Source organism: Periplaneta americana, chromosome 14 (assembly GCF_040183065.1).
Source record: "Periplaneta americana isolate PAMFEO1 chromosome 14, P.americana_PAMFEO1_priV1, whole genome shotgun sequence".
Classification (NCBI taxonomy): domain Eukaryota; kingdom Metazoa; phylum Arthropoda; class Insecta; order Blattodea; family Blattidae; genus Periplaneta; species Periplaneta americana.
The window spans coordinates 47,459,184-47,531,272 of record NC_091130.1 but is presented as its reverse complement, the minus strand read 5'-3'; the positions used below and the strand labels follow the sequence as shown (position 1 = coordinate 47,531,272).

Genomic DNA, 72,089 nt, shown 5'->3' with positions numbered 1-72,089 from the left:
AGTCTTTGTTGTGACATGCTACTACGCAAATAGTTTTTAATGCGAATCATGTAAGAAAAACCTCTTTACGCGGACAAATTTGTTTATAAAGAGCCCAAATCCCTAAAGCATACTGATTTTATCAACAAATATTAATCTTAATTATTTAAAATAGTCCTAATAATTAAAGCAATAACTAAGAACAGTAGAGAAAATAATTAATGCACACAACGCGATCTTTATGCACACTCGCTCACGAAACCGCGGAAAATTTAACTTTGTATATAGGCTACAGTAGTACCCACAACGCTAACACCATAACCATGTTTTTTTTCAATTCCTCTTACATTATATTTCCACTTTTCTCAAGACTCGTGCTTGCTTCTTTAGCAAAACAGTTAAAAAATACAAATATATTTATTTAGTATAACTTATCTATGAGCGATTCATCCATCGTACCGAAAGTTGTCACATTTTTGCTATCGTATATACATCTAGACCTATATGCAGCGTCCTACAAAAGAAAAAAAAATGTATAGTCTACGACAGACAAAAAGAATGACATCAAGCATTTCTTCATATATTTCGTTGCACTTATATGCACTGATTGAGAAAAGATATGAATTGGAAACCTAAATGTTGACTCAAGTGGAAGAGAATGAACATTATTTGAAATTGCCAAAGAATAACGGAATGCCCATATAAGGAAGGGAGGTTGGGATGGGCAGGGCGGAACTCGACATGCAGCCACCTCCACGTGGTGAGTTCTGGGTTGTTTCAGTTCATAGAAAATGAAACAAGCAAAGAGCTGCATCTCAACTGTGAAAGGTGGTAAGAAAATGTGTAGAGTAAATCTAATCTTTCAGGTAAAGCTCCCTGTAAAGCAGATTTGAATAATTTCAAGGGAAAAATTGTTCCGGGGCCGGGTATCGATCCCGGGACCTCTGGTTGAACGTACCAGCGCTCTGCCACTGAGCTACCCGGGAACTCCACCCTACACCGTCTCAACTTTTCCCTTTATATCCACAAAACTCGCATGGGCTGACGAAACGCCAGAGATCCACAACGAGTGCATACAATCTCTGTATGACTTGGAATTGTGGTTTTCGTCAGCCCATGCGAGTTGTGTGGATATAAAGGGAAAAGTTGAGACTGTGTCGGATGGAGTTCCCGGGTAGCTCAGTGGCAGAGCGCTGGTACGTTCAACCAGAGGTCCCGGGATCGATACCCGGCCCCGGAACAATTTTTCCCTTGAAATTATTCAAATCTGCTTTACAGGGAGCTTTACCTGAAAGATTAGATTTGCATAATATATACGTCACTGTGTACGTTAACAGAAAACCACAATTCCAAGTCATACAGAGATTGTATGCACTCGTTGTGGGTCTCTGGCATTTCGTCAGCCCATGCGAGTTGTGTGGATATAAAGGGAAAAGTTGAGACGGTGTCGGGTGGAGTTCCCGGGTAGCTCAGTGGCAGAGCGCTGGTACGTTCAACCAGAGGTCCTGGGATCGATACCCGGCCCCGGAACAATTTTTTCCTTGAAATTATTCAATGTGTAGAGTGTTCAATAACTGTAACTTCACACACTAAATCCATAAGGTAACAGAACAGAATATTCCTTCGCCATTTGTTCTTTTTATTTAATAAGAAATCTATTTTATTTCCAGAAAAAATTGCTACATCGCAGTAAATTCAGTAGCACTTGCCAACAGACGGAAACACTCTTCCCTGCTGCACCGCAGTGCTCAGCTCTGAGATGAGTACGCATCTTGTAATCGCGTTGCAAAATATCCATTACTTAAACTGATTTACTATTAACAAAAGTGTTAAAATAGTTACTTTTAAACCGTAAATGTAACAACATTATGCAAAATTATTTATTGCCAATAAAAAGTGTAATATAGGCATGTTTACAAAATGCATATTTGTAAATGTGTTTAAAAGGTAATGGTATCAGAAATAATAATATAATAGCTATTTATGCAACAAGTTGTGAAATTAGAGCGTTTTAAGCACGAGAAATGAAGATTGTTCACCTACACGAAGTGGAGGTGGACAACACGGCAAGTGCTTAAAACGGTAGTTTCGCATGTGTTTCATACAAGATTCTATAGACAGTCGCTCAAGTATCCCTAATGTATTTATATTTTAAAGAGAATAAAATTATTGATTGGTTCTCTCGCAATGGCGAACTTCTGATGTTAAAAACGAAAGAGTATTACCTTCGCATGGAAAGAGAGAGATTTCACGGCGTTCGGGTATGTATTCGTAGTAGATCATCCTGATTGTTTTGCTGGTTATTACTTATTAGGAAGTTGTTTTCTGCTTGTCACGTAATTTGGAATATACAATTATTATAACGAAAATTATAAAATATAATTACGAGAATGAGTGATTCGAAAGAGAATGATGTAGATATCATATCTCTAAATGTTGTTATTTCCAATTTAAATAATTGTGTTGTGAATATTTTTGTAATAAATAATTAGTTGGAATTTATGTTTTCAGTATTTCTAATTAGCGTGTTTAAAAGTACTTTCATGCACGGAAATTTACTTTTAAGCACGCTAATTTATGGATGCGGAAATCAGTGACTTTCGATACTAAAATGGGGATCGAAAAGTCGTCATTATGAAATGACTGTCTAAAAAGTAATTATTTTTTAGAAATGTTAGCCCAAAGGCATGATATAGTGGAGAAGTCTTCCAGTTTCACTATGCTTAGGATTCGTCTCTCAAAGGACTACCACCGAAATCCTTCCACTCTATTTAAACTTTACTAATTTTTACAGTCAGACAAAATAACTCATAAACATGTTAACTTTTTCATGTTCTCTCTCTTTTATTTTATTGCTGAAACTCATGTTTACAATATCATGCTCTTTCAACTACATTCCTTAATAAATAATATATTTTTATTCCGTGTTAGAAGAAAATATTGATAATTGACCATTTTTGAAATGAATTTATTTCTTATCAATCTATCAAAGGTAGAGAAATAATCTTATGTCATATTGTAGATATGACATGTATAAATACACACAAAAAATTTCATCACAGAATTTTAGATAGTTTATGAGTTATGTGGGATACGCTCCATCACTGCACAGTGAACTTTGAATTTTGAAAAAAAAATATATATATAATAATTTTTTTAAATTTTAAAAATATGTTTATCATATAGCAGAAGGACAGTGTTTTACACATACTAATTTTCATTATTGTACAAGATACAGTAATGGAGGAAAAAAATGTTGAATATTTCCAAAATTTTACTCCTTTAAGCTGTACCTTAACGGTGGGAACGAGCAAGGGATAAATATTTATCTGAGTTGCCAATTCTGGATGGCATTGTCATATTGTATTTCTGCCGCGCGCCTAAGGGTTGAGGAGAAGATGGGGGTTTATGAGGGTTTACGAATTCCAGGAAGAAAGGCCGTCATTGTTTTGGAGCAAGGTATAATAACCTTAATTATGCAATAGTTTTTCATTTCGTTCCAGATGGGGCATTCGTTTACATCTGAAAGTGAACGGGGAAAATATAGTGTTGGCATATGAGGACTGTAAATTTTATAAAGCCAAGGAATTGGAAAGTTATGAAGTAATGTGGAGATTTTGTATTGGAAAATACAATTCGAAAATTTATAGCTTGCTGAACAATATGAAAGTTATTAGAGAACGCGATGACCATATCTTTGTGGTGGACATTAGCAAATTAAATCATGAAATAATTAATGCAGCCATTGATGATGTTAATAGTAAGCCATCAAAAATATTTCATGCTGTTTGTCAAATCTAGCCTACAGAAAACCTGAAAGTGCGTGACATATCTCCAATAAAATATAACATAATAATAATAATAATAATAATAATAATAATAATAATAATAATAATAATAATAATAATAATCAGTGGCGCTACAGCCCGTGAAGGGCCTAGACCAGCGTTGTCAGATAGAGACTAAACGGAGCGGAGCGCTCCACTATGACTCGTTTCGTGCTCCGGTATTTTCACAGACATAAGTTCACGCTCCGACTGCACTCTCTAGCTCCACAACCGGTTTTGGAGCTTACAACTCTGACACTACGGACCTAGACCGACCAGCCGGCTGCTGGCCTCACGCCCACAAGCCGAAGCAGAGGTGGACGATCATCCAACCAGAATGGAGGTATCGTGTGGTTAGCACGATCCTCCCAGCCGTTATAGCTGGCTTTCGCAACCGGATTTCGCTACCTGTTGTAGCTCCCCAAGTGCATCACGATGCTGGGTGGGCACCGGTCCCATACACTGGCCGAAATTTCATGAGAAAATTTCTTCCTCCATGAGGACTCGAACCAGCGCGCATTCCGTAACGCCAGTCCTAGGCAGGATGCCTTAGACTACCACACCAAGGCGCGGGACGAAAGATAACTTATACAGATCACAATATTTTGTCAACTGTGCAGTTTCCGGGTAGAATTAGTGAGTACCTCGAAAAGCGGTGTGCAGTATCCGCCTACCCAATTTGGTAACATTGCAGCATAATCGAGCAATATAGGATTCAAAACAAGAACATCGCAGCAGGATTATGATAAGTCGCTCCTTGACTTGACCGGTTTTGAATTCACTGGCTGAGTGACTTAGCCCGTTTTTTTGCACGACCCAATATTCAGCGATCTGTAAAGGTGCGTACACACTTAGCGAACGAACAACGAACGAACGGCAAACGAATGCATTCGCTGATTGAAATCGGTAGGTATGTACGTCGCAGCAAAGGCAAACCGATCGTTTGGTGTGCCTTCGAAAGTGATCCGTCGCTTGTCGGTACATCAAAGGAAGTTTGTATTCGTTGTGGACGGGATTTGCCACTAGTTTGTAGTTCGTAGCAGAACGCAGCGCTTAGTTCAATTTCACCAACAGGATGTCGAAACTGGAGTGGACGGAAGACGATGTTGTAAATATTATTAATGCATATAGGGAGCAGGAAACTTTATGGAATCCCAAGCATCCTACTTACCACAATACAGTAAGAAAACGTGATGTTTGGGAAGCTATTGGAAAGATGTTCAGCTGCAAGATAGGCGAGTCAAACACGTGCAAAATTAAAAAATTATTTCTGTTTATTTATTTTCGGTGGATGCATGTTTGTTGTTTATTGTAGGGAGCAAAGTCAAAGAGAAAATTGAGTCCCTACTGACATCATTCCGGAGAGAAAGACAGAAGTCCACAAAAAGATCTGGAATGGGGAATGATGAAGTGTATGAGTCAACTTGGTTCGCGTATAAACATATGTCATTCCTTTTGGACAAATTCACGCCCAAAGAAAACAAAGTTCCAACCTTGTGCACACAAAATAAATTATTGGCACTGAAAAGTGCCTTTTCGTAAGCATGAAGCGCATTCGACAAACACAGATAATTTTTTCTTTTCAGTATTTTAAGATAATTATTGTCAGTGAGGTATCCGTGTATTGAAACTTTCCCCTGTCTTTCAGTCGTACCTTAATAAAATCTTCCAGCTCCTCAATTATAGCTGTACATACTTCTGAAACAATCCTGGTAATCAGCTGTTTCGACACTTTGAATAAATACATTAAACTTGTATACGAATCTCCTATAGCGAGATATTGAAGTGTTAATGCTAGCCTTTCCTGAACAGGTATTGCTTCTCGCCAGCCTGTGTCTTGGAAATTTTTGGCTCTATTTGGACAGTAATATTTCGAAGTCTGTTTCTGAAATGCGAAAAGTATTGAAACTGTCCTGATTCCATTCGACGTAAATTGAAGCAAGTCAGTGCCTCTATTGGGTGTTCAGTTCAAAGTGTGTCATGGCTCGCTTAATACCGTCATGTGGCTAGCCGATGAGCCTAGAGAATTCAATCTTCCTACACTTCCGCAGAGGTGTATTACTTATGTGCAAGAGAAGTTGTCTAGTAAGTACGGCGTTCATTCAGAAGAGTACTTGCCGATACGTACGGTAACGCCGGTAGTGGCAGGAATGTGAACTGTCTCGAAACATGTATTGAGGTGAGTTTTTTCTTACTGTCGGGATATGTGGAGAGGGTCAAGACGATTACTTACGTATTTGTTGACATTAACTTAGACTGTCAACATGGACACTGAGCATCTGATTTGTATTGTGGAATGTTGCCGTACGCAACCGATATACGACTTGCCCGCGCAAAACACAGTTCGAAAGAGGTTATGGTAGCACACAGACTTTACAGACCGCCATCTGTTGCTACGACGTTCAAGTTATACCGTACACGTTCTCAAGTTCAGATTGAACGCCTTGATTGATAGGCAACTTCTGACACAAAAGCTGAAACTCGCTTCAAATCGCTGACTCATCAACAGTGACGCCATGACACACTTTGAAATGAACACCCAGTATATTGATTGCGACTTTCGTAGAGTGGCGTCTGTCACCATCGCCTTTTGGTTTTTAACTTTCTTTTTGTTAAACTGCCTATAATAACAACGGCTCCACTTGCTATAATTATATTTTCGTCTGCCTTTTTGCAGATAATCAGCGAACGTGAATGTTTTCTGACCATTTGCTGATGATTTGTACGTTGCTTCAAACAGCGAACGAACAACGAAGTTTCGCTTCATCATTCGTTCGCTAAGTGTGTACGCACCTTAATATGACGTGGCCGAGTTTATAGCAAATTCTTGTTTCGCCAGCTAGAATACATTAATACATTCTGTTTATAATTAAAACTCATTTTCTTAAATTTTGTGACTTGGCCGGTTTTGATACTAGACGCCTCAAATATAAATATTTAACAAAGGACTCTCACGAGCCCTTGCGAGCAACCTCCAGGGGCCTGTTTCTCAAAACTCATGGACTAGTATTACTAGTCTGTACAGTAGTAATATTAGTTTATTTTACAAGTCTGTGTTTCTAGAAACTACAAGGGTAAAGTAGTAGTTACCAGTTCACAGACTAGTAATATTAGTCGATTTCAACAGTTCATAAGTGATTCTGTTTCTCAAAATGCTAGTCTAGTTGATTATACTAGTATTCAACGGAAATATTCCTGCAAGACTCTAAAGACTGGTGATTTCTATATGAGGCGTTGCGTCAGAGATAGTCACAAGCCACACTTCGATGGAAATCAAGATTTTGTTATAATTCTATTCTCTACCTATAGATGTCTCCAAAACTGCATAATTTTCTGCAATCCGGTAGACGTATTAAGAAATATAAGGAGGTGTTGTTTTCTCTTTCACTCTTTGGCTTCATATTTTTCCTGAGACATAATCACAAGCCACCAATATAGCGTCTATGAGGAAGAAGCCTGATTTTCAATCCGTAGTATGTGGTAATTCTGAAGTAAAAACTGATAAATTGGAAAGTGATTTATCCACTAATGGATTCTCCACTGAATTTGAACTGAATCGGACTCAGAAAACGAACAGGTAAGGGAATAAAAATATCTAAATTTCAAGCATAACCTTGTCTGGCACAGTGTGTCCCTTATTAATTCTGATATAGATATTGTTACTTTTTGTGAAATATGACATATACAAAACTAAATAAAAATTCATTATTTCCTTTCATGTTAGAGTGGATATAAGACTGTATACTAAAATATTTTGAGTTGCAATAGTGCATGTGGCTTGTGGTTCTATCTGATGCATTTTTTTTTTCAGATGGCATCAAAATCTATGATTAATAAATTTACTTCTTCTAATGCTGCAAAAAATGAAAGAAAGAAGTTCCGAGAAATTTTTTACCCAAAATGTAATGCTGAGTTAAAAATATCTCACACTAATATATGTGGCAAATGTGATAATGTTCAGAAACAGTTGACTGATGCTAGACAAACACGAAGGCCTGTGACTGAAATAAGAGCAATAGAAACAGTCGGAAATCATCATGCACAGGATAAACGGGGTCAAACAACAATAAAAATCTTTCTGAAATTGCTAAGAAAAAGAATAAAATTCATGTCATTGCAATGGACTGCCACAGACATTACCTACCCCAAAGTTAACTATGAGTGTAGTTTTTTATTGCAGAAATGTTTGGACATACAACTTAGAGATACACAACAGTTCCACAGGTCTACGTAGAGTATAATATATTTCTCTGGAATGAAAACCAGGCTAGCAGAAGAGTAGACGAGGTGGGGAGTTGCTTATAGAAGAAAATCTTGCAGATAGCTGATCTCAAATCTGAACATCTCATAAGATAACTGATATATATAAGGGACAGAACAAAAATTGGACGATTATAGCCCTGGAGAGAACACTAGTAGAATGCAGAATATTTAATTATGTTACCCATTGGTTCCTCCACGTGTGTCATATCAGATCACCCAGCGGCTTTAATTTAGGACGAATAGAAAATATGCACGAACAAGCAGAGGCATTTATGATCGAATGACTGGGCTGATGTTAACCAAATCGCCTGTCAATGTATGTAACTTTCATTGTCATTATGATGCAAAGAGATTATTTCAAGGATGTGGAAAGTTTGCAGCCTGACATTGAAAAGGACTGTTTACAATAATAAATCTGTTCGATTTTCAGACACCGTCAGCTTCAAGGTTGAAGAGAATAATCATAATAATTTTCAGCTCGCTCATTTGTACATTCATGGAAATAATGAAAAATGCTGTAGTTCCCATCCGTAGAAAAGGCATATATAACTCCTTAAATACCGTTCAATTTGCCTGAAAAATACAAGAAGTCTTGAAAATAAATAAAAAGAAACTACAGGATGTACTGTCACTTACGGATTACATTCCAATAGTAAATCAGCTTTTCCTTCATGCATTACTGTAGAAGGTGACAACAAGAATGATTTGGAGATTGATGTTGATTAAGAAAGACTGATGAAGCATTTTGTAATACGTTTGATACATTTGTTTTTTTCCTAATTGGGTTGTTTTACGACGCTTTATCAACATTTCAGGTTATTTAGCGTCTGAATGAAGAGAAGGTGAAACGAGTCCGGGGTCCAGCACCTAAAGTTACCCAGCATTTGCTCGTATTGAGTTGAGGGAAAACCCCGCAAAATCTTCAACCAAGTAACTTGCCCCGACAGGGATTCGAACCCGAGCCACAACTTACAAAACTCTAAAAAGCTAATAAATTTAATATTTCTGGAGACAAAGTCATAAGCCACTTCAGCAATTACCTACATGCTTGTAATATTTTTTCATAACAATTAAATAGTGTAAATAATAAAACAATATTACCTTCTGTAAAATACTTCAGAAAATATCAGAGAATATGCCTTAAAGACCTTGAAACTCATATCAGATAATTCTGATTTTAGCATCACTCCAAAGTTTTAAAATGCTTTCCTGTAAAATTATGATTTTGTGGCTTGTGACTAACTCTGACGCAACGCCTCATATTATCAGTTACCAGTGACAACCTCTCTCAGATAATCCAAACAAAATGTTGTAATTATTTTTTAAAATATAAGCTTATGTGATTTAGTGATTCCGATTGAAGTGATGAAGTTGTTGTGATAAGAGCTAAAACTATATAGAGAAGACAAAATTATTATTCCTTTATTGGAGCATTGTTTAAATATAATGAACAGTTTAGGTAAAGTGCTGAAAAGCTTGGATAGTTGTTAAATATAGTGGGACCTGCCATAACAGGATAAACAAATAGAAGTCATGAATTATCAGCAAAGCTTCAAATGCAAATTGTTGATTATTTTCCAATGCCTCTGTCCTAGGCCAGCAACACTTGCAGAATTTTTTCCTAATATTCTAATACCAATTCATCAACTGCAGTAATTTTTGCTGGCTTTCCTCCTCCACTGCCCTTCTTCTGACATTGTCAACTTCAATCTACAAATTAAATATAAAACGACACTAATTTATGAATAGATCAAATGTAAAACCGAAAAAAAAAATATCGAATTTTTCATCAAGTCATAAGTGGCATTCATGTGGGCACTATATTCACTAACTACATAATATGTTCATATTATGATACTGTGAACTTGAATTGGTACTTATCAATGTTGCTTTCTTAATGTTGTCCCTAACGTATGCATAGTTCTGAGGTAACTGTCCCATAGCCTCACACATTATAAAATTGTTTCTCCATTGGTTTACTTTATCATTTTTTTGTTTATATGCTTGGAAAAGCACCGAATAATATATACTTTGATTCATTAATCATATTGAGTATAGTTAATTTGCTTCCAATTGATGGAATTTCAACCGAAAAGAGAAATCAAAACCTAAACACAAACAACTTAGCTTTCTAATCTCAAATAACACTACCTATCAATGACTATAAACAAATGAACTCAATCAGCTGACTAGTGAAAGAGATCATGTGACTAGTGAAAGATTGTCACAAGTTACTAGACTGGTAAAATAGTTTGAGAAACAGAATCTACTAGAGCTGGTGAAATATACTCTGGTACCGGTAACTGGTGAACTATTAAACTAGTATTTTTGAAAAACAGGCCCCAGCACAGCCTGTGAACAATGGGTGAAAGCAATATGTAAGAACCGCTAATATTCCTTCTGTTTCATAATGATGTTATTCTTAACAATAAAAGTAATGACCGAAATGGAATCTCTACTTATAGTACCTCAATCAGAGATAATCTAAAAAATTAACAGTGTCCACGCAGAGTGCTGCATTGGAGTTAAATCGCTCGCACCCTCGAGTGAGATAAGATCGGTCGTGATACGCTCGTAATAAATAGAAGTACAGTACAAGGTCATCTCACCGACAAGTCTTATCTTGTATGAAAGGCGACAGATAAGATACACATAATGTTTTGCTCACATGGTAAAAATAAGGCTTTATTTTCTGCGTTTACAACAAACGTCTAATGGAACAATCTAATGGAACGTAAGAAAACAGTAACATGAAGTTATAAATAAAATATTATGAAAAACTTCGATATACAGTTATTATTGTTATATTTGATTTACCACATATATAATATTACAGTACAACGTAATAATAATATTATATATATATAATATATATATATATATATATATATATATATAAGTTTTGTAGTTGTTCTATGGAGAGGTTAGTTAAACTTTGCAACATTTTGAAATGATACACATCTATGATGTTACTACACAGTTCATCACTGTAACAAGAACGAATGTCTAACGCTCGGCTTATACCGTTCGAGGATTTATCGCTCGCGACAATTTTACCCATCATGCATATGCGCTACCTATCGGATTATGCTATGAACTATAATAATATTATATATGATCATATTATGATCCATACATAGTGTTCCGCCTATATACTGCGACAATGTGGAAACGTTTTACAAAATATTATTGATACAGCAGTAGATTAATAACAATATTAGTACAGAGACAACGTCACAGAAAATATAAAACGAATAATAATAAAACGATTGATACACTAATTATTAGAGATTATTATTATTACTAGAAAACTTGATACGGTTCTTGCATTATCGTGATTGTGTTCTCCGTCTGTAATAATTGCATTTACATCCAATAACATCTATCAGATGTAGCAAAAACAAAATCACTCCTGTGTGGAAAAACAAAAACATTTACCTACAACATTTATATTACATTTTAAAGCAAGTTTTGTAGTTGTACTATGGAGAGGTTAGTTAAACACTGCAACGTTTTGAAATGATACACATCTATGATGTTACTACACAGTTCATCACTGTAGCAAGAACGAATATCTAACGCTCGGCTTATACCGTTTGAGGATTTATCGCTCGGGACAATTTTACCCATCATGCATGTGCGCTACCTATCGGATTATGCTATGAACTACTTGGCGCTCGAGCGAAAACGACCGATGCACACCTCTACGTCCAGTAACAAGGTGCAGTGACAGTATGAAATTTATACTAATGCAAACTTATTATTCAATGTTTTCTTTGTAGCATAAATTGTAAGAAAGAATTCTGTGAAACAGATAACATTCAAGTTGAAATAAAATTATGACCATATTATATCAGATATTGTATGGAAGCCTGTAACTGACATGAAACGCGTAGGTCTACATTATTTAATCCCTAATGCGTAAGTAATTTCTGCGCATATAGTAAACAAAAAAGAGTGATGGATCTGACTGTAACGCTTCTCTTAAAAAACTAAATACACAGCAAATTCAATTTCTATCTTTCTTGGACATCAGTAACAAGTCTACCATACAATGTGGTACACCTAGAACAAGGGTGCGAATTAAGATTTCTGATGATGGGGGGGGGGGATAGAATCCTAGATAGAGAACCATACGTAAAATTATTATTATCCTCACTCGATACGGTTCAACGCTTGGTCGCACTGAGTTACTTGTTTTGCATCTTGTTAATAATAATAAATATATCCATGAGCAGGCTTAAGATAAGATGTGCAATTCCTAAGTTACTGATTGTTGTCAGCTTGCCGGTGATAATACAGAAATATTATTTTCTTTGCTTACTTTGTACTTTATTTATATTTTGTGAGAGGGGGGGTAGAAGTTATCCCTGGCAGGGATGTTAATATGAATTTATGAGAGGGGGATAACTTTCCAACAGGGGAGAAATCCCCCATCCCCCTTCCCGTTAATTCGCACCTGCTTAGAACACACAGACGTTTTTCAAGTTGCAGGTTAAACGTGACAAAAGACAAACTTGATTTATAATTTGAAGTATTTCAACTGTCTGTTCTGTAAAATCATCAGTATTTGACTTACCGTTATATTGCACCGATTCCTCCATAAAATCGATTCCTTTATCTTCTTAATGAAATTCAGTCCACAGAAACTATTTACGTGCACACGAACAGATTCCAACGAACGATCACCATCAAGAAAAACTATGTACTACACAATCTCTGTAGAACCAGTCTATACTTGTTTTGTTTTTTTTAAGATGGGACATGACAGGAGCGTTGCGATCGGAAAAACAACTGAATATCACATAGCGTGGTAGGCCTGTTGCTGTGGTAACAACGGTTGAGTTGCCACTTACCATTCCCACGTAGAGAGTGCTTAATAGCTCTCTTGGCAACATTTATTGTGGACACATTGTTAGCATTGGTACGTTTCGTCTTTGATTCTCTGTCGATTTTTGTATTGTTTTCTTACCTTCGCGTCAATTGTAAATGAATGTTTTAATGACAGCTATCGTAACAACAATTGCTAGCTTCCAGCAGCTGGCAGCGTGATGGTTCTGTAGTTCCAAGCTCGGCCGCTTAACTATCATGTCTCATCTTTAAAAAAAAAACAAGTTATAGTATATACAGTCACGAAGCTCAATACGTAGTAAATATGCATCCATACATAGTTGATAACCACTAGGATCGCTACTATTGCCTCATCACAGACAATGCGAAATAGTACCTGCACAGTCTATTGTCCTTATTACCCTCATAAACTCAAGCTTCGTGACTGTATATACTAGACTGTGGTAGAACTTTGAACTTCAAATAAAATGTCTTCATTTCAACTCATCAGCGCAACCACTCAAAGCAGTTTAGAATCCTTTCTTTCCTTGAATTAAACTCAATACTCCGACCACAATATATTTTCTTTATAAAGACAGACAGATATTTCAATTAAATACAAAGAAATCATGTTATTACAAATTTTGCAAAAGACTCAATACAATAAACTAGAAATTCGCCGCGTAGAGATGGCGTTGATATCAGTTTACTTATATGATAATATTATGTCGACTACGAATTCACAGACTGTTCCAAAATTTATTATAGGCTATTCAGAATATTATCAAGTGAAATGTTATACAATGTGTCAATGACGTTAGTATTGCGATCTGACGTGAATACGTCTTTAAAATCAGATCCACACATGAGATATATGGTATAATAGGTCATTCGCTAGCTCGTGAAACTCAATGCATTCGTGCGCTGTAGCTCATAAGATCCTTATGGTAAGGGTAAGCGAGCTAGTCAGCTTGAAAGTCGAAGCGTAGCAGGGAGGAAAGCTTCTCAGTCTACTTTTTCCTTCCCCTCACGCACAGGTAGGTTTCACGAGATATTGAATGATCTATACCAGGACGGAAACGGCGATATAATGTTTTGCTGGGTGATCCATTCCGACACTATAACTTCAAGGCTAATAACACGATTGAAATAAATGTGATCTTGGTCAATTGGGTATACGACTACGATGTGAGCATGACCTTGAATTGGCGCCGCACATAAGCGAAGCGCGGGTGGGATCTGCGGCGACTGGCGCTCATTCTAAGCATGGACGAAAATCTCCGGGCAGTAGGTATATCTCGAGACTCCGATGTGCTAGCGCGCTGATTTTGGTACCAAACGAAAGAGCTCGTCTAGATCTGTCGATTTAAGATAATAGTATTCATATAAAACACACGGTTGTGTCCCCGACAAAGCCACATACCGAATTTTGTTTACTATATGTACGAATATTACAGTGGGTAGAGAATTGGACAAGTACGTCAGGGAGAGTTGCACAAAAGAAACAATCCGACTTGTCACTGGCAGGGCTATCTTAGCAGCAGCTTCTCTATTGCTCATAATGAGTTTAGTGCATGGCATATATAACTTACTGGCAGTAGCGGCCGGTGATCGAAATCCTCAGTGAGGCCAGATGCAACTAGTTTAATTGCCTCCGATAGGAAATGTTTGTTTATGATATTAATTATTATTGTTATTATATTATCATTATTACTGTATTATTATTATTATTATTATTATTATTATTATTATTATTATTATTATTATTATTATTGGTCTATTCTTATTATTATCAATGAAAAATAATAATTTCACTCACCAAATAAGCTGTTATGCTCTGAGTTTCAGTGATTTTTTCAGTGTGATGAAGCAACCCATATGTGTTGAAATTACCCTTTCTTTCTTTTCTTTTTATTTTTTTTTTCTTTGACAGCAACAAACAAGGCCAAGAGAAGTTTATTTTGCATCACATTACCACATAACCATTTATGTTGCCCATACCAGGATGCAATAGAAACTCACGTTTTAAGATTATGTGTGAGAAAAATTATCAGCGATGTCGTAGGTATCTCGGTAGTCTCTCTCTTTATTTAAAACTTCCTTTCTTTCAGAATTATCTTCTCATAAAAGGACACTCTAACAATGAATTAACTGCACCAGCATTACTTCTCTCATTTGTTTCTGTTTATATTTTCCCGAAATACATAACAACATTGGCCCAGATTCACTACTGTACTAAGAAGTACATAGTAGAACACCCTCGCTTATATGTCATAAACTGAGACATAAGGGGAGAGAATCGAGTGGGTCTCTGCGTGCCAAAGAGCTGGAATTTTGTTATTTATGGCCTAGTCAGGAAGACAAGTCACCACTGCTATTCCCACCCCACTCTACCCTTGAGGCCGGCCCATGGATGGGACGAGTGAAATCTGACCAGGCCAGATGAATTGTGCCTCAGCTACAACGTTTTAAGCGCAAACTCAAAGCCCGCGAAAGGACATGAAATGTATTAACCGAGACCTGGCACGAACGATTCTGGCCTCAGGAACAAATTTTACTGAAAAACAGGTCTATGTACATCAAAGTTTTCAAATGCTTCTACGTACAGCGATATATGCTTTCTTTCAAATAACTAATACATTCTATGAAAACACAAAATTTGATTTCAGTTAAGCCAAGTGACTGAGGCCCAGCCTCACTTGCCTCAGTCAATCAGCCACCACTGCTTACTGGCAATATAACTGATCACCAGTCGTAGTGTATGTGTTTAATGGAAGGATTTGATAGCTCTCTCACGTGGGAGGGAGTAGTGAATGGCGCCGGTTTAGTTCTATAGTCCAGTACAAATAATGCGCCGGTAAGAGATATAAGAAAACGTTATGTTGATCTTACATTTCATCGTTCCATGATTTCATCGACACATGAATATGATGTCCATCTTTCTGGATGCAAGAATCACATCGGTATACAAAATTCTGAAACATGGAAGCACTGTAATCACAGTCTACTATATACAGTCACGAAGCTTGAGTTTTGAGGGTGCTAGAAACAATAGACTGTGCCGGTACTATTTTGCATTGCCTGTAATGAGGCGATATTAGCGATCCTAGTGGTGAGCAACTACCTAATGTTTGCATATTTACTACGTATTGAGCTTCGCGACTGTAGGCCTATATACTAGACTGTGCTGTAATGTTTCTTTTGTAACAGCTCGTACTCGTGTGTAAGGGTACGTACATGTTGAAGCAACGATAAACGATAAAAGAAACGATCTAGCGACGCTTTGGTATTATCAAAGAATCAAGTGTTCATATCGGAGCAACGAGGACACGGGAAGCGAACATTTTGATTTATCAGTAGAAGATATTCTATGCATCTACTTAATGAAAGAAGATATATATAGGAAATATCAGCTGCTAAGTTCAAGGTTAATATAACTTATATACAGTACCTACAAAATTAAACCCGTTTCTCATCCCAAAGATAGTATAAATTCGTTGTGTTGTGATTGGTTCTTGTGATCACATAACATATGACGAATAAATACACAACTGATCAATTTGCCAATATCTACAATAATTAATTTAATATGCCGAAATAATAATAAATCGATTAATATTCGGATATACTGATAACCACCGGTAATTATACAGATTAATATTATCTTAATCAGAGATCATATAAACGACAAGAGCGAAGAAACTGGAACTTTTCTTTTTCGTCGCTTTTATTGTGTATCTTCGCCTTTATCGTTACTCCAATATGCACACCTCAATGACAATGCATGCTTCAATTCTCCCTGATATAACATCGCTGATTCTTTTATCGCTTAGTCGCTCCAACGTGTACGTACCCTTAGAAGTCTGCAGTGGCCAACTACTGGATTAGGTATTAGTGAAAAAAAAAAAAAAAACACCATAGTCCCATGTTAAAGGAGTGGAAATTTTCAGTAGTTTTCATAAAACAACCATAGTCCAAAGATTTTTTTTTGTGAAAACAGCCATTTTCCAGGAAGATGGTACGATGGTAGCATTTACAAATAATATCCCATTCATAAACAAAAGCAAGAAAAGTCTTTTGAATTCAATATTTTATAATGTTAATAGAAAAAGAAAAGAGTTCAGACAAATTTGGGAGGGAGGCACTGCCCACACATACCCTCCCATAACTCTGCCTATGGTTATGCCCTATTACAATTTGTAGTAGACCTACAATTGAAGCCCTATACTACTCGGTCCGAAACATTGTGGATCTGGATGTAACACTGTATGCACAGCAAAAATACTTTTATTAAATGATTATATTCCGATATATTGTTCCACGGTCAAGTTACAACAGGGGAGGAAGTAAATGATATCCCCCATAACCTCGTTATATCGGGATTCTATGGTTTTGCTTTCCCCCCCCCCCCGCAAAGAAATGGTTCTCTCTCGCCTATGCTTCAAAGGTATTTTTCCCTCAGGTCTTCCAACTAACATTCTATATGTATTTCTGTACTCACTCATTCGTGTTACCTACATACCCTGCCCATCTCAAACGTCTGGATTTAATATTCTTAATTATGTCAGGTGAAGAATACAATGCGTGCAGTTCTGTGTTGTGTGACTTTCCCCATTCTCCTGTAACTTCATCCCTCTTAGCCCCAAATATTTTCCTAAGCATCTTATTTTCGAAGAACTTTAACATCTGGTCCTCTCTCAAATATAACATAGTACATAAGTTTACAACACATCACACATCCAACCATCCAACACAACACAAACAAGCTGCATTCCGAACAATGGTACATAGACTACTCAACACATCAATGAACCAACAGGATCACAACGAAGAACTAAACACAATCAAATACATAGCACAAGAAAACGGATACAACCCTAACATAATAGACAACATAACATGTAAACATAAGAATACAACACAAATACAAGGACACAAAAAATACATCACACTAACATACAAAAACAAAAACACACACAAACTTGCAACCTCATTCAAGAAATTAAATTACAACATCGCATACAGAACAAATAACACTCCACAAAAACATCTCAACACACAAACAACACAAACAAACAAATACAACCACATAGGCGTCTACAAAATCAAATGTAACACCTGCAACAACTTCTACATAGGACAGACAGGCAGATCATTTCAAACACGTTACAAAGAACACATCACAGCCATAACGAAATTACAAAACACCTCCACATATGCAGAACACATCACAAATGCCAACCACATCTATAGAGACATCAACACAGACATGGAAATACTACACATCCAACCAAAAAGCCAGAAACTAAACACACTAGAACAATATCAAATATATAGACACACAAAAACACACCCCAATGAAATTCTCAACACACAACTCAATTTCAGAACACACACACTCTTTGACTCTACACTAAACCACACGAACACACCCTCACAGGAAACAAAACAAGAGGCGACAAGACCAACAACGACCAGTTCTGAGGATGACCCATAAAAGGTCGAAACATGTAAACTAGGTACGATAGAATTTAACACAAGAAAGTGATATAATACATATTCCGAAGTGATACAATGTTAAAAGGTGTGTAATCAAGATGTATACTTACTTACTTACTGGCTTTTAAGGAATCCAGAGGTTCATTGCCGCCCTCACATAAGCCCGCCATTGGTCCCTATCCTGAGCAAGATTAATCCATTCTCTATCATCATATCCCACCTCCCTCAAATCCATTTTAATATTATCTTCCCATCTACGTCTCGGCCTCCCTAAAGGTCTTTTTCCCTCCGGCCTCCCAACTAACACTCTATATGCATTTCTGGATTCGCCCATACGTGCTACATGCCCTGCCCATCTCAAACGTCTGGATTTAATGTTCCTAATTATGTCAGGTGAAGAATACAATGCGTGCAGTTCTGTGTTGTGTAACTTTCTCCATTCTCCTGTAACTTCATCCCGCTTAGCCCCAAATATTTTCCTAAGCAGCTTATTCTCAAACACCCTTAACCTATGTTCCTCTCTCAAAGTGAGAGTCCAAGTTTCACAACCATACAGAACAACTGGTAATATAACTGTTTTATAAATTCTAACTTTCAGATTTTTCGACAGCAGGCTGGATGATAAAAGCTTCTCAACCGAATAATAACAGGCATTTCCCATATTTATTCTGTGTTTAATTTCCTCCCGAGTATCATTTATATTTGTTACTGTTGCTACCAGATATTTGAACCTCTCCACCGATTCAAAAGATAAATTTCCAATTTTTATATTTCCATTTCATACAACATTCTCGTCACGAGACATAATCATATACTTAGTCTTTTCGGGATTTACTTCCAAACCTATCTCTTTACTTGCTTCAAGTAAAATTCCCGTATTTTCCCTAATCGTTTGTGGATTTTCTCCTAACATATTCACGTCATCCACATAGACAAGCAGATAATGTAACCTGTTCAATTCCAAACCCTCTCTGTTATCCTGGACTTTCCTAATGGCATACTCTAGAGCAAAGTTAAAAAGTAAAGGTGATAGTGCATCTCCTTGCTTTAGCCCACAGTGAATTGGAAACGCATGTGACAGAAACTGACCTATACGAACTCTGCTGTATGTTTCACTGAGACACAAATCAAGATGTATACATAAGTTTAATCTGGAAAAGAGCCGTGAGTTCAGAGATACAAGCAGCAGCGGTAGCAGAAAGTGCTGCTCCTGGTCGGTTGAAAGAAACACTGGGAACGTTCACTGGGACTTACTGTATTTGTGTTTCATTGGCTGTGCAAAGGGCTGTAGTGATCGAGTTGGTATTACGTGAAAATGACGTAAGCACTTAAGTTATTTCTCATTCATTTGTAATATATATTTACACACACATTCGAACTAACACTGTCAAATTGTTACAAGCATGTTAGAATCATATTGTATAAAACACATTAGACATTGACAGAAATATATATAATATAGATACATTAAATTAACATATTATGTGAACTATTTACAACAACTTGAAGTATAGACTTCGCATTATGAGAACTCGCCAAAAGTCTCTCTACACAATGCTCTAAAAGCATCAACTCAAAGAAAGCTATTATTAAATCACTATGGTGCACATTGTACGAACTATGCCGCAACTAAGACAAAATTATTATATCACAAAGATGCGTACTTTAAAAAAAAAACATGCTCCTTTTACTCACTGTTCGTGAAACAGGAATTTTTCTGCTAACAATTGAAGGGTTCAGAACCATAGTGGGCCAAGCTACTAAAACCGTAGAAAACAAGGGTTAAAATGAAGTTATTACCACAATTCAATAGAAACACATACCAGTAGCAAGTAATATAAAGTATACATATTAAAACTAAATGATATGTCAATCTTAATTAAACTATGGTATTCACTTAACTTTAACCCTTGCTTTCTCCGTTTTTAATAAATGGCGCCTGGCCCACTATGGCTCTGAACCCTTCAATTTTGCACTGCACATGCACACTCTTCTTCCACTAATTTGCACACAAACTTTTAGCGACTTATCATGATGCGAGAGCTATAAGCTACGTATATGTGCTTTGGATATCTCTTAAAATAGCTTACATTATATAATATGTAAAATTACAATACAACTTAGTGACTATTTCAATGGGAGCATATTTATCGAGCTCGTTTCTTACATTCTGGTAGTCTACATTGTCCCCATCTCGTGTCAAATACGAGAAATATCACAAATATTTATTGGCACAAGGTAATTATATCAGGGGTAGAGACGTCAAGTCCGTGTTTTTACAAATACATACAAGATACCGTATTCTATCTCGATCAACAATTATACAAAAATATTTGCTTTAATCTGCTAATTAAAGCTCATGCAATGTACTTTTCTTCCAGACTTTTCTATTGTATTATTCATTAAAAAAGATCATGCATAAAAAATTTTTTACAACATATACAGGTAAGGGATACTGCTTAACCTGATGTACATATTTATCCAAATACAAGATGAATAGGAATAAAATTTAGCAGAGCGATCTCAGCTGACACAGCGGGAAAGGCATGGAGGGTGTTACACTTTGTGATGAGGGTACTAAGAAAACTGAAAAGGCTCTGATAAATCCAAAGAGATTGCATATAAATATAAATATATATATATATATATATATATATATATATATGCTAATCACTGGAAGTTAACTCATCTTGCATTGGGATAAACATGCGAGACTTTGATTAGACTTTTACTGGTTTATTTCCCTGTAATTACTTTTAACTCATACAAAATAATAGTGTAAAAATATGAACATATTTTAGAATAGTTGGACCTTCTATATTGTCATAAATTTTGTTCATAACTGCTTGCTTGTTTTAAAGGAACAAGTGTACCAACCATAGCATTTAAAAGTAATATTTCTTTAATAATGCAAACAATTCATTAAATTTACAAGTGTATATAAAATTGAAGATATCATATTACTAAGTCGTAAAAATATTTTATTTTCAGCACTTTTAATGTATGAATTAATTCATGTATTTTTTAAAGAAGCTACAGTTTCATACTATCAAAGTAACAAATTCATCTTCGGCTTAATATTGCAAGTTCACTGTAAATTATGCAGGACAGACACAATCTTCACATCATAAATTGTTTCAAGTGTATGTAAGCATTATGATGCTTAGGTAACACAACTTCAAATTTCTTTAACTATTAATACCTCACAGCACGCAGTCAGAAATCAGTTTCCTTTCTATGACTAGTAGCACCGTGTTTAAACTCTTCATAATAATCGAGAAGTAATAATAGCATTTCCATTTCATTCCTCTTCTATTGATACCTAGTAATAATCAGATACTGCAGGATTACTAATTGCTAGAAGATTTTGAAGAAAATGAAAGCTGTTACGAACAGTATTCTTTTTATTAGAATAAAATACACAGGCCTACTTTCAAAAAGACACTATATTAAAACTAGCTAGAAGTGGCAGGTGGAAGCAAGAGAAAAGTTAAGAAAAAAGTTATTTCTCTAAGTCTATAAATTCTGTAATATTTCTTTATCAATTACCAATGATTTTTCTCTTTCAAACATTCGCCTTTCCCACCTGCTGTTGCCATGATATGTCATTTCTTGCATGACAGTCGAACCACTTCTTTACACTTTTCATGGGACTCTGAAAAAATGGTGTGAATTGAGGGAAAATGTAAATGATTGAAAATTATTTATTATGGGAAATGTAGTCATGTAGTCTTTGATCATATGTGTAAAACAGTGTTTCTTAACCGCCAGGCCGCAGTCTGGTACCGGGCCCTGGCATCAATTATACCAGGCCGCGAGATATTCTCCTGGAATTTTTCATTTTACTTTTATAAGAATTGTTCACTAATAAATATTTTATAGCAGAAATATTCTTAGGAGAATAATTTTCATGATTGCGTCGAAAAGCGCAGAACCAGATCGTCTCTATGCAGACTTACATGACATAGCAATCAGATTTATTCTTTGTTTTTCCACTACATATCTTTGTAAAACTGCATTTTCTGCCATGGCTGTGCTTACTAATGTCCTGGAATAATTTCATGGAAAAATTGTTCCGGGGCAGGTATCGATCCTGGGACCCTTCACTTAGTGCACAAATGCTCTACCGACTGAGCTACCCCAGGAGCTATACGCGACACCGTCACAATTTTTCCTTTATATCCACACAATTCAAATGGGCTGACAAGAATTTGTGTGCACTCAAAGTTGGGTTCTGGCATCTTGTCAGCCCATTTGAGTTGTGTGGATAAAAAGGAAAAATTGTGATACAGTCGTGTATAATTCCTGGGGTAGCTCAGTTGGTAGAGCATTTATGAGCTAAGCCAAGGGGCCTGGGATCGATACCCGGCCCCAGAACGGTTTTTCCTTGGAATTATTGAAACCTGCTTTACAGGGAGCTACTACCTGAAAGCCAGATTTGCATAATGTCCTGCAATGTTCGAACATGAGAGAGGCAACCAAGATATTACAAACATCGTCTTATTTCATATGAAAAGCTAGTTTCTAGATCTGTGCTAATATCCTTAAGTGGTTAAAACATGAAAGGATGGGAGTGGAGGACAGCAAATACTTTTACAACAAGGTGGAACAAACGCGACAGGCCTCCTCCTGCAGACCGAACATCAGCAAATATCGAGCTTCGCCATACTCGATAAACTTGGAAAGAACTCAATGCCTGTAATGCATGACACTAGTGCTTAAAATGAAGCAGAGGAATCGCCTGCAACTTTGTCGCCGTTTGGCTATCACTTCAATTCATCACAGAATTAACAAGTGAATGGATAAAAAACAGCAACAAAAGGCTCACTAGCCTCGCTAAATCCTTAAAAATTCTCACGTGTAACACAAAAAATAAATTAAACATTGAGGTTAACTTTTTCAATCATTTATAACTATTGCTGTGGTAATGGCAGCATTTTTAAATTCATAATATTACTCAGTATTGGGACTAGTGTTTAGAATTGAGATATTCATACATTTTTACACAACGTTACATAGACTGCGCATAAAAAAATTTGTTGTATGAATGTGTGATAAGTGTTTCGCCGACATAATATTATTCTGCTGTTTCCCCTGCTCAGCTGACTTCTGTGGTGAGTTAGGCTGGGTGCACATAGAACCAGACACGATGTGACACGACGCGGCACAGTGCGACGCTACGTTTTGTTTTACAATGCCTCATGACAGCTTAAAAGTGTCTGCTCGCAACAACTGTTTGCTGGCTGTGTGGATTTAGAAAAATGGCCTAGGCTAGAAAATGAAAGAGGCCTGTCTGTATGAAAATTTATATTGTATTTGGTTATTATTTCCTAAGGACGCTTAATATGCCTAAAAATCTATATGATTGAAGAAGGAGTCTTAAACACTGCTGTATCTGACCTAACTTATGTAATTTAATTAAATACTACTAATGCACTGTACAGACGTCACTTTCTATGTTTATGACTCACAATAAAGAAAAATATATTAAATCCATAATAAGTGATAGTGTCCACACCTGTGGAGGAACGGTCAGCGCGTCTGGCTGCGAAACCAGGTGGCCCGGGTTCGATTCCCGGTCGGAGCAAGTTACCTGTTGAGGTTTTTTCCGGGGTTTTCCCTCAACCCAATATGAGCAAATGCTGGGTAACTTTCGGTGCTGGACCCCAGACTCATTTCACCGGCATTATCACCTTCATCTCATTCAGACGCTAAATAACCTAAGATGTTGATAAAGCGTCGTAAAATAACCTACTAAAAAAAAAAATAAGTGATAGTATACAGCAAAAAAGTAGGCCTACTACAAATTATCAATATTATTATTCACCTGGTGCTTTCATCTCATTTGCAATTTCTCACATATTTTTAAAAACCACATTATTGTCGTGATATTGTTTCAAAGATTGTACAGAACATATATTTCCTGTACTAAAACAACTAATTTATCCGCAACAAGCTTCATTATGAATAATGTACACTACACAACAATATAGTATTTGTAGATAGTAAGGTGTGCATCCGCAGTACACTGCAGCTATTAGACAGTCCCCTCGCGATGAACTTCAAGCAGTCATTCGATGTTGTCTCTCCATGTCTCCTCGTGTCTTCTCGCGACCATCGTGACGCATCTGATTCTGTGTGCATCACATAATAAGAAATCAATGGGAGACAAGTACTACGAGACAAAATATCGCGTCACACTGCGCCGTGTCTGATTCTGTGTGCACCTTGCCTTACAGTGCATAGTCATTCTTCCCATTATATTTTGTTTTTCAAACAAACATCATTAAAATCAATTAAATAATACAATGATGAATGTTACCAACTTTTATTATGTCAAGTTTTTTGTGGTTAGAAAGGAATAATATGTCCATGAAAATTAGCATAAATTGACTGATGATGATGGATTGAAGAAACTGCAATATGCTACAAAATGTCATTAATCCATTTTCGTAGTGAACTAATACTCTAAGTTTTAAGTTTAGCCATACTTAATTATTAATAAATATGTAGCTAATCGGCGATGTATGCAATGGAGGGGGAAAGGAACGGGCCATCCTACCCCATTATCTCCTGACCTAGTTGCCTCGTAAGTAGTGCCTTGTTGGTATCACTTGTGAGGTTCAGACCTATCTTCGGACAGTTGACTAAATAACAATAATTATTATTTCTGTTAGTTAAATGTATGAACTTCAAAAAAATTGGAAAGGTATTTATGAGTGAATTTTGTTGGAACCAAGCTCACGTCTTACAGAAAAAGAATTTACCAGGTCGCAGTGTCTCAAAAATTGAGAACCGCTGTTGTAGAAGATGATGACACAGTGTCAAAACATAATGGGAGGTACCTTTGTGTCCTGCCATCGCTTACGGCTAGTCCTACTATAGTTCGCTAGGCCACTACTTCCTAGTTACAAGCTAAGAATTTACTAGTTAGCCATGTAGTACATTTATTACTACTGATTACAGGGAGGTGTACTTCTGATTGTATGATCATATATGAAATATGTATTCACTCTAATTTATGAAGTATCTTACAAGAAAGAAACCTTTTTACAGCAGTGAAATATCCTATATTCATCATATTTTCTATTTACAATCACGATTCAGTGTCTTATGATCAATTCCAAAGACTCGAAAGTTTTTCCATAGCTTAAACCGATCTGACCATCTTCACTGGTCTTCCATCACTTCTTTTTCCATTGTGCTTACAATAGTAAATTGTCTTTGGTAATCTTGCATCATCCATTCTTAATAAATATTCCTTACAGTGCCAGTATCTCCAACATTATTTCTCCTTGTCATTTCTTCCAGAAAATTGTATTTCTAATGGTACAGTCACACATCGCTAGTTTTGCAGCGCTGCAGTACAAAAAACTGCGCAACTCTCGTACTGCGACTTGTGAAACAATGGTGCAACCCAAAAAGTAGCGGCTGCCAAACCTGCTGTCCGCTACTTTTTCATGCTGTGCGCAGCTTATAAGTAGCGACGTGTGAACAGGATTCTCAGGGTTGCAGCCGCAGCATTTTTGATATCGGTTTTGTTGAAACTTTTGCTGCGGTTGCGACCAGTGTTGCCACCCAAATGTGCCAATGATACTTTTATTGTTTGGATGTATTTTAATGTTAGATGTGATGAAAATAAATTATTTGTAACAGTTACTAAATGTACAACACAGTCTGAGTATATTTGCTAACGATATAATTCATTTTTTTTTTTAATTTTCCATAGCGTAGTTTCAAACAGGAGGATTGCCAACATTGATTACGTGAACATGCTCTGTTGGTTATCATTTAAGTATATAGGCATTTTGAATAGCTTTATAGTAAAATTAATGTCAATTTCTGAATACTAGTTAGGACAGAAGAGCAAATAATAGATAAGTAAGCTATCACATGAGTTTCATAATAATGCGAACATAACCACAAAATTATATTGAGAAATCAACACAGAGATGGAAACCTGCAGCTAGACTGCGGCTGCAAAAGTAGCACCTTGTGTGTGAACAGACTCGCAACCTCTAGTTGCAACTTTTGCAGGTTCAGGTTGCGCAGCACGAAAAGTAGCATCCAGCGCGCTACTTGTGGCTTACATGTGAACACGACACGCTGCTTTTGCAGCTGCAGTACAAAAGTTGCGCAGCAAAAGTAGCGACGTGTGACCGTACCTTAATTTATGCAGTGATAAGCTAACTCTCTTAAGTAATTTAATTTGTTGAGCTTCCTGTCTTTCTTTTTTACCTCTACACTCACAGGGCCCAAACAACAATGCAGATTTGAATGTAATTCAGTAATTACATTTGCTTGCATAGATTTCCCAAGTATTGAAAGTGTTCCATTATTTGCCTATTGGCTACTACATTGAAGCGTATCAAGTTCTTCCCCTTCATTGTCATAGATTTTATCAGTTGAGATGGTCATTCCGAATTTTTAAGTAATTTTAAATGAACTGTGTGCTGCTTTTATACATCATCTTCTGAATGACATACAGTAAGGTTCAGACATATGCTTATTTCCTGATGTACTGTAAGGTTGGATTTTTTTTTTATTTCATTTAATATTACGGAGTGCAGCAAACAAGACTTGACCCTGATAATGTGCTTGTGCACCGCTCATCACCAGTCACTCTGTTCTGTGATGGATGGCATACTGAGGCTTTACACAGATAAGACCTAAGCATTGAGTCCTTGTAAAACGTTATGACTTTTTTGTAACCCCATGTTCCTATATCATAAATCGATGAACTTTAGCTCACAAGTAATGAAAAATCTATTAATTTGGTTGAGGCGAGGAGCGATAAAAAGAGAAACCAAGAGTCAGGAAGTGATAGAGAAGAAAGTAGTGTAAAGACTAAGGGTGCAAGTGTAAGTGGAAATCTAGGATGTGAAAGTGAAAGCGTGGGGGGGGGGAAATAAAAGAGGAATAGAAGAAGAAATAAATAGAAAGAAAGACAAAGACAGAAATAAGGCAGAGACGAACAGTAAAGAAAGGTTAGAACCTGCGACAGCTGAGGATACAGCAAAGATATTTGATACGTTTAAAAAAATGTGGGGATGTGATCAAAAAGTGCAAGCAAAGTGAAAGTGGAAAAGATCGAGAAGCATAGGGGAGAGAGAAAGTGTATAAGCAGATGTGTGGAATAAAATATAAGTATTTATAGGAAGTGAGAATAGTAACAATGGATAAGGTGTAAGCAGAATAGTGAGAAAGTGAAAGTGAGCGCAAATAGGAATGAGTGAAAATAGTGAGAAAGGGTTAAGAGAAGTGAACGAGTGACAGCATAAAATTAGTACTAACATTTGAACGTTGGAACAGTAAATGAATAAAAGGTCAAAGAACAAATAGGACAAATAATTCAATATGATAATTTATAGAGAAAAATTGAAATTGAGATTTTAGTGAATAGTAGTTGGAGGATAAAGGGGGTTAGAAAGGAGTATATAATATTAGATATATTAGAATTAATAAACAAATAGAGAATTGCAAATGAAATGTAGGAGAAATACTGAAGGGGAGATTGAACAAGTAATAAAAAAAGTACATAGTGTAATTGGGAGTATTTGTGTAGACGTGTACTGCAAAAAAAGTGTTATTGTAATAATATGTTAATGGTGGCACCGGATACAGAAATGTGAGGTACACCATTACATGTAAAGAAGTGCTGTGACAAAATATATCATATCATATGAATTTGGTTGAGTTTCTGAAAAAGGTCACCCCCAAACCGAAAATTCAATGTTACTGTATATGCTTATAAGTTAGAAAATCAAAATATTTTAAAAGCGTTATTTTTCAATTCTAATGTTGTAATTGTATAGTAGGCCTATGTATCCAGTTTTTGAAGGACTGTTTATTGATAGCATAGTTTAATGCTATAGCATAGGATAAGGAATTTAAAAAAAAAAAGCATACAAAATTACAAAATCACATATCAATTCTACAAGTACGAATAGCTATATAAGAAAACACATTGTGGGGTATTTAGCATAATTACAACATATACAACTATTATGTTTTGCTAGACATAATAAATCTGCTGAAGTTTCTCCTTCTTTTTACAGACGTCATAAAGATATTGAAGGCATTCAATTGCTCATTCTGCACATTGATTTGTTCTGGGAATTCCCAGTCTCGATGGTTCTTGATTTCAGAACTTTTTTCACAGACTTCAATGCATTTTCATGAACCTGCAAGTTGCTACATAGCTTCTGATAATCAGCTGCATTGTATTTCGGTCAGCAAACCAATGGTCCGCCCATCTGTAAGAGATGAATCTACAAATTTCGAATAGTGAGTCTCTCCTCTCTGATAATGCCAAAAGAGCTAGTATTGCTCGGCAATTCCACTTTGCATTACTTAAATTAGGTATTTTCTGAAACTTCACTTGCGTAAGCCTCCTAGTTTCTTCAAAAAAGCGGAAGTTCTAAGTTCTAGAAAGTTCCAGAATGTTCCTCAAAGCTCTAGAAGATTTTACAATCCAGAAACTTGTAGAAACATCCTGAATGTTCCAGAAAGTTCAAGCAAGTTCAAGAAAGTTCTAGAAGCTCCAGAAAATCATGGTGCCACTACTTGCTTACAATACTTATATAAGATTTTAGAAAATTCGTGTTGGGGGTGAATATTTTTTATAACTAAACAGAATTAAAAACTTTTTTATTATTTTTTAGCAAAAGTTCATCGATTTATGATGCAGGAAATCAATTATTTTGCAAAAAGTAAAAAAGTCACAACCCTAAAATATATAGGCTATACTGTATATAATTTTATTGTTTAAATCAGAGCCTGTTTCACGCCACTTCTTAACTTGATGCTGGTCGCTATATCAGCATTTTTCAAAGTATCAAATTCAAATGACAATCACACTAAAATGGAAATGGTTGAAAATTTGTCCCTCTCTCTAGCTGACTTCATAGGTGTTCACTATTACCCGCTTGAATATGTGTTTTTTAACATACATGGTATTCTGTAGGGTAATTATTTGTCAGACAAGTACCGGTAGCTCACTTATTGGAATAATTTCTGACATGTTTTGTAATGTCAATGGATCTTTAATACTATTCGGATTTATCATTTAAAGTTCCTATACCTTTTCTTGAATACAAACATTCTGCCAGACAACTTACCCTTTTCTAAAATAAAATAAAAACACGTACTTTGCAGTACAAAAGTCAATTTAACATAATAAGGCCAGGAAGTATTAAAGCACCTATGGATATTCCTTTCAAAGAAACTATACATTCTGATACATCAAAAGAAAGCCCCAAGTCGTAAGAAAACACGTTAAAAGTTATAATAGAAACAATCCAATATGACTCTACCCTCAGCAAAATGTCGGGTATGAGACCACCCAAATGATGACACTGTAGGCTATATAACAACCTTTTTCGAATTAAACAAGTCAAGGACATATTAAAATGGTCGTGTAGCTTCTGGAAAACACAGCCAAAATTTGTGCAAACATTTCATGTGTGATTTTTTTTTTCCAAGAGATCTCCACAAAGAATATTCGTTGCTCATCTTGTTGTGAGAACAACAACAAAAATGACATAACATCTGCTGGGAGGTGCTTCAACATCCACCCTACAGCCCAGATCTCGCTCTCTAATCAATGCGGGTGGAATTCCCAAGCAGGGAGGATATAAACTGCTTTTTTGATAACTACTTTACATCTGTAAACGTGTTTATGCATCTCACTGAAAAAGGAATTTGCGCTACTGGAACTTTACAGGAAAATAGAACTGAAAACTATTCTTTCATAACTAAATCAGAATTAAAAAATGACAATTGTTTGGTAATTTTAATACAGTTTTATCTATCTGTAGACTGATGCCTCCTTGCTTATAATTCTTAATAAATCCTCTAGTGAGCAAGCAAGCAAGCAAGCGAGCACATTAGCATGGTCATGTCTTGTTTGCCACGCTCTATACAATCTTTGCTGGAATTTAATTGCATGAAAACATTTTCAATATCAGATTCCAACCATCTATATTATCGGCTTTACTACACTTTTTTATCATTATTTTACAGGCATTAGTAAACATCATACAACTCTTAACCTTTCCAATTATCCAGAGAGATTTTACTTTCAATATATTACACAATTTACTGTATAGTCTAATGGAAAAAATGTTACTTAATTTTTAATATTATGGTTGGTATTTATGACCATAATATATCGTCAATGGCATTGCAAGGGTTGGTAACTTTCAAGCAATAGTAAAATATTTTTAATTCAAGCCTCCATTCGGCTCACTTGTTAATGTATAATGCTTTGCGTATAAACAATTAAAATAAAAACTCAGGAAAGTATAATTTACATAGCTTCTGTAACATAAAGCCTTAATTTAACTATACAGATCTTGTCTTTCATTAGTTGATGTCCAGTCCTATGACATGCCAACAGAATGCTGATCTTGCAGTTTTATTTACCATTTATGTTGTCTAGTATCTAAGAAACTTCACTATCTTAACGCATTAATACAAACACAACCTTGAGCAATATCTTTGTTGCCTGTGTTCTGTCTTGTACACTGACTCACGGATCATATTCGGACAACAATGGAGGTCTGCCTAACAGAATCACATGTCTGGAATACTGAGAGCGTGGCGAGAATTCGGAGTGAACAGAGGTCGTGCGAGTGACTGTCTTCTCTCCACAAAAGCTGCGAGTCGGGATGATGGAATGCAGCATGTCTTCTGCACCTGCATAAAAACAAATTATAAAAATGTATACTATGCAAATCTAGTCTTTCAGGTGAAGCTCCCTGTAAAGCAGATTTGAATAATTTCAAGGAAAAATTGTTCCGGGGCCGGGTATCGATCCCGGGACCTCTGGTTGAACGTATCAGCGCTCTGCCAACTGAGCTACCGGGGAACTCCACCCGACACCGTCTCAACTTTTCCCTTTATATCCACACAACTTGCGTGGGCTGACGAAACGCCAGAGACCCACATCGAGTGCACACAAACTCTGTGTGACTTGGAATTATGGTTTTCTTTTAACGTACACAGTGACGTATATATTATGCAAATTTAGTCTTTCAGGTGAAGCTCCCTGTAAGGCAGATTTGAATAATTTCAAGGAAACATTGTTCCGGGGCCGGGTATCGATCCCGGGACCTCTGGTTGAACGTACCAGCGCTCTGCCAACTGAGCTACCCGGGAACTCCACCCGACACCGTCTCAACTTTTCCCTTTATATCCACACAACTCGCGTGGGCTGACAAAACGCCAGAGACCCACATCGAGTGCACACAAACTCTGTGTGACTTGGAATTGTGGTTTTCTGTTAACATACACAGTGACGTATATATTATGCAAATCTAGTCTTTCAGGTGAAGCTCCCTGTAAAGCAAATTTGAATAATTTCAAGGAAAAATTGTTCCGGGGCCGGGTATTGATCCCGGGACCTCTGGTTGAACGTACCAGCGCTCTGCCAACTGAGCTACCCAGGAACCACAATTCCAAGTCACACAGAGTTAGTGTGCACTCGATGTGGGTCTCTGGCATTTCGTCAGCCCACGCGAGTTGTGTGGATATAAAGGGAAAAGTTGAGACGGTGTCGGGTGGAGTTCCCGGGTAGCTTAGTTGGCAGAGCGCTGGTACGTTCAACCAGAGGTTCCGGGATCGATACCCGGTCCCGGAACAATTTTTCCTTGAAATTATTCAACATGTATACTGCACACCAGGAATATCATTTCAGTCTTTGCTTTGGGCAGAGAGGACAAGATTTTTAAGTAACCTTATAGGTATTAAACATTACCCTTTTTTTAAAGACAGTATTTATAAAAGTGCTGAATTTAGTGTTGTCAGAGCAGGAACGTATATATAGGTACCGGTAATTAAGGGAAACTCTTTTCTGAAATTACAACCTTTAATAATGACGATTAATGTATTCAATTACTTGAGATTATTTTAAAATCTTAATGAAGTGTGTCACAGGACTAATTTTAAGTTGAAAAGCTTGAACAATAGCTAGAATACTGTAACCACTATAACTTATAACTAGGGGGCGGATGTTGATGACCTAAAAATCTACTTAAAATGACCATTAAAGTGCCCTTAAAGTAATGGAAAAATGACATGAAATTAAAAGAAAATGATATTTAAATATTAGTCACCGTACTTGCATCACAACTTCTTAAAAATTAGTCACCTTGTTTCAATAACTGCTCTGCAAATCTCGAAGAGAGGAGGCAACTTCCTGGAATTTGGCTAAGATAAAGGAAAAGAACATGCAACAAAATGAAGGTTTTAAGGAAAAACTATAGATTTTAATGAGGGTTTACAATGTGTTTCAATCAGGGGTGGTCCATGTCAGTGCCTTCATTCTCCGTCTCCTCCTCCTTCTGTTCTTCACTTTTGTTACCAGATCTTCCAGATGAGGGAGTGTGAATGACAAAACAAATTGTGGGTGCAGCTTGCATTCTCCCCTTCCAAACAAACTAATTCTGAAGACATCCTCATACCAACAAAAGAACAGTAGTGGTCAAAGCCCTCACTCAAATTAAGCTATTGTCAAGCATTTTATATTACTTCCATTGCGTGAGATGAAGCCTTCAGCGGTATGAGGAATGGTCTTTACAGTTTGTTTGAAATTATAAACTCAAACTTCACTGCTATTCACTTATTCAGTAGGTAATTATTACAGACTTATTTGCTTAGAAAAAGATTTAACAGACCTATCAGTAAAGCAGAAAGTAAAATGCATTCCAAATGATCTAAAAGTTCTTCAAAGTATTAAAAATGACCAAAATATGCTGAAAAAAAATATAAAAATGACCTATTAGTTCAAAAACGTCGAAAAATGCAAAAAATGCAATATAAGAAATTAATTTTTTACATTGATATTAACACAGAAAGGATTTCTATATTAATATAATAGGCATCGTCCTAATGTGAAAAATAAGATGACTTTTCAACAACATTCGCCCCCTAACAGATGATGTAATTAATTTTGTTGATTCAAATCGCCCACTTGGAAAATAATTTAAATATACGCCTCTGTGTCAGAAGTGCCATAAGTACAACAATGTAGCTCACTGATACCATTCAGATCTTCCTTCTCTACTGGAAAAGTAAGTCCTAAACTTGTTTCCAATGCTAAATGATTCAGCAAAATTATTACCTCAAAACTTAAGTTATCAAATTTTCTGATGGCATAACATTTTCGATAGCAAATACGCCTATGTTAGCTGTAAAGGGAACCGCTCAGCTGACGTTGAATGCAGAACAATCATCACCAACTTTGCTTGCTCGGCGAACTCGTAGCGGAACTATAGCTTTACAGTAATGACATTTCATCTCATTTGTTCTATCACATACTATTAAACAATTTTACCTGACTTCGAGTTAAGATACACATCGACTCTAAAAATGTCAGATTTCTTCAAAATTTTAGTATACAATATTTTTGCCTCATCTGAAGCTCATTTCTTCTAGTTTTCAAAAATATACATATAACTTGTATCCTTTATCTCAATAATTTTATAATTATTTTGACATTTATAATACAAACACACTATACTTTCTATACCTTACGCCATCTTCATGTTTTCTATTCCACATTTTCCGACATTTATTATCCTTCCGATGGACAAAAAATAGACTTCCAATTGGGCAAAAGACTTCATTGAGGTACCAAATTGAAGCTTAAACATGTGGCTATGTTGTAAACTAAAATTATTATTTTCAATCGATTATAAATATTTTATCCCAAAAATATACAAATATACATATATTTTTTTCTAAAGTGCTTATATAATGTGGTCCAAGATAAATAAATAATTTTAGTATGAAACAATCTCCATATGTAAGGGATCATTTGGGCGAAAGAAGTTTTACCCTAGGTTAATTTCTAAAGGAGTTAGGTGATCCAAAATTTTATCAATTTCATTCCAAAAAAAAATTGTTCTTTGGGCCCCCAAATTCAATTTTCAAGTTTGAATTATATAAATTGTTTAGATTACTCCCAAGGATCATGTCGTCAAAATTGTTGTTGTTTTCTAATGCCAGGCATTTGACAATGAAGTCATCTGACCTCTTGCACTCAAATATTTTTCAAAGATATTATCATGACCAGCCACTGAAGCACAGATTTTGAGATGTTCCGAATCCATTTCTTGGTTTGAGTTGCACAATGGACAGTTAGGGGACTGATATATTCCAATTCTATGCAGGTTTTTGGCCAAACAATCATGGCCTGTTGCCAATCTAAATGCAGCTACAGACGATTTTCGTGGTAAATCAGGAATTAAATGTGGATTTTGATGCAGAGAGTTCCATTTTTTTCCCTTGGGATTGTGTTATTAAATTTTGTTTGTTGAAGTCTAAGTATGTAGATTTAATAAATCTTTTCACAGAGTAATACGTAGATTTAGTAACAGGTCTGTAAGTAGCAAAGTTTGAAAGATATTAAGGAAGAAATATGGATTTTTATCCTAAGATAAATATTTTACACGTGGGTATGAAATATCTTTCGAGATACCGAAAAATTCAATCGATTTGGAAGTTCAACTGTACTTATAGTAACAAAACTAACAACTTGAAAAGCTATGATATACAAGACTGAATATTTGCAGGATAACCCTCTTTTCTGCCATATCACAATTTCCTACTTCTAAAGTAGGATCCCATTTACAAATAACAAATCATCATCAGAATAACGGATGGGCCAACCATAAATGCATCAACTCACTACTATGGATGAATCAGATGTTTAAAATGTACAAATTGATCAGGCAACCTCATTAAACTTGTTGCAAAATTAAAATGCCTTTGAAATATAACACTGTATATGAATATGACTTACATCTTTAAACCAATGAGAATCCAGACATTCCTTTGGAGTCAGCCTTTGAGAGCATGTAGCAACCAGGAGACAACTGATCAAGTCTTTTCCTTCGTTTGAGATGTCAGAGAAATATTCATCCGGAAAGCAGAAGTCACACTTCAAAATGTTGGCTGTTGTTTCCTCCATAGAATCATCCAAGAAAGGAGAAACGCCACTGCAACAGTATCACCGTGTAAATACATGAAGAATATTTCCGATTATTTCTCATCAACCTCAAGTAGTATTAGACATTAAATGATATGCAATAGATATCCTGGTACTTTCTGTAAAAGTGATAATGGCGTTAATGTAGGGAAGAGTCAGGTAGTATCGGACAGTGCGTTTCTTTCATCTACCACCATATGGTAGTACCTGAATGACATGGTTACGTTTCTCTATGCGACATCACAGAAACGTAACCATGTCAATCAGGTACTATCATCGTGTGGTAGATGAAAGAAACTCACTGTCCGATATTACCCGATGTCCGATACTACCCAACTCTCCCCTATTGCAGGAAAACAGCAAAATGACGGCAGAGAAAATGGGAATATCCACAAAAAGTCTTTTAAGACCGTCTTTATCTATTATTTCCATTTAGATTTCCTGATTTAAACTCGGGGTCTTTGGAGCAGAACGCTGATGTTACAGTATTATTGTGATGTACCGAAGTACATATGATATTTCCGTGCAGGAATTCTGCGTTACCATATGATGAAGGATGAGTGGAGTGGAGAAAAATTCTCTCCAGCACTGGGATTCCAACCCGGGTTTTCAGCAGATTCAGCACGTAGAGCTGAAAACCCGGGTTCAAGTGGTGCTGGAGAGAATTTTTCTCCCATCCTTCATCATATGGTAATGCAGAATTCCTGCACGGAAATATCATATATACTTCAGTACATCACAATAATATGATATGCGTAAATAATGGCTGCGTTCAGCTGGGACAGCGCTGCAGTAGCGCTGAAATAGCGACAGCACTGAACACCTTGCTGGCCGACAGAGCTGAAATAGCGGCCGCCATTTTTCGTAGCAAAATTTTTTTCTCTGCAAGCCTGCTGCTAGCCAGCGAAAGTGGAGGGGGTAGACATTAACCAATGGTGCCGGAGTAGACAGAACAATGGCGTGTTTCTTTGTAAACACAGCGGACATTTTGCATCCTGGTCATTCAGCCACTAACAGCTGCTGTAACTCAGCAAAAATGAATTGCTACCCCAGTGCTGTCCTGGCTGAACGCAGCCAATCACTTAGTGATTTAAGATGGTGCTCATTCCGTCGGATCCCGGCCACTTAGTCACTCGTAATGAGTGCACCTCTGCACATAGTGTGTTGGACATTGTTACACTGTCACACATCTGTGACACAGTACATGAGGGTTGGCCACTAAAGGGAAACTAAGAGGTGGAACTTTAACTGAGAGGATTCAATCCGGGATCGGAAATGGAATCCGGTGTGGCTTAGTGGATAAAGCGTCAGCACGTAGAGCTGAAAACCCGGGTTCGAGTCCCAGTGCTGGAGAGAATTTTTCTCCTTTCCACCCATCCTTCATAATATGATGTCACAATAGTTTAGGTAATGATATGACTGTACTGTAACGAATTATTGATAACTTATTACAACTGATCTGGAGTTCTTAGGTCACTTCTTCCACTGTCATTAACAACACATCCCATGCCAAAATTGAACAACAGGTATGAATATTTTTGTGGCTATATCAATATACTACGTGAGAAAAAATACGAAGTTCACTTACTAAGTCATGCAACCATTTTTTTTTTTTGCAGGCAAATGTGTTGTTTACAAACATTTAATAATATATACAGAGTGTCCCATTTATCCTGTGTACCTATTATAACTTTTTTGTTTGGATAGGTATTGGAATTTTTGTTTTTGAGAGTTATGTTAGAACGAGGGGCTAACATGAGTGTAGGGATTTGGTGCATGTAACTACATTATGATACAAGATACACGTGACGTCATCAATATTTCAAATAGCACTACATACTTTAATCATGTTACATTGATTACACACATTAAGACGAGTTCAAAAATGTATCACAATGTTACCTTTCCAATCAATAACAACAAAATGCAAAATGAATGACATCAGAATGTGCCGTTTGTTGTGATGCCCCATTCATCTTGTGTATTACCTTACAAAACACGAAAGACGACTGACGTCCGTACGAGTTGTGTGTTGTGTGTTTGCTGTCTTAACATGTAAACAAATCACAATTGGGGACGCCACAATCCACGTACAGTGGTTTGAGGGAGGTGGGGTATGATGATAGAGACTGGCTTAATCTTGCACAGGATAGGGACCGATGGCGGGCTTATGTGAGGGCGGCAATGAACCTTCGGGTTCCTTAAAAGCCATTTGTAAGTAAGTAAGTAAGTAAGTTATAATATATAAAAGTGTGTGAATCAAATTATGTTATAACCTCAAAATATATTTCATGTTTACTTTTGCGTTTATCTGTTACATGGTATATCACCAATCTACCATAAACTTCATCTTTAAACTTTATCCTACTATATGTAAAAAAAGTGCTCTTTCTTTTTCTTGCTGCTATTTAATTTTTTTTTTCTTTTTCCGTTTCTTGCTTTAAGTTTACTCTCTCTTTTTTTTTTCTTTTAATGCAATCTAGTCTTACGTACAGTAGCCTACCTTTGACTGGTCTGAGTGTTTGATTTTTATTTACACATTAACCATAATTCTGTTTATGAAAAATTTCCATACCATAATTTCAATATCTTCAATAAATTTTCTTCAGAAGAGTTTTTCATGCTTACATTCACAACAGGAATTTTAAAAACTTATTTCCCCTCTAATTTCTGTATCGTTCATAACTCCATTATTCAAATGAGGGAGTCAGAAGATATTTCTAAAAAAAAAAAATAGCTAAGTGCATCCAGGGTAAACTAAAGCATAACAATTTTTAGTGGCAATTGGCTATATCTTTTAATGATATCACACATTAAAATTTAAAATTATTGAAACTTTACGGAATTTACGAAAATTTAAACATTTTTATTACATTTTCTCAGAAGTTACGTTAAGTCCCCTTTGTTTCTGACCCCTTCAAATATATTCCTGTAGCTTGAAATAGTCTTTTCTTCGTTACCTTGACATCCAGATAAGCTATTCCCTGACAGTGCAAGTACTCCAGTGCCGAAATCAGCTGCCTCATATAGTGACACACTGTGGCTTCCAAATACTCGTCACTTTGCTTGCAGATGAAGGAGAAAAGCAATGGTCCGTTCACCCTGCAATAACATAGGATTTCAAAGTATATGGAGAAACAAGAACAGTTAAACTCATTACGTATCACATGCTCTTTGACTTAAAAATTTTACTTACGTATTACAAGAAGTTAAGTGTTTTCTAAATGCCACAAACCTACACATAATGAACCGTAAATCATGACATTAATTTCAGAGAGTTAATCTTTGAGATATCTCAAACACGAAAGTTCAATACAATTTTGTTCGATTTTGCTTACATTTCGAGAAAAAAATATTTCAAATTAAATGTTTAGTAGAGTTTTGGAAACACTATTGACTAAATTCCCGATATTCTCAGTCAATTTACGAGGCAGTGAATTCTGATAATGAAAGTTTGATCGAATTTTCATTTTCCCCCTTAAATTTGCAGAAATTTGATCCGAACAAATGTAAATTTTTGTTCCTCAGATTACAATAGCGAACAACAAGAATTTTGCTCCGACTTAAAACAATGTGTCCCTTATGGTTTTGTGAGCGCTGAATCCGAATATGCATCTCTTTACTTCATATCACGTAAGGTTTTTAAGATATATTATGATTTCACTTTTCGATAAGCGCTCTTCCAGGAAACATCTGGCACAGGTTGGAGGTTGTAAACCAAAACGAAAGCTAATGCATATTATGAGTTTATGACCTATTGCCTGTTTCTTATGGTTGTTGACATGTTATTTTGTACTTCTAATACATAAACGGATATTGGTCCCTTCTACTCAGTAAATTTCATAACAGTTCAAAGTGAGGTCTACGCAATGAATAAACAAGGGTGTGGTTTTCAGTATTTAAAAGAAAAATTTACCAATTTGAGTGAAAGCAAATTAAAAGAGGGCATTTTCATCGATCCACAAATTCTCAAAGTTTTGACTGTTTCTTTGTTTGAGGAACAACTTTCAGTTACAGAAAAAATGGCATAGCGCACTTTCAAAGATATTTGCTCAAATTTCCTTGGAAATTCTAGGGCAGACAACTACATCGAATTTGTGGAAACTATGTTAAGTGCATATCAGAAAATGGGGCGTAATATGTCTCTCAAAAATAAACTTTTTACATTCTCATTTGGATTTCTTTCCTCCTAACCTTGGAGCTGTAAACGACCAGCATGGGGAAATATTTCATCAAGATATATCTGAAATGGAAAGGCGATATAAAGGAAGATCGTCATCCAATATGCTTGCAGACCATTGTTGGTTCCTTTTAAAAGATAGCCCCAAGTCTAGTTATAAACGGAAGTCATCCACAAAATCTTTTTAATTGACAAGTTCAAATTCCGAGATTTTTCTCATTCTACATATAAAATATTTTTATTGTTGTTCTATGTTTTGAGTTTTAAACTATGTAACATCATTTCTGTATCCAGTACACATTTTTCAAGTATTATGAAGCATTTTGAAACCCTAGTCTGTTGTAATTTTATTAGTAGCAGTGAAAAATAAAAAAATAAAAAGTTTTTTCATAAAAAGATTCAATTCACTTTCCCTGGGAAATGGTACGTGATGGGGGAATTTTGTTTTTAAATTCCGATTTAGGGCACACATATTAGTAATATTCACTTATTTTTATTTCGGAGCAAGACAGAAAGTAAAAATTTATTGTTCAATAATTTTACATAATACAGATCTGCAACAACGCTGTAAAATGTTATTGCCTGGAGTCAACAGATACATATAGCTATATGTACGTTTGTTAGGGCTTACTTACTGGCTTTTAAGGAACCCGAAGGTTCATTGTTGCCCTCACATAAGCCCGCCATTGGTCCCTATCCTGAGCAAGATTAATCCAGTCTCTACCATCATATCCCACCTCCCTCAAATCCATTTTAATATTATCTTCCCATCTACGTCTCGGCCTCCCCAAAGGTCTTTTTCCCTCCGGCCTCTCAACTAACACTCCATATGCTTTTCTGGATTCACCCAACCATGCTACATGCCCTGCCCAACTCAAATGTCTGGATTTAATGTTCCTAATTATATCAGTTGAAGAATATAATGCTTGCAGATCTGCGTTGTGTAACTTTCTCCATTTTGCTGTAACCTCAGCCCTCTTAGCCCCAAATATTTTCCTAAGAACCTTATTCTCAAACACCCTTAATCTGTGTTCCTCTCTCAAAGTGAGAGTCCAAGTTTCACAGCCATACAGAACAACTGGTAATATAACTGTTTTATAAATTCTAACTTTCAGATTTTTTGACAGCAGACTAGATGACAAAAGCTTCTCAACCGAATAACAACAGGCATTTCCCATATTTATTCTGCGTTTAATTTCCTCCCGAGTGTCATTTATATTGTTACTGTTGCTCCAAGATATTTGAATTTTTCCACCTCTTCGAAGGATAAATCTCCAATTTTTATAGTTCCATTTCGTACAATATTCTGGTCACGAGACATAATCATATACTCAGTCTTTTCGGGATTTACTTCCAACCCTATCGCTTTACTTGCTTCAAGTAGAATTTCTGCGTTTTCCTTAATCGTTTGTCGATTTTCTCCTAACATAGATAAGAAGCTGATGTAACCCATTCAATTCTAATCCCAATGTGTTATCCTGAACTTTCCTAATGGCATATTCTAGAGCGAAGTTAAAAAGTAAAGGTGATAGTGCATCTCCCTGCTTTAGCCCACAGTGAATTGGAAAAGAATCAGATAGAAACTGGCCTATACGGACTCTGCTGTAGTTTCACTAAGACACATTTTAATTAATCGAACTAGTTTCTTGGGAATACCAAATTCAATAAGAATATTATATAAAACCTCTCTTAACCGAGTCATACGCCTTTTTGAAAGTTTGTTAGGGCTACTGAAATTTAAACAATCAATGCAAACATAATTAAGTTTAAAGACAGCTCTGGAAATATACTTTCTCTTATGTAAATTTACCGGTTAACTACTTCAAAAATTGAAGTGGGAAGGAACTATTTCTAATTGGTGGAAGAAAAATATTGCTTGCAGTTTCTATCTACACGATCAAAACGGAACAAAACCCACCAGTTTTTCCACCTATAATATTAATATCATTTGATTTCAAACTAGTAAGCACTGAAACCCGTTTCTGGCAAGCACGTGATTCCTCGCCTCTAAGGATGCAATGGTGGAAAACCAGTTGCATGCAGTGTGACTGCTGATAAAGGTCATACATACAAAATGGTGGCTCACGCTATATGTAGAGACACTCACAGCTCCATGACGATGGTGTCCAGGCCAGGCTGTGGGGCACCCTCAAACAATGCTAGAGCCCTCACTATGTTGCTGTGCTGGAGACGCGCCATTAGAGAATATTCTGCCTGTGTCACTTTAAGTGACTGTCGCTTTTCCACAACCTGCTTGATCGCCACCTCCTGTGCTGTTCCCCTATCTCTCGCCCGTTTCACAATCGAAAAGCGACCATGTCCCAACTCTTCCAGCTCGATGTACCGCCTGTGAAACTGGTCTTGCTGCCACGTACTGTTTTCTGGTTGTTCCTGCAGAGTGACGAGGGTAGAAGGAAGTCCTGAATTTATCCTGAAGCTATACTTCTCCCCGGGTTCTAGTCCTTCCACAACATTAGACAGGCCCTGTATAGGACCTCCTCCGACTGTTACCCACGATCCAGAGTCATGTTGGCAGCACTCCAATGAGTAGTGTCCACTGGGAACTCCATCCCACTGCACCAGTACACTTGAACCTGTGAGGGGTTGCACCGATGGCGCACCATTCACATTGTCTAACAAACCTGAAAAATGAAATTACCGGTACATTAACAAAACTGAACATCTACAATGACAATCAAGAACGAAGGTGGCTCAGTTTTGGGTATTTTTACGTGTGTAGCGTAGTGTGTGTCTGTGTGTGTATATTTATTTCATGTCACGTGACCATAAGTCAATCAGTTTTATTCAGTAGTCATATAAATTGTAGGCATATAATAAAATGTATACTTTCAAGCTAGTTCAACGCAATAAGTTTTGTGTTATACAGGGTGATTGACGAAGATTTACCGTCACGCTTATTTCCAAAGATATTCCGAGCAAAAAAGTCAAATAAACATTTGTCTTAATCTCAATAATTTTAAAGTTACACTAATTTGAAGTTGTTTGTAAAATACCTTTTTTATTTAGTTTAAAGGGTAAAAGAATATTACAAATAGAGACTGAACTATTCAGAAGTATCATTTCTTTAATTGGCTAGTGTTCTGAATAATACAGATATATTAATTTGTCCTACAGAATTGATCTGTAATATTGACACTTAATATTTGAGGAGAAAAATTCGACTTAATATGTGAGGAGAAAAATTCGGGAAACCTCACCAATAGCTAGTAGTGCATAATAACTGCGGATTCTCGGCCAACAAGTCACTCAGCTGAGTGCGCTCCTAGTATAATGGCAGTTGACATTGGATATATACGTCAATATACAACATATATATGCCTAACTTGGAGTCAGGCCACAAAAAGGGAAACATCATAGGAGGAAGGTTCGATCTGGTGCTGTGGATTGAATTCGGCGTAGCTCAGTGGTCAGAGCGCTTGGTACGTAGAACCAAGGACCCGGGTTCGATCTCCGGCGCTGGAGCGAATTTTTCTCCTCAAATATTTAGTTTTCTGAAGTTAAAAATGTGTTGTCAATTGCTTTGTACAGATTTTGTTTTTCAATTTTTAACTAAAAATGACATCATTCTTACGCACTTATCACAAAAATTTTTACAAATCATACAACTTTAGGAACTTGTTTCTTTGCAGTTCAATTATGCATCCTAATGTACAGTCTTGAATAATTTACAAGAATGTTGTGATTTGTAATAATTGTTGTGATAAATGCGTACGAAAATGTAATTTTGTAGTTAAAAATCGAAAAAAAAAAAAATTGTACGAAGCAACTGTGGAATTCACAACACTTTTCTAGCTTTAGAATATTAACTAATTAAAGAAATGATAATCCTGAATAATTCATTCTTTATCTGTAATATTCTTTTACCCTTAAAACTCAAGGATAATGGTATTTTACAAATTTCAAATTAGTGTAACTCTGAAAATATTGAGATTAGGACAAATGTTTATATGATATTTTTTGCTCAGCATGTCTTCGGAAATAAGTTCCGTAAGGGATGGTAAATTCTCGTGAATCACCCATAAATAAGCCAGAAAAATAGTGCACAATATTTCAATATATTTAATACCATACATCCGACATAATTATATATCTTGCAATTTCTAAAACAAATTGGATCATGAAATCACATGACTGTGCATGTGCAAGAAGTTTTCTGAACTGGGTCACCTTCAAAGGTGACAATGTTATATAGGTCTAATACAAAAATACTGTATCAAATTTCACAATATTTCCTGTCTACCTCAGTTCATTAAGGATAAACTAAATCTAAATTGCCGATATAACAAACTACGAGTAAAATTAAGTTTGGTGGAACTTTAGTTAGGCGTTTTAGACATAGCAAGTTTTTTAACACATGACATATATGGAGAGTTAGTTCAAGTATTTATGGTTATATTTGTAAATGAAGAAGGAGGGATGTGGCGTCCCCATCGCCCAGTGGATTTTCTCATTGTAAGCAGCCACCCGAGTAATGGCGGGAAAACCATAGCAATAGAGTTTAGGAAGAAATGTCCAAACTGCGCCTCAATATTAGAGGATTTCTGTTAAAATCGGTTTTTGTCCTTGGAGGTACATGAATGTCGAATAGGTGTTACCAAGAAATACCAAGTTAAGAGATAATGGACTGAACATCTGTCAAAAAATCCAAAACCTACTAAAGGGAAAGGCGAAACCTGGCGCCTAAAAACGAGGCCCTTCGACTAAGGTATGGAACCCCAACAGAAGAGTCCCTGGTCCTCCAAGTTGGGGGTTGAGCGTACAATCCCATCCCGGAAAATTTTATTGTAGAGAAGCTCAAAGAGCATGATACCGGACGGACAAAATTATGGTGATATAAAGCGCGGAAAAATGGTTGGGGACCAGAAATTGGTGGCAGGTCGCCAAAGATAGGTACGCCTGGAAATCAATTTTGAGGGAGGCTGTGGCCCACTTTGGGCTGTTAAGCCAATGATGATGATGATTTGTAAATGAATGTGTTCAGTATAATTTCATTTCAAATACAAATCATTTCAAATAAGTATGTTCTCACTATGCAAGATTTACCATTCTCAAATCCAAATGTTTTTGTCCGACATTTTAATTTTTCGTAACTAAAATCCTCTATGACTACTCTACGAGCATCACTTTCAACTCTTAACAGAGATGACCAGGCAAGCTCCTGCAGGAAGTTTAGGGTTGTTAATGAATAATAATAATAATAATAATAATAATAATAATAATAATAATAATAATAAATTTAATTAATAATTATTATATTATTATTACTTCGGAATATGTATGATAAGACTTTCTTGTGTTAAATTTTAACGTACCTTGTTAACATGTTTCGACCTATTTTTGGTCATCTACAGAACTGGTCGTTGTTGGTCTTGGCGCCTCTTGTTTCCTGTGAGAGTGCATTCTCAGTGTAGAGTCAAAGAGTGTATGTGTTTTGAAATTGAGTTGTGTGTTGAGAATATCGTTGGGGTGTGTTTTCGTGTGTCTGTATATTTCATATTGTTCTAGTGTGTTGAGTTTCTGGCTTTTTGGTTGGATGTGCAGTATTTCCATGTCTGTGTTGAAACTCAAACACACTAGAAAAATACGAAACATACAGACACACGAAAACACACCCCAACGATATTCTCAACACACAACTCAATTTCAAAACACATACACTCTTTGACTCTACACCGAGAACGCACCCTCACAGGAAACAAGAGGCGCCAAGACCAACAACGACCAGTTCTGAAGATGACCAAAAATAGGTCGAAACATGTTAACAAGATACGTTAAAATTTAACACAAGAAAGTCTTATCATACATATTCCGAAGTGATACAGTGTTAAAAGTTGTGTAATCGAGATGTATTAATATTATTATTATTATTATTATTATTATTATTATTATTATTATTATTATTATTTCGCAATGTCGTACATATAAGAACATAGCTCAGTAGTAAATAAGCTGAAGTAATATCACTAACCTGTGACACTAAGATTTGCAGAAGTCACAGCACTGCCAGCATCATTTGAAGCCAGACAGGAGTATTCCCCGGAATCCGTAGGTTGACAATTTTCAATAATAAGAGTCAGAAATCCGTCTTCTAGCACACTGACAGAGTACCTCCCTCCACTTCTTATCACAGTCGAAACTCCTACTTCACCAATACATTTTCTCCACGCCACATTCACGTCCCCCACTTCGCACTGAGGGTGACACTGTAGTCTACACCGCAATTCCACTTTCTCACCGCATGGCACAATCACGTCACAAAGCCTCTCCCGAAATTCCGGAGCAGGAGTGGCACACTCTGGTATCAGTGAGTCACTTGCAGACTTGTTCGCTCCTCCAGTGACTGACAGCAGAGGTGAGCCCATGCCTCCGTCGAATGACCTCCTCTCTCCTCTTCTACCGCCTCCACTGAAGCTCGGCTTGCGAAATCGGAAGGACCAAGGCTTGCGAGGCAATGTAACATCGGTGCCCGGATGGTGATGTGGTGGTGGTGATGGTGATGATGAGACAAGATGTGGGCCGGTAGCCAGCCTTCTTCTCCATCACCTTCACCACCATGTCGACGAACAAGATAACCCCTTATTGGGGAAAATGTCACTATTTGAACGTTTTCACCTCTGCTGGCTGTCAGTTCGTCACCTCTGATTGCACGGAAGTCTGCTGCTACTTTTACTACAGAGCCAGGAGCCATCATGGGTAGTGCCAAGGATTCAACCTAAAAATACATATCGTACTTAATTCAATAAGAATATCACCATTATGGAGCAAATCTAAGAGTTATGGATAAATTTACAGCATATTCATTGACACTCACTTAAAAGAATGTAGCCTATTAAGAAAATATATATAAACATACATAACATAAATACAGCATGATTTAAAAGATATTTATGAAATGCTAGGTGATGAAATATAATGTTATTTGGAATGTAAATGTAAATAAACAAATACATTATTTGGAATAGTTTCTGAAATAATTACATTTTAAATATACAGTACTAACATGCGATACCATTTATCGTGTATAGCAACTACTTTTCTTTGCCTGTCTGTATGTCATGTTTACTCTGAAAGGGGTTATGTTTTGTAACACTTCCCTTTGATGTTCGAATCTACTATGGTCCGTCCCAGAAATCTGTGGGGTAGAAAGACGAAACAAGACCTCTGCGCAAGTGGTATGTGGGGGGGGGGGCTACGGCCAATGACTGCTCTGGGGGAGGCACTGCTTGAACGAAGCGAGCAATCACTTGCAGGAAGGGATAATTTCTATCTGAACTCTACCTTTTACCACGAATATCTTATCCCTTAGCAGACTCTAGCTGATACTGCCCGCAATACACTCCAGCACAGATAGACTTTGTGCCCATATGCGCGAAGTTACTCCACAGATTTCTGGGATGGACCATAGAAGATAAATTACGTCACTAATCTTAAAAATACAAGTAGCTTTACGGAATAATAAATAAACTCGATTTAATCCTATTATTATTAAACTTGCACTCTATGTAATGGATGCTGCGAAATATCCGAGACGCCACAGAAACATACGAAAAGATGTCAATCATATGAGCAATTTCTCTTACAGTATATGCTACAGAATCAGTTGTACTATTGTGCATGCTGAAATCTTATAGATGGAGGATATTTTGTAAATAAGGTTGTACAGTATGATAAAAGTTTATATAATATGGTACTAACGAGTATTTTCTAAGTAACAATAACGAAGTATTTAATGATATTTTGAGGTTATTATAATCCTAATTAAGTAATAGTAACAGAAATCGCATCATAATATCGCTTTGTTTCAAAGTACATCTCAAGGTTAGAGAATCATGTAGATTATTTTTAAAAAAATTAGAGATTCTAACCTTAACAAATCAATACATATACTCTACAATAAATTTCCTCTTATGTAATAAAGAATCATGTAGATTATTTTTTAAAAAATTAGAGATTCTAACCTTAACAAATCAATACATATACTCTACAATAAATTTCCTCTTATGTAATAAAGAAAATTTTCCAACTAACTCAGCCATACATAGTATAAATTCCCACAGAAGGAATGATTTTCATACGATCATCAAATTTATCATGCTTTCAAAGGGGAGTACGTTACATGGCGATAAAATTGTTCAATAGTCTTCCTGAAGACATTAAGAATCATAGCCAAAACCTTGCATTATTTAAGACAAAACTAAAAAATTACTTAATATCTCACACTTTCTATTCTGTAGATGAATTCTTGACATTTCACAGTACTGTGTAAATATTATAATAATATTAAATGGTAAACATATTACATTGTATAAAATATTATTGTTATTAAGGTATTCATTCTGTACGTATTTCATATTTGCATTTTATATGTATTGCATTTTATTGTTAAACGTAAGAATTGGACATGTTCTTTATTCTATGCTGTAAAGCAAATGTAAGAATATTATGGAACAAATAAATCTATCTATCTATCAAAATATTGTATGTATGTCTGAAACGATGCCTTTTTGTAAGTTATTTTAGTCCTCTAGAACCGTAACTCACAATATCCAAAACAAATATTTATTCTTTAATAATTCATAAACTTATATAAAACAAACGATTGTACTTAAAAACAGTCATTACAATTTAGAATTATAATAGATGCCGTATTTAAAATAATTACTGCCAAATGGTAATTAGTGAGACGTAAATTTTTGCTTAATTTTCAAAAAACATGTTTTTTGATATTGTGACTTATGATTCTAGAGGACTCGTTTAGCCTATATCTGTTTCAAATAGTCATATCTTTCACCACCTAGCATTTCACATAAACCTTACGAATCATCCTGTATTGTCGCTTACTAATTCCCATTAATGTGAAATTTCTTTATTTAAAAACGGCAAATAAAGCTACAGCTATGCTCTAGTTCATTAAACCAATTACGAAACATTAATCAGAACACTGTACAGTTAAGTAAAAAATGATAGCACACTCTTTTAAGACCTGAAATATTTCTTAGTCCATTAGGCTTAAAATCAGTTAAGAAAACCATGAATTGAAAGTCATCGTGTTGCTTCAGCCATAATATTTTCCAAAAGGAAATTAATGAAGGCGAACATCTTCAACAAGGGGTAACGTATCTGGCTAATATGGAAATCCATATTCCTGTTGGCGCTGTGTAGGTATATTTACAACATTTAAAAAACTTCAAGACTTGAACGATACTTACAAAATACACAGAATTCAATCATTTTTTACTAACTATACAAAAGAGAAATCAAAATAATATAAGGAAATAAATCAAATTAAAGCCTTACAAAACACTGGCAGAATCCCACGTACTATACAAGAAAGAAAAATTAGATGAAACTGAAAGAGATAAAATTATGATTACAGACAGCCAAAAATTATATTTTTAACATCAGTAATCTGAAATCATAATTTTCGAAAATGAACTAGGCCCAGTCGATAGAGATAAAATTTGGCAAGCAAGAAAAAATATAATTTTCATAACATTCTGTATAGACTTTTTGGTATTTCACCATATCCTAGAACGTAATATTTCCAACTTCGATAACTACATAATACAGGTTCCATCATCAGGACAGATACATACTGCTTAAGACTAAAGGAGTCGCTTATTCTGTTGGAATTGTTATGTCCGGCGCATCTACTGTTCTCTTTCACATACATTTATATTAAACATAATGTTCATGTTATTCAGATGTCTTATTTGACTTCAGAAATTATTATCTTATATGCCGGTAAACAAAAGCGAAATCCATTAACTGAACACAAATATTTTACTGCTGCTAGTCTAAAACACAGCTCTAGTTAGTCCTAGACTATTTCATTCTCTTGTTAAAAAAACCCTAAATTAACAAGTCTCAATAATAAAATAATTAAAAAAAAGAAGTATTTAATATAACATTTATTTATACTAATATATATTTTTCATATAATCCTTTCTAAATCATGTTTATTTTACTCATTTTCTTTCATTAATTTTTTATTCATTATTGTACACTCATCATTGAGTCATCACCTCACATTTTGCTCGATTGTCCAGGTCTAAGCCAAATCAGGCATCGTTATCACAGGAAAAATGTATTGTCTCCCAAGGAATTTCAAGGAATTAAGCCCAGTATCATCACAAGGCTGGTGTCACATTGCGATCTGCTGGGTTGATTTTCAGCTCAAGGGGTGCACAATGGGCCATTTGTGCCTAAGTGTTAAAGATGTAATATTCACCCTTATATTGGACAAAGAAGAAAAAGTACACTACCGGTAATGTATGTTTTTCGCCATATAGTTATTTATTATAATACTGATACATACATACATACATACATACATACATACATACATACATACATACATACATACATACATACATACATACATACATACATAAATGTTCTGCCTCAGGGCAAGTCTTTCACTGCAAAGCTAGCATTCTCCAGTCTTTTCATTTTCTGTCTTCCTGTTGGTCTATAGTATATCTTAATGTCGTTTATCATCTTATATCTTCTTCTGCCCTGAACTCTTCTCCCGTTCACCATTCCTTCCAGTGCATCCTTCAGTAGGCAGTTTCTTCTCAGCTAGTGACTCAACCATATCCTTCTTCTCATCCTGATCAATTCCAGCAACATTCTTTCTTCATCCACTCTTTTCAATACAACTTCATTTCTTATTATGTCTGTCAGTGTTATAAGCTCCATTCTTCTCCATAATACTTCTAGTTGCCTCTCTTTACTTCGTCGTAATGTCCATGTTTCTGCCCCATACAATGCCACACTCCACACAAAGCACTTCACTAGTCTCTTCCTTAGTTCTTTCTCTGTAGGTCCGCAGAAGATGCTCCTTTTTCTATTAAAAGCTTCCTTGGCCATTGCTGTCCTTTTGACTTCCTGGCAGCAGCTCAGGTTATTGCTTATAGTACACTCCAAGTATTCGAAGCTGTCCACTTGCTCTACTGCCTTATTTAGTATTCGCAAGTTTACCTTCTTTATTTTTCTTCCGACAATCATGGTCTTCGTCTTGTTTACATTTATCTTCATCCCATACTGCTTACAGCTGTTATTTAGCTCCAGTAGCATATCCCATAATATCATCTTCTCTTCTGCTAACACCACCATTCACCAGCAAATCTTATACATTTTATTCTTCTTCCTCCTACTATCACCCCTCCCATGTTCCGAAAACAGTTCTTCACCAAATTCTCCAAGTAGATGTTGAACAGGGTAGGTGATAAGGGACATCCTTGTCGTACTCTTGTCCCAATTTCACTTCCTTCTGACATTTCGTCTCATATCCTGACTTTGACTCATTGTTTCATATAAAGTTTACTGAACAGCCTCCTCTCTTCACCTATTTTCTTCAGAAGGTCTATCAGTTTGATAACATTGATATTAAATTAATATTAGAGTGCTTTCCTTTTTTTATTTTGAGTTCGATTTTTCTTTTCCTTTTGTTATTATTTTAAAAATATTTTAAAGTTATTCTTTACATATTATAATAGTGCAATTTGTAAAATATTTGTAAATATATGTCGTTTTAGCTAGTAATCAATTCAAATTCTGAAATGTTGGAAATGTTAAATTCTAGGATGCGGTGGAATACTCAGAAATTTATTTTTTATCATATAAACTGTGAAAGCCTAGAGACACTTACAATTAGAACCTTATTTTCGGAACCAGATTTAATTGCAAATATCAAAAGCAAAAGACTCCATTGGTTGTAACAATGAGTTAAGAAGAAAAAAATTTCCTTATAAAGAACTACATGGTAGGAAAATCCCAACAGACGTAGACCGTTAGGCAGACCAAGATCAGATGGAGTGATCAAGTTCGTCTGAACCTGGAAAGCGTAGGAGGAAATGAAGAGAACACAGAATAGAGAACACTTGTGATGAGGCCAATATTTCCTGAGCTTCGAAGCACCATGGAAGTACCACAACTAAAGTAAGTACCGGTAACTAAAGTGAGTAAAGAAATTAACTAAGATAAGCAAAGTAAGTAAGTGAAATAATTTAGTAACACAATAATCGTAGAAGCCACACATTTTTAAATGTTTGCATAATTAAAAATAAGCTCACTTACAAAATTAAATCCTCAGAATAACACTTAGGCAGGAAAGATTAATACCATAACTAGGCCTATATTGTGTAAAAGGAAGTGTGCCAACCATATTAATTTATTTCTTCCATATTCATTCTACGTACACTTTGAATTCACATTTCTTCACAGACTTGGAGTATATAATGATGTTTGATATAAAAATTAAATGTAAAGAATGCATTACGGTACTACTTTTGTAATAGTGTGTGTAAATGTACCGGTACTAATAATCATTTTTATTACGCGAGAAAGTGAGAGAACTAACCGACAATTTTTGTTTTCAACCCAGACAAGAATTCTATTGCACGTTTAGCAAACACAAAAATGAAATTTAGAACCAAAAATATATAACACATCCACTTATACGTGGTACAGTCATTAAGTTCTGACACTGACGCCTAAAGGGTAGGCACCCACAAGAATCTGGATGTCTCAGAAGATGCCGCGTGATACGGCGTACACTTAAACAGATCGACATCCTCCCTCAATATAGTCGCCGTTGGCCGCTATGCACGTTTGCCAACGTTGGTGTAGCTGTTGGAAGCACTGCTGAAAGATGTTGGCAGGAAGACGCCGTATGGCTTCTCTTGTGGCAGTCATGACCTTTTCGGCCGCATAAAAATTACGCCCACGTAGGATTGATTTCATGAGGAGAAAGAGAAAAAAAATCGCATGGTGCGAGATCAGCTGAGTACGGAGGGTGTGGCAAAACAGCGACCTGTTGCCTTGCAAGTTCCTCTTGGACAAGGATGGAGCGATGTGCAGGGGCGTTGTCGCGTAGCAACAGCCAATTCTTCCTATGCCAAAGCTAGGACGCTTACGACGAATTGAATTACGTAAACGGCCAAGAATCTCTTTGTAGAGGATCTTGTCTACAGTTGCACCTTGTGGGATGAATTCTATGTGAACAATTCCATTTGAATAAAAAAAAAAACTTAAAGCATCACCTTGCCTTTTGACCTGTCTTGTTGCGGATTTTTCTGTCGTGGAAATAATGGCGTTTTCCAGGTGGCGGATTGTCGCTTCAGTTGCGGATCGTAAAGGAAACACCATGTTTCGTCTCCAGTTATGATCGGTTATAGCAGTTTCGCCTAATTTCTGACAGAACGTGATGTTTGCCCGTTGCTCAAACTGCAACATACTCGAGTTCCGACGCGCGCATTCAAATCACCGTCACAACAATGACCGTAGTTCTGCTTACACTATATGCACGTAACTGTATGATGCTGGGACGAGAGACTAACTGACAAGGTACCATATCACGGCGCCACCTATCCATTCTAGTGCACCACACCGCCATTATGCCCTCAGTCTCAGAACTTAATTAATGTACCACGTAAGTTTCCATTTATTCATGAGAAACTGAGAATTAAAGAAAATAAATCTTCTATAACTAATGCATATACTACACACTACTGCGCACTATTAAAAAAAAAATAATTAAAACAATTTCGAAATAAAACCGCACAATACATTAACCCTTGTCAGCCTATGTATGCCATAGAAATATCAAATCTCTAACGAGAAAAGATAATTTTTTTTAACAGTTTAGAGACATTATCAGACGAGTCACCTGCCCCTTGTTTACACGAAGTTATACAATCCCATATATTTTTATTCAATTCCGCAAACGTATCTTAAATGCAAACGGGAGTAGTGTACTGGTATATCTACCATACCAGAAGAGGTGATTAAGATGTGTAGCTAATAAAGGGTGAAGGTTCTACAGTCTGATCCGTCTGGGTATGGATAAAATTAATTTATTATTATAAAGCTATTATGATAGCAGGAAAAATTTCTTTCTGGTTATATTATGATTAAAAGACGAAAGTTTCCATATATGACAATCAACAATGCATAATCTGAAAGGACAAATGAAAATCGTACATGATTAAAATGGCTACCGGTACTACAAATCAACAGCGGGCACAATGTGTTAAATTTGAGAGTGTTAAAAGAGTTCAAAAGGAATTTCGATGTGAGTATGGTGTGCGTAATGTACCTAAATATGATTCCATAATGTTGTGGTATCGAACATTTGTAGAAACAGGTTCTGTGTTAAAAAAAAAACATGCAGGAGATCCCAAGAAAAACCCAGTACGAGAAGCACCTATCTCTTGGCTTGGCCCCCAAACTCCTCAGATCTAACTCCTCCTGACTTCTTCGTGTGGGGTTTTGTTAAAGACATTGTCTATTCACAAAAACCTAGGAACATTGATGATCTGAGGGTAAAAATTACTCAAGCTTTTCAACAAATCACCCCTCTTACGTTGTAACGGACATGGGCTGAATTGCATCACCGTTATGAGTTGTGCAGGGTGCGCAATGGAGGTCATGTTGAGCTCTGAGAAATCTCCCATCTTTCAGTGTTGTATGCACAAAGTTCCAGCAAATAAAGTTCAGTAGTAAATGTTTTACGGTGTTTTTATTTTATCCATACCCAAATGGATCACCTTGTATTATTACAACTTACTGTAATGCCTTTGTTTTAATATGGAAACCCTGCAAATGTTCCACATATTTCCTCCTTATTGATTCTACGTCAGCAATGTCGTAAATGGACAGCAAAACGAGGCCATCAGTCGGGCATGTGTTGTAGAATGGTCGTGCTTTCAACACTAACACCTTAAATACTGTACTTACAAATAATTAATATAAACCTAATACGAGTATGTTATTAATTTATCTACGTAATTTTATTGCGTATTGAATCCTCCCCTGAATACGAGATCACTCACTTTCAGGAGAATACCGGTACACAATTTTTGTATATTGATAATAATAAAACACAATTTACAATATGTCAGTATAACCTAACCTATGAAAGATACTTACTTCAATAGAATTTTAAAACCAATTGTGTATTAGTGTCCTGCAATGTTCGAACATGAGAGAGGCAACCAAGACATTACAAACTTCGTCTTATTTCATATGAAAAACATCTGTGCTAAAATTCTTAAGCGGTTAAAGCATGAAAGGCTGGGAGTGTAGGACAGCTAATATTTTTAAAACAAGGTGGAACAAACACGACAGGCCTCTTCCTGCAGACCGAACTTCATCATGCTCGAAAAATGTGTATCAAACATAGCTCCTGTATTGAATTAGTTGAATTGTAATTTACAAGTTGCACAAAAACTGTAGCACCAGGTGTGATTTATTAATCAACAAGTAGAGAGGTCATATTGTACGTATATTCGCAGAACAAAACATTTCACACAATTTTAAATCAATTTTTTGTGTCCTGCAGTTTGAATTGGCAGTTTGGTTTTGTTCATCACTTTTCCTTTGTAATATGTACCTCTGCGCAAATTTCCAAGGAGAGACGGGTTCGATCTGAAGTTGCGGAAGATTTCCCTTGTAAATAATTACGCACTTCAATTATGTACTTACTTTTAAGGAACCTGGAGATTCATTACTGCCCTCACATAAGCCCGCCATCGGTCGCTATCCTAAGCAAGATTAATCCAGTCCCTACCATCATATCCCACCTACCTCAAATTCATTTTAATATTATCCTCCCATCCACATCTCGGCCTCCCCAAAGGTCTTATTCCCTCCAGCCTCACAACTAACACTCTATAGGCATTTCTGAATTCGCCCATACGTGCTATATGCCCTGCCAATCTCAAACGTCTGGATTTAATGTTCCTAATTATGTCAGGTGAAGAATAAAATGCATGCAGTTCTGTGTTGTGTAATTTTCTCCATTCTCCTGTAACTTCATCCCTCTTAGCCCCAAATATTTTCCTAAGCACCTTATTCTCAAATATCCTTAACTTCTGTTCCTCTCTCAAAGTGAGAGTCCAAGTTTCTCAACCATAAAGAACAATTGGTAGGGTAATATAATTGTTTTCTAATTTTATCTTTCAGATTTTTTTTGGGAGCAGACTGGATGATAAAAACTTCTCAACCGAATAATAACATGCATTTCCCATAATTATTCTGTGTCTAATTTCCTCCCAAGTATCATTTATATTATTTGTTACTGTTGCTCCAAGATATTTCAATTTTTTCACCTCTTCAAAGGACAAACTTCCAATTTTTATATTTCCATTTCGTACTATGTTCTGGTCACGAGACAATCATATACTTTGTTTTTTCGGGATCTATTTCCAAACCTATCCCTTTACTTGCTTCAAGTAAAATTCCCGTGTTTTCCCTAATAGTTTGTGGATTTTCTCCTAACATAGTCACGTCATCTGCATAAACAAAACAAGGAGCTGATGTACCGGTAACCCATTCAATTCTAAACCCTCTCTGTTATCCTGGACTTTCCTAATGGCATATTCTAGAGCAAATCTAAAAAGTAAGGTGATAACGCATCTCCTTGCTTTAGCCTGCAGTGAATTAGAAAAGCATCTGGCCTATATGGACTCTGCTGTACGTTTTTTACTGAGACACACTTTAATTAAACGAACTAGTTTCTTGAGAATACCAAATTCAATAATAATATTATATACGTACTGTGTTAATAAATGTAATAACAATAACAGAGCTTTTCTATAAAATGTGTTATGTTCAGTCGGCTGCATAAATTTATCATAAATATCACATTTAACAACTGTACATAAAATTAATGGAAATAAAATAATGTTGAGTTACAGATTTTACGAAATTCTAAATTTAAAACTCCTCTTTAGAAAAACAAAATTGAATTGGCATTAAACAATAGTTTTATCTCTACTTTTATATTCAGCACTATTTTTCTTTATCGGTACCTTTATATGGATGGGAGGCTTGAAGGCATGCATCATGCCTGAGGCTTATTGTGCTTACCACTCCTTTTTGTGGGAATGATTAAGTTCGAATAGTCGCTTTCCTGTAGGTATCACGACTCAGCTATGTGGTGCCATCTGTTGAATCAGCCATGTAGGCTCAAAGTCCAGTGAAGTCTCACGAGAGCACCCTTTCACTCCCCAATTACTAGCCGTCCACACCTGTGGAGTAACGGTCAGCGCGTCTGGCTGCGAAACCAGGTGGCCTGGGTTCGAATCCCGGTCGGGGCAAATTACCTGGTTGAGGTTTTTTCCGGGGTTTTCCCTCAACCCAATACGAGCAAATGCTGGGTAACTTTCGGTGCTGGACCCCGGACTCGTTTCACTGGCATTATCACCTTCATTTCATTCAGGCGCTAAATAATCAGAGATATTGATACAGCGTCGTAAAATAACCCAATAAAATAAATTACTAGCCTACTAAGCCTACTCTGACAAATGCCATGTGTACATCAGTCACAACACTGCATTATGCTGCATCATGTTATTAGATGCTATTCCAATGATAATTATGAATATTTAGGGTGACCAGATTCACATCGATAAAAATGAGGACACAAATCTTAAAAAACGAGGACATTGTTCGAAAAAAAGAGGACAGAAAATATGTACTTAGATTTAGGCTTAAGCCTATATTATACTTTAAATTACGTCATTATCTATTTTATTATAAAATAATTATGAAAAAATAATTATTATTTTACAGTTAGCTACATATGAAAATCAAGGGAACTATAATAAAATTATTAAAGAGAACAGAAAATAGCTATTTACATACATTCGCACCTCGATTTCTCAGCTACCTCTGAGCAACGATCATAACAAGGAGGAGCAAAGGGAGTTATGAACGTTGGCAAAGAGTATATTCCGTCAATGCTGTTGCCACCTACAGGTAAATTACTTGAAAAGGCGTCAAACGAGATAATTTCAAAATATCAGGAATACTTGTTACGAAAAGGAGGACATTTCTTGATGTTTTAAAAATCCGCCTAGAACCCGGACAAAGGCCTAAAAAGGAGGACATGTCCAGATAAAAGAGGACGTCTGGTCACCCTATGAATATTGAAATGGAGAGTGACTGTTGAATGATGGAGAGAAATGAGATAAGGAGAAAATCCTCAGGAACCTTGGCTTTATCCACCACAAATACGACTTCATCATCATCATCATCATCGGAATTTGAACCTAAGTTCGCAGTCATCTTCACTCAACTGAGCTATCAGTCAGCATAAAGTTGGAGGCAAACAAATAGGCCAAATAAATTTCAATTTTCGAAAAATAAAGTGTTGGGAAAGATTTTCAGCTTCGGTCTAAAATATGATTCTTGAAGAATTCTAAAAATTATAGACTTATGAACTCTGTAAAGATCCAGAAGTAGTGGTTTTGGTGAAATCCAAAGACTAGAGTGTTTTGGTAATGGTCTATATCGAGATGACTCATTTTTCCTCCAAAGAATGATTGAGAATTATCTAAGAGGTAAGAAAGCCACTTGGTGGGCTACGATTGCGATGGAAAGTCCAAGTGGAGAGTAAGAGGTTATCAAAACGCAGCTGAATACAGGAGTCTCTGAAGAGGCTAAAAACTGTCTGATTTGAGCGGCTATAAGTACATAAATAAATAAACATAAAATTAGGGTTGTAATAACCAGTAACAAATGATGCAATACTTCATTAATTCATTATGCTTACAATAAATCTCATGAAAAAAAAAAAAAACAGAAAATCTGGATGCACATTATATGAAAATCAGTTCTTGTATAAATAAAGTAGAGTCTCTCGAACTTTGTTAACAATATTGAAATCCACAAGATTCCAAATGATGTAAAATGTGAAAATGTTGTATCACATTCCAGTTTTATAGGCATCAACTAGGCCACTGCTGTAGCTCAGAAGGCAGACAGTTAAACTCGTGATCAAAGATTGCTCTCAGGCATCCCACTTGGACTGATTAGCCAGTTGGGCTTTTCCTAGATTTTCCTCAACTGTAAGGCGAATGTCAGGTAATTCAAGGCGAATTCTCGAACTCATTCATCAAATACCATCTCGCTATCCCCAATTCCATCAATGGCAGATAATCTCGCAAGTGATACAATGTCGTTGAATAACTGAATATCAAACATCATCCATATTTCCATTTTTAATTCTATACATGGTTCATATCTGACTCAAAAGGTACATTTTACCTACATACACCAGCAGGAATTCTTTCAAGGTGTGATGAATTAATGCAGAAAATATTTACCCACAGACAAGACAATTTTGTGAAAATAATTACACTTATTCTTTCATTTAAGTTAATTTTCAATACAAAAGTTTCTCATCAAGATGAACAAATGTTGACAATGACAAGATTAAATATGAGAAGAACCCCCAGATGTTCACTTCTGAACCTTAAGTAGAATGTATTAAAAATTACGGACTCAGAAACAGAAATAATTTCAAAAAAATTTCCAAAAGGAAAAAGAAAATTAAGATGAAGCAGTAAGTACGAATTGAGATTGCGAGAGGCATTATTATCTAGGAAGTGGAATATACCGTATAATATACACAAAAGTTATTCAACATCCTATGGATGAAATGATTATTAAACTGTAATTTTTTTTTTAACCAATACCACCAGGTTATCTTCTCGACATTTCTGGTCTTCTCTCCTGGCAGTGGCTTAGTTGTAATCCACTTCTGAGGTTGGGGCGCCTGGAAGGCGGAGTTACATTACTCCAATGATATAATAGGATGATTATGATTATGTGCTGCTAGGAGAGGTCTTAAATCTAAACTTAATCTAAATTCCAGACCATGGACGAACATAGGAATAATCCCCTTTAAGGAAAAATTCCTGTTTTAACCGGGAATCAAACCCAGGACCTCATGAACTATAGCCAGAAGCTCTGACCGCTAGACCATGAGGCTGGTCTTAAACTAAATATTAAGGGATCTGTTAAAAGATAATTGTTACGTCTAAATGATGTGAGAGTTGAAGAAAATCACGAAAAACCTCGGTCAATATAGCTAACATTGAGAATCGAAAAGAGGACTTTCAGAATACAAAGTCAATATTTAAGGTGCCATATTCTAAACTTCATTCATTAAAAATGTAGTCCTATCGTTTATATGACATAGGCCTAAGTAAGGATACACGAGTGAAGTGATTCCCATCTAGTCTTAATTTAAAGTCCTATGATTCTATTTTTTTTAAGGGGGGAAGAGTAAAAAAATGGCATTTTGAAATCAATTTTTTCTTTGTAATCACTGTAAAAGCCCAAATCTAACAGTATTCTAGTCTCTGGTTAAAAATGGAATTTTGTTTGAAATTTTAAATAGCTTCAGAACAATGAAAACAAAAATTATGACAATACCTGACAGAGTAAGAAACCAACAAAGTACAGCAATGTAGGCTAGAGGGGAAATATTTATGAATTATGAAGAGTCAACATTAATGAAATAAATATACAGTGCCTGCAACTTAAGACGCAACCCTGGTCTGGCAGGCGGGTGGGCAATACACTGTTCTCTATAGTGGGAAAACCAAGCAATGCTGTGCGATCAAATTCTCAACACACAGATCAATTTCAGTACACACACACTATTTGACTCTACTATTCAAAACCTTTCAACAATCAAATGCACCCACATAACAGGCAGAGAAGTTCGAGATGACGCCGAGATCTAGTAAGCTCTGAGGATGGTGTGATAAGCACCGAAACAGCTGTAAGCTGCACAAATTTACATAATTAAAACGAGTAAGTCCGCTAGTTAATCAATTACTTTCTTTTCTACTTTTTGCATTGACATGTTAAGATTAAGTCCTGATCCTCCTGTTAACAATAATTACATCAGTTTTGTCATTTTTAGTCCACCATGAGAATGGTGTTAATATCATTAACTGGATTTATTCGTCGTTAAAATTATCTTTTGCCAATAATAATATGGGTATAACTTAGCTAAAATTTATTAATGTATGAATTTAAGAATTTAAATACTATTATAGTCACAATCATGCCATGGTATGAAAGAAAAATTTCACAACCTCGAGCGGGAATCGAACCTGTGACTTCCTGTTCTCTGGTCAGGCACTCTTTATGGACAGTACTCTATAACAGAGTCGCCAGTATGAAAGGATAATTCCAAGCCTTTGGCGTGAGACGAACTCGATAGCTCAGTGGTAGAGCGCCTGGCCGGAGAACAGGAAGTCGCAGGTTCGATTCCCGCTCGAGGTTGTGAAATTTTTCTTTCATACCATGGCATGATTGTGACTATAATAGTATTTAAATTCATTAATATGTCACATCAACGGACGTGTATACGTCACCAAACATCGTAAGATGAAGATTATATTAATGTACTATCATAAATGAACTAATTAACCTAAATAAACTAAATAATTTAATTGTCTTACTATGATTTAACCCATACATTTCTTTCAATATCTTTCAGTTTACAATCAGATATTTTTCGAGGCTACAGACGGTTTGACTGCACTAAAAATATATCTGGCTTAGAGATTCACCCCTAGCCTCGAAACACGTATTTCATAAACAAATAGCATAGGGTGTAAACGTGCATCTCCTTCTTACAGAGATTCACTCAGAATAAGACACAACGTGAACAGGGTTGAGATAACCCTTAAAGCCTCTGGCTGAAGACTCTCTGGTGGTGGCAGTCAGTGGCGAAGGAACAAAGCCAGAAAAGAATCTGGAGACTTGGTTAGAAATAGGAAGTCCAAATTTAACATTCATATTGAAAGTTATCAAATCTTATGTGAAAATATAATTATAACAAAACGTGATTTGTAAATTTAAGAGTGAAGTGGTGCTTCACTAGGTTCATTTGAGTAAACGTCACTGGTATATATTTAATTTTACTAAATTACGTAACGAAGACGCCACCAATAAATATTATACTTTATTTAATATAATTTTTCAATCTTCGACATCTTTACCCACTTTGGAATATGAAATAACCAATGTCCTCATTTACCTATATTTTTAATGTTGAATAACATAGAAATGTTAATATACCTATTTAAGAGTGCTTTGTCAATGAGCATAAAATTCTGCAAAATGAATTACTTGTTAAAGCTGGCAATTATATATCATATTTGTTCTTACCTCCGTATGCAAATTTCAAGATAAAATACAATAGTAACACACAACAAAATTATTTAACAACTTTCCTTGATATTATTTTAACGGTATAAAATACGAGAAATCTTTTACTTAAAAACAAAATTCAATAAAACTAGACCTTGAATAAACTAAAGTAACATCATCCATTAAGTGCAAAAACTTCATCGCAGTGCACAAACGAAATTGTTAATGATATTAGTTTTTGTAAATAAACAGCAGCATAATTCAAGACTGATAAACTTAATTCTGAATAAAAACCAAGAATAGGAGAAAGAAAGAGAGAGTGAAAATATATGGATGAATGGGAGAAAAAGAAGTGGGAAAGGGACATTCCATATATATTCTAGGATTATTTTCAGTTTAGTCAAGATTCCACACACCATGCAACGAAACTTGCAAATTATTTGAATTTTTGTGTTAAAAAACTACCTGATTTCCAAAATATTTAAGAACCTCGTTTTCAATACAGTACGGTACAAGACAATGGTTTCCAATGTGTGATTTGAAAAGGATCTGTAGCTTATGCTCTAAACCGAATTTTTATTTTATTTTTATATTACTTAAATTTAATAAAATTGTTCGAAACATATTATCCGTATGTCCACAATATTATACCCTGAAGAAGGTCTAATAAAATTTACCATAACAGTTACAAACCTTACAATCAATGTGACTTCTATTACAGTATAACCTCTATTATCCGTTTTAATAGACAGAATATATTAAACAGTTAATCGAAAGAAATGAATAATCGATATTATGAATTTTTATGGACTTAAGGGGTTAGGTACAGCTTGCAGCAGCAAAATTTTGGAAATATTCAACATTTTTTTCCTCCATTACTGTATCTTGTACAATAATTAAAATTCGTAAGTGTAAAACACTGTCCTGCTACATGAAAAAAATATTTTTGCGATTTATTTTATTTATTTATTTATTTTTTTTAAATTCAGTCCATTGTGCATTTCCCACATAACTCAAAAACTATCCAACATTATATGATGAAATTTTTTGTGTGTATTTATACATGTCATATCTACAATATGATGCAAGATCACTTCTCTACCTTTGATAGATTGTCTGATAAAAAAATAAATTCATTTAAAAAATGGTCAAACATCAATATTTTCTTCTAACACAAAATAAAAAAAAAAGTATTTATTACGGAATATAGTTGAAAGAGCATGATATTGTAAACATGAGTTTTAGCAATAAAATAAAAGAGAGGAAACATGAAAAATTTAACAAGTTTATGAGTTATAATGCTTCATCATTGCACAGTAAATTGCCACCATCTTTAATTTTGAAAAAAAAAAAAAACATTTTTTTTTAATCGAAAAATATTTTTTTATATAGCAGAAGGACTGTGTTTTACACATACCAATTTTCATTATTGTACAAGATACAATAATGGAGGAAAAAATGTTTAATATTTCCAAAAATTTTACTGCTGTAAGCTGTACCTAACCCCTTAAATCTATCTGATGCCAAGATAATTTAAATAGTCTTGTGATTTTCTGTGCACTTTCTTGTGACTAATGTTTTGTTTTTTAAGTCCATTCTAAACTTAGTAGTTACTAAGAAATTTAAAATTCCAGCAAGTGGGTGTAAAGTTAAATTTTTTTTTATGGTAGTCCAAAGGAGATGAAAGTGTTTATTTAATCTCAACAGAGAACCGAACGAAAATTACGTATGCAGCGATTGTGATATAGGTACAATTCAGAAAGTAGACGAGAATGATTGTAAGACATCAGTATGCACCATTAAAAATCGCGTTCATTTTTGTGAATATAAAAACTTCGTAACTGCAGAAAACTGTTAATGAAACATATATGAAAGTAAAAAGGTCTAATGAATATCGAATGGTATTTTTTACACTTGAATAATAGTTATATGTACTGTCATTAGAAATAAAATCAGATGGAAGTATTTTTATTTCGAAAAATTGAAATCTTTAGTCCTTTCCACCCTCAATTTTGTGAGAATTCTGAATCAGCACAAAGACATTCACAAGATGTGGGATTCCTTTTTTATGTAGTCAACACGGCACAAGGCTACATCTTAATACAACACAAAACAAATCCAAAACATGAGAGACAGGGTTACACGTCAGGTTCTTGTGAAAGAGAATTCTCCATTTCCCACCCTCTCTAGAAATAAACTCCGGTCAGGTGGATCACAGTAAGAAACAATACTATTTGAGCCAAAATGGATTTTAGTGATGAACCCATTAGTAATCGAGCCTTCTAGTATTTAGAAACAATGCAGCTTTCACTGGAGATTGCTCAGTAGGACCACAGATGGAGTGTAATGTAAACTATCTCCACACGGTGCACCCTGGGTAATGCTGAATGGTTACAAAACATGCATGAATGTTTTTATAATGAAAAATTCCGAGAAAGTCCCACTTTCGGATATCCAGGATGGGACCACTATAAGAAACATTTCTTAAGGCCCGCTCCCACTTGGCGGAATCGAATCGAACAGAATTTCTCTTCACAATGTATTTAAATGGAAGATAGCAGAAAGTGGTGCATCGGATCAAATCGAACAGAACAGAATTCAGGAATTAGAATATTTATTCCACTGCCGGAATAGAATTTCTTGTTTTGGGTATGATCGCAAGTTCTCGTGAAGCCTTCGTGAAAAAACAAATGAATCACATCCATTCTTGGCGGCTTAATTTGTTTATTATTGAAAGTTATTACTGAAATAGTACATATACAAAAATCACAATGTAATATGAACGAAGAAAAATTAATAAATCTTGTGCAGAATAATTTCTCTTTTGTATGATAAAATTCAAAACACAAAATTACTGTTTGGTTTGATTCCACTAGATGTGAGTGGCAGCAGACTTTTCGTTTCGATTCGATTCGGTTTGATTTTGCTAAGTGGTAGCGGGCCTTTAGTCCTCTAGAATTGTTAATACATTTTGAAATGTCATATTTTACTGAAGCATTACTGTGACTTAAGTCACACAGTAGCTTATCTCGTTTATTTTACTTTTATCTATATTTATTTTATAAAATTAATTCATTTATAGATAGCGTTCCAAATATACACAAGAATAGTTGCTTTACAATGGATACTTTCCTCATTGTAGATTAGAAGCAAATGAAAATTCATATGTCATGTCAAAGAAAGGGACCACAAACCAAAGAAGATTTCATTCTGGCATTTCGTATTATTCCCCAAATTATTAATAAAGGAAAAATATTAACGAACAATATTAAATAACAAACATTTGATTTCTAAATCTCCAAGAAGCATAGCAGTGGCTATCTTCAGACTAGCAACTGGACATGACTGTTTCGCAGCGCATCTCATCAGAATTAGAATTTATAGATCACCAAAACGTATTGTCTGCAGGGAACAGGATTCAACTATGAGCTTGCAGCATATACTGAACTTCAAAGCTACCAATATTTCAGACAAAGTGTTAATAACATCACAGACATTTATTGGCATATTAGAAAACAAATGAGGAGCACAGTATCAAAGTTAGACAACTCCATTTTTTGCGATTTCGAGATATCGATTGTTTCTCATAGAATTTTGTATGCTGAATGTGATTCTGCGACTGTTTAGGTTCAAAAACGGACAGAACAGAGCGAAAATAGCACTTAATTGTGTGGTTTAGAATCAAAATGTAGACAACTCCACTGTGGCTTGGTTTCAAATTGGGACAATTCCTTCAGTAGCCAATGAGAAGCCCACATTCGTACCACCTTTTCCCAATACGCATGGCTGATTGTTTATATAATCGGTTTGTGGATGAATAAGTACTGTTTTACGTAAATTTGCTTTGAAACTAAGTTAGAAGAGACTTAGATTCAAAAATAGACAATTTCGCTTTAAGTATAGGTTTGTTTGGTTTCAAAAAAAGACAACTCCACTTCAAACATGGCTTCATTTGGTTTCAAAAACAGATAACTCCATGATTTAGTTTCAGAGATGGACAACTCCATTTTTTTAAATTAAATTGCGATCTGAATATTAATTTGATCACATTTTGAGATTGAAAAAATGTTTCTATGACCCATGAGAATTAAAAAAAAAAAATGTACGTATAACGGTGACATTGGTTTCCAAGAATATAGTTTTTTGCCTCTCCTGTAAAAAAAGCAAAAGTGGAGTTGTCTAACTTTGATACCAAGTTCCTCAAATGGCGAAAATCCAATATTCTGAGCACTTGATTAATTAATTAATAACGTTTCATTGTTGTAACTATGTTTCGAACTTGCTAAAGTAATTCAGTATCAAATAACACGATAATGAGTGGTGGATGACAGCAAAATTAAGTTACTTACAATTAATTTTTTTAATTCGAAATCAGAAAGTAGGTATTCTCCCAATAGGTCAGGTCTACTGCTATGAAAAAAATTGGAGGTTTTATTAAGATGAAATTTATTTGTAGAGAAATAGGAGTCTATAACACTCAATTTGTGAAGCAAATGCTGATCAATAGATTCCCCTATCACTAGTATCATTGTAGATATCAACGAGTGTGTGTACGTAAAGTTTCTTTAAACCATTTTCCACATACATTATCGGTACAGCAATATTTGTTTTTACGTAGTTATTCAGGAGTATTGGGGTAAACTGTCATTACTAGGGTATAAAGTCATATACAGTAAAACCTCGATAATATGCGCCCGCTTATTACGCTATCCCATGTAATACGCTTTTTTTGTCCGGTCCCTACATTTGTTGCGCTAAGTCTCGCATAATTACACAATTTTTGTGGAATATTTTCGACGTAATATTAAGCAATGTGTTGTAACAGCAATGGAACATTTTGGCCACTGAAATCATTGGTGCCATTAACCTGAAAAGTACTGATTATCGGCCCTTTACCTGCGCACTTCATACTATACAATATCCCAACCTCTTTGTTACGTTCTCTTATTCGACTCTTTACCTGCACGATTAAAGCCTACATACAGTTACAATACCCCACCCTCTTGCTAACCCTCTCTCTCAAACAACATTCCTCACTCGGCTGTAATAAAATTCTGGAAATGTTTGTGGGTCAGTTTGTTGTCCTTTAGTTTATTGAAGTGTCTGTGAGTGTGATTACAAAGAGTGTTAAACGAAAAGCGCTGTGTCGGAAAAATTGGAAATCTTACGAAAGTATGATGAAAACAGTACTCTTAATCAGGAACAACTCTCTGATTCATTAGGAATCCTATCATCGACATTAAGGTCGATAATAAAAAATCGTGACTCAATTGTTGCAGCTGCGATGTTGGGAGGATGTAAGCACAGGAAAGTGAAGTGTGGTAAACATGACTTGGAGAACACGCACACGGCAAACAACTATAAATGACTTTTTCGAAAGAATTAAGTACAGTACATATTGTAAAATGTCTTTGACGTATAGTACAGTAATATTACATAATGGAGTAATACAGAATTTACCTTTCATGAATAATGTATTTCAATAAACAAAAATGTTAATGGATACTTTATATAAGTCAAAATTAGTATAACCGCCCAGTACATGGTCCCAGTTAATACACGGTTTACACGTGGTCCCTTGAACAGCGTCTTATCGGGGTTTTACTGTAAAATAAAAAAACGAGGAGAATAGTTCTCAATAAAAAGCCATTCAATCATTTAATATTAATTGCAGAACAAAAACTGAACATGCTTCACTCATTATTTCCAGAACACATTTCCCACCTTCTTAAATGCATTAACCTCAGTCCAATGCTCAGTACCATTTACTCCTTTGAGCCACTACTTGGTCACCTCAGACCTAAAAATAATTTCCACAGTTTAAAATCTAAGAAACTGAAGCTAGCTAGTTACACAAAGTTAAAATTAATTTTGTAATCTCCAGTTAGGAAGAGAATTCGAAAAAAAAGTATATCACGGAATAGTTTAAGGATCCGCATCAACTTGTATGTAATTTACAGATTACAATGCTGCGTAATATATGAGATCCTGCATAAAATCGCAGATACACGACTATTCACAGGAATTAAATGTTGAAACAAAACTTGAAATACACAATAGTAAGTAAAATAGTTATTTTGCATCTTACCAGCTTTCTATGAGGAGAAGAAAAGCACCACCACCCCGCGAAATGTCGTCAAATCTTCTGAGCATGGCACCAGGTTCACAGGCTGATAGTAAAACTGAATCCACAGGCTTATTCGAGCCCATTTACTGAACCAATTTCAGGCACGCAAGCAACTTCTATGATGTAACCACTAAGACTAATCAATCATCAGAGTTCACTGCATTCTCCATGGCATCTAACATTCGGTGTTAATTCTATGTGGTAAAATTACTGTAGGAAAACTACTTCTTATAGATTCAGCACCAACTTTAATCTGACCTACGATAGCACCCAAACAGTCAAATTGAGGAAGTGTTACAGAAACGTCAAAATCACATGCACAACAAGCAGATGTTAGTCACATGCAGAAGTGTTAAGAAATATACAGCAAAGTGGAAGCAAATGGTTATGAGCTCTCATGGGTAAAAGCTTCGTCGGTTTGTTAGTTTAGAGGACGGACGGTTTCGGCCATATTTTTGTCTGTTCATGTGCTGAAGTTGCCTTCTTACCAGATGGGGCGAGCCAGATTCTGACCACCTCCTCATGGAATTCTTATTGTCTTCGCTGCCGGGACCAGAAATTGCCAGATTGGACTTGCAGTTCCAGTCGCACTCACTCGTGCCACAGAACGGAACATCGCTCTTGGTCCTGGATCGCAATGTGTTCCTGAAGCCTTCAAACAGATTCAACTTGTTTTTGGTGGGGCTATGCATTCTAGCGTTCGGCTCTGGGGATCTGTCACAATGGTTGTGTTGTTTTGAAGGGATAGCATCGGGAAGTGTAGATGATGTCGCATTGCAAGGGATGGTGCTAGCTTTGTGCAGATGTTTGTGCAACCTCCCATTCACCTTGTCACCGCCTGCTGGTGATTCATGCTCTGTCTGGGGTGCTGGCTGTGACATGGTCTTCCTGAGCGAGGAGGGGTTCCACACTGAACTGAACTCAGGGGCCGAGCTGAGAAAGAAATGAATGCATGAGAAAAACAAAAAATAAATCAAAAACAAACACTGAAGCAGGAACATGCAACAAAACTCAAGTCCCAACTACCGTGAGAACAGAGATATGAAGCAAGGCTGGACAAAATTACAAAGCAACATTGCAAAATAAAATTGTGTACAAAAAAACGAGTGATTAGAACAAAAAATAAAGGATCAAAAGAGCAGAAGAAATAAACTATGTACAAAATGCATTTGAACATGATTGGGATGCTAGTAATATGTTACAATATTACCTACTGGACCACAATGCCAAATCTACTCAGTGCTGAATCATATGTAAACATAGGGGAGAGTTGGGTAGTATCGGACATCGGGTAATATCGGACAGTGCGTTTCTTTCATCTACCACCAGATCAATCAATCTTCTTAATGTATCCAGCTGTTTGCTGACAACATAAAGTCCACTATAGTCCACTGTAGTCTATTCAGTTGTTGTTTTTCACGAGAAATGAGGGGTATTTTGATCGGTGTTCATTATACAGGGTGTTCCGAAACTATTCGCTCAAATTAATACAGAAGGTAGAGAACATGAAAACAAATATATTTCGATAAGGAATCGATGGATCGGCCGAGGTGGCCCCGTGGCCTGGCCACCCAGGTCACCTGACCTCACGTGTCTGGATTTCTTCCTCTGGGGGCATATGAAGCAGCTGGTGTATGAAACCGTTGTGGAAACAGAAGAAGACCTTGTCGCTAGAATTACTGTCGCTGCTGATGTCATTACGGACATGCCAGGTATCTTTGAGCGGACACGACAGTCAATGGTCCGACAATGTACTGCGTGCATACAGGTTAATGGTCGCGCATTCGAGCAGTTCCTGTGAATGCCACTGATGTAATTAGCATGCTAAACTACCTTCTGTGTAAATCATCCCTAGGATCAGAAATTGCCTTCAGGGACCATCTATACCATTACAAAATATATCTGTTTTGATGTTCTCTACCTCCTGTATTATTTTGAACGAATGGTTTCGGAACACCCTGTAGATGCCTGTTGCTAGTAGCCAGAGTTGCGGTGTAGTCAATATATATTGCAGGGCTGTCTCTTCTGCAACTGGTACTGATGATTTTAATTTACTTCTTTTGTGGTTTGTGGATGGACAGTGTAGAAGAATGTGTTCCAGATCTTCATCATGATTATTACACCACAGACAAGTAGGATTATCAGAAATGTGAAATCGGTGTAGGTACAATTGAGTGACAATGTGACCTGTTCTGGCTCTTGTTGAAAATGTTTGAACATGTCTGGGCAAGTTTTTGTACATTTCCAGGTCATTTGGTTTCTTTTGTACAGACTGTAAAATTTCTCCTTTGTCAGAAGAGAGCCAATTGTTGATCCATAGGTTTGTAAAATGAGACTTTACTGAAGCAAAAGCATTGGATAGAGATATCACTTGAAGAGGTCTTGGTTGCAAATATGTTGCCTGTTTTGCAATATTATCGACTTTCTCGTTTCCAGATATACCACAATGACTAGGTATCCATTGAAATGTTATTTCCTTTTGAAGTTCTTTTAGTTTACTTAGTTGTTTCTGAATTGGAATAATTCTATGTGCATATAGGTTTGGTACATATTTAATTGGCGGCCGGGTAGCTCAGTTGGTAGAGCAGCTGGCTACGGACTGGAAGGTCCGGGGTTCGATCCCAGGTGGTGACAGGATTTTTTCTCGTTGCCAAACTTTCAGAACGGCCCCAAGGTTCACTCAGCCTTCTATAAAATTGAGTACCGGGTCTTTCCCGGGGGTAAAAGGCGGTCAGAGCATGGTGCCGACCACACCACCTCATTTTAGTGCCGAGATCATGGAAAGCATGGGGCTCTACCTCCATGCCCCCCAAGTGCCTTCATGGCATGTTACGGGGATACCTTTTACATATTTAATTATATTAAATATAGCCCCTTGGAGTCGGATCTACCACCAGATGATAGTACCTGAATGACATGGTTACATTTCTATATGCGACATCACAAAAACGTAACCATGTCATTCAGGTACTATTATTTGGTGGTAGATGAAAGAAACTCTGTGTCCGATATTACCCGATGTCCGCTACTACCCAACTCTCCCCTAACTTAAAGGAAAAATAGGAGTGCCCTATACCTGGAATGAAGGATGTTGTTTATCAGGGGGGGAAATATTATTATTACTCCATTGTTTTTCATTCTATTGAAAATTCTTTGTGTTTATTATGTACAAACATACATTTTTATGTACATCATAATATTCTCACTGTCTTTTTTAATGCCAAGTAAAGGGATATTTGGGAAAAAAAAGTCTTAAGGAGCAAATTATTGGCTTTTACTTCTCTCTCACCCAAATTTGTTTGGTGAAGAGTAGAGAATCTTAACAAAACAATTTTCGTTGGTGGCTTATTGGCAATGCAGCAATTAAACAATGTATTTTTCATATATTACAAGCATTCTTCTTTTTTGATGTTATTCTTTTGCTCTTTCGTATTGATGGACTGGATTTAAAAAAAAAGATATTATTATTATTTTATTATTATTATTATTATTATTATTATTATTATTATTATTATTATTATTATTAATATGCTTATACTTGTTCTTTTAAGAGAGAGCTTTAAGTAAAAATGAGATTCATACCCGTGATAATTTTATATCTTTCATGGGTGAGGCCGGGTTCTGTTTCCCTAAGCCCCCCCAACATGAGTTTCCTGCAAGGCCATCCTACCACCATTCTCGAAGCAGGACAAGGGTTTCCGGGACCCTGCATTCACACACAAATGCCACTCATTTTGTTCCCATGCTTTTTCCATTGGAAGAAGTACCACGTGGAAGTAAAAATCTTAAGATTTTTGTGCATTAAAAGTGTTCCAGGTGCTTATTGCCTTATGTTGGCAGCTAGGGTGTCTCTAGGATGGCAGTCCAAAAATAACAATTGCGGCAGATTCCTCAGTCTTAGTCTTATGCTCTGCCTTGCGTTGGCAGCACTGTTTGAGCATCGTCTTCCAAGAAGTGGCCTGCCTCACAGCCTGACAAGTAACACACAAAGTAGGATTGCCACTGAAACCATGTACAGCTGAGGGACTTTTCCCTTTAGCTTTCGACGCATGACTACATACACTTATCGGACATGGCGAGATTGCGGTCGGAAGGGATGCAAGTGAATGCGGTTTACAATGTCCATGGTAAACAAAAGCAATTTTCTTTACACACATTTCTAAATCGCTTAGCGTAGCCAAAGTTTCATATATTTCCAAATCTCTACGTGTTCAAGCTGGCTATGTACAGAAAATAAAATTTTATCGTACAACATTTACAAACGTAACAGGATGGAATTGAGGTCTACACACATGTTTTGGAAAATTCACAAGTGTCTCTGTTTTATCACATACAAAATTCAAGCCGCTTAAAATGAACCACAGACTTTTCTACAGACTACAACTAGAAGTCTCTGGAAATGCACTG

General features: G+C 36.0%; 2 protein-coding genes across 2 annotated transcripts in view; both read right to left on the bottom strand.

Moving 5' to 3' along the window:
• Positions 1–38,282: 38,282 nt before the first annotated feature.
• LOC138712997 (kalirin-like) lies at positions 38,283–68,609 on the bottom strand. Its single transcript, XM_069844678.1, has 4 exons — positions 68,171–68,609; positions 45,561–46,304; positions 41,679–42,213; positions 38,283–38,493 (listed from the first exon to the last, which is right to left on the bottom strand). Exons 2-4 carry the CDS (start codon positions 45,952–45,954, stop codon positions 38,283–38,285), a joined length of 1,140 nt encoding a protein of 379 aa, XP_069700779.1. The 5' UTR covers positions 45,955–46,304; positions 68,171–68,609.
• A 2,200-nt stretch (positions 68,610–70,809) lies between these two features.
• The window catches only part of LOC138712996 (rho guanine nucleotide exchange factor 25-like), a 13,008-nt gene continuing 11,728 nt past the window's right edge, over positions 70,810–72,089 (bottom strand). Inside the window, exon 5 of the mRNA XM_069844677.1 lies at positions 70,810–72,089. This exon is cut by the window's right edge and continues 730 nt beyond it. The gene's annotated coding sequence lies outside the window, so the exon portion shown is untranslated.

Bases quoted from the DNA above. Each gene is read 5' to 3' on its own strand.
- LOC138712997 (XM_069844678.1), bottom strand. From the start codon at position 45,954: ATGGGCTCACCTCTGCTGTCAGTCACTGGAGGAGCGAACAAGTCTGCA. The intron at 42,214-45,560 runs GTTAGTGATATT...TTCATTTTTCAG, and splicing joins TGCAAATCTTAGTGTCACAG to GTTTGTTAGACAATGTGAAT. The intron at 38,494-41,678 runs GTGAGTGTCTCT...ATGTTATTGCAG, and splicing joins GACACCATCGTCATGGAGCT to GGTGAACGGACCATTGCTTT.